This window comes from Pecten maximus, chromosome 11, assembly GCF_902652985.1.
Source record: "Pecten maximus chromosome 11, xPecMax1.1, whole genome shotgun sequence".
Taxonomy (NCBI): domain Eukaryota; kingdom Metazoa; phylum Mollusca; class Bivalvia; order Pectinida; family Pectinidae; genus Pecten; species Pecten maximus.
This window is the reverse complement of record NC_047025.1, coordinates 13,447,789-13,511,350: the sequence shown is the minus strand read 5'-3', so window position 1 is coordinate 13,511,350 and position 63,562 is coordinate 13,447,789. Positions and strand designations below refer to the sequence as shown.

The window sequence follows — 63,562 nt, the reverse complement described above, 5'->3', positions numbered from 1 at the left end:
GTATGTTATTTAGGGTTGTACACTATATGTTATTTAAGGTTTTATGTTATTGTTTATATTATTTAAGATTGTATGTTATTTAAGGTTTTATATTATTTAAGTTGTAAGTTATTTAATGCATATAATATATAATATTCTAGGTTGTTGTATATCATTTCATTATGTTGCACAGCATAAAAAAACTTGCAGCAATTGAAAATTTGAGTGCTCAATCTGCAGTAATAAAGCGATGAAATTTGGGCTTTTCATGAACGGAAAAATACACATGTTCAAAATGGCCGCCGAATTGGTAACATTTACACAATTAATGTGAAAGTTCTATCAACGACAGAGGTCTAGGTTTTTGACAAATTTTTCAGATTCATACTTGTCAAAGATATTGGTCATATTTTGTTAATACGTGTAATACAAAACACCCTTACAAAAGATCAATACGAGACTTGAACGTTATTGAAACCACAGAAGAGTAACATTCCTAAGGAACAGTGACAGGACATTGGTGTTATGAAGGCGAGAAATTAAGTGAAACATGACTGCATGTCAATGCGGTCTGTCAATCGACGCTATAAAGAATATGATATCAAAACATGTATATAATTAAGATGCTAGATCGCCAACGGCGTCGCACAAAATTACATAGAATTGCACCCATGATATAAAATATATTTAATTAAAACCAACCAATCTACAAACAGGTTCCTGATGGTGACCACCTATCAGAAGGGTTACACAAAAAATATCGTGGGCACGAATTTCTTCGGGATGTAATTAATTAGTTAGCCACTTTTTTATTCAGACTATAAAAAGAGACGGTCAATGTTTTGAAGGGCGATAATTGTGTAATAAAAAATATGTAACTTTTCATTCTGTATAAAACCAACCAGTTGTCTGCCCTTGGTTTTAATCCATCATAATGTCGGAGATTTAGCACCTATAAACGAAGTACGTCCATACAGAGATACTTTAGCCGATAACAGAATTCAAAAACATTCGCGCAATGATGAATTAGCGCACTGATAGTACTTGTCATAGAAAACAATGTACAGAAAGTTCAATTAGCACCATGATAATTTAGCGGGAGGTTTTCAACGCGAAAAAAGCGCTGAAATAAAATACTGCAAATATATGTACGTTTACATTATGTAATTATGATATACATTTATTTTCGCGGTTTATGAGTGAACTAATAAAGAAACTTAGATCACAATCAAAAGAACATTTAAGTTCGGTGTTTTAACTATATAAAGTATAATATTATACATTTATTTTTGAACACTCAAATTTTAGCGTATGATGAATTGATATAGATTAGCATGGCGATGAATTGACACACCCAAATTAATTGACATAGAAAAAAATTAAGTGAAACTGTAATTACCGTAATCATCATTAAGCGGAGTACATTCATCACAAAAACCGCAAAAATAAGATTATCGCTAAATTTAAATGTTTTTTGACCGAATAGTGTTTTAACGAGTGTGGCACGTGTATGGGCGTCATGTGATATCGATGTTTTTCTTTATCGATCTTTAACAGCGTTTGTTATCTGATTTTCGTCGTATTGCATTCAGCATCAGGATAATTATCTGTGATTATATGACGTCATAGATAACGTAAACTGATATCAGTTTATTCAATTAAAAGTAATGCTATCGCTACTTAAAGTACACAAAAATACATCAGAATTCATATCTCTCCGGTCGATGGAAGAAACATGTTGTGATTTACCTTTGTGTCCAGAAAAGAATAAAACTTAGCATGCATAATTCAATTAATATGTATTGTATAATTAACATTGATTAAAATAATTAGAGATTAGATAAGAAACACAATGAAAAATTATTTTGTTATGATTCAATTCTTCATATAGATATTTTTAATCAGTGAAGAAATCGGTCGACATATTGTGATATGAGCTGAGGAAATTTAACATAACCTGCCATTTCCAAATGTCAATAAAATAATCAATTGTTGTTTTGTTTTATTGTACCTGAAGGGATTGTTCAAAACACAAATGGACAGCGCCTTCAAATATGAATTTAATAACAGATACAGAGTAATATTAGAAACCATGAAGATAAAACTTACCAGACAGCTGTTTCGTCCTAGGGGCCATAAGTGTTGAAATCCGCAAAGGGAAAATCGACATCAAATGATACATGTATGGCGAATTGTTTTAAATATTGCAATGGAGATTTCTTGTACCCAATAATTTAATATTTTTATGAAGTTTGGGGGGTTTCTGTCTAAAAGAACGTAAACTATGAGTGTGAAACCAAACCAGTCCACTAATTATAGCAAAATTTATAACACAAAATTGGTGCCATGTTGGAATAGACAGACCTCGTGGACCATCAACAGAGTTTAACCCAGCAATCAAAAATGTATATGCAAAGTCATGAATATAAAACTGCACCATGTCACTGTTTCGTCAGTGGTTTTATTGTTAGATACTAGATAAATGATGTAAATGTTGGCCATCTCTCCTAATGACATATTATAGATTGTTCTGTCTATAAAGACCAGTGAGATATATTAAGGATGATGGATGGGCCTGTGTATGTAAGGTGTGACGATATATGTAATCATTACCACATGAACGCAGTTCTTATTGATTTTTACGATTAGTATTTCACAAAAGTAAAATTTATGAAGTATATCTGGGTATTTATCTTTATCACAAGGCAACTGAATTAGAGATAATTCTATATTGATTGTGTTAAAATTGAATCTTGCCATTTCCTTCAGTTTGATATGAAGCTTACGACGTTTAACTAGACAGGCTGTGTACCAGGTATTGACATAGCAGGTTATCTCAGCTCCATCAACCAAGGCTAAAGATACTTGGTAAATATTGACTATACACCTCGGCTGGTGACAGGTATCACGACAAGGACTGTTACAGCATGATATCGCGAAATCTATCTTACATCTGACATCCTGAGTACCATCAACAAGTACTGTCAATGTACATATATTTGTAGTCATCTTATTTTCGCGGTGGAGCCATTGCGTTAAAGTAATGTTATCTATTATTATCTGTTTATGTACTGTTTTATGATCCATTTTAACCAATATATACTGTTGAAGATATTTTTTGCGCTTATTACAGATTAATACAATGCAGCGTACATTTGTACTGTTGTACTGTTGATGTAACAATTCATCATTATAATAAATTGTTAAAACTAAATGGCCAAACAATTTTAAATGTCCCAAAATGTATATGCTATAATGACAAAGCCTGGTCCGTAAGGTGACCGATAGAATTTCTCTCCAAAATTGGGATGTGCTTTGTCCAAGAGTTGGGGTTGACGTAAAATAACATTGATATACACAGAAAATGTAAATAAGCCAGGAAATGTTTATTGTAAATACTTATGTACTAATTTGATGTCTTTTCAATATCTCCATATCTAAATAGAATAAGAAATTGGGGATTCGATATTAAATAGCCCCATTATTGGCACATAAATTGATATTACGACAGTAGAGCAATTATTACGACATACTGTCTGTTTGCTAGAGAGTTTTTTTTTTTTTTGTTGAAAGCTTTACATACATAACATAACAATGGAATACTTTCGTACGAGCACATAGTGATCATTTTTATTATCAAGTCCATCCCAAAAACTCAATGAAGATCTAGTCTAAAATTAGATATATTACAGTATATTTTACAAGGCCTTTTTAACTCCGTTCTTTGATCTTAGAATAGGATGGACAACTTGCTGTTACGGCCGAGAAGAGGTATTTGAACCCAGCTAAAATGGGGAGGGAGAATCCAATTAAAAGCCAACTGCTTCACGACCTCGCACAAGTGAAATGTTGAGCACAGGTTGACGGGATTAGAGAGAGATGGGTAAATACATTTCACTATTGTCACTGTTAACATGTTGCACGTATTTATAAGGGAAAACAGACAAAACCTGCAAACCTGTTGCCAAGCTAACAAACGAGACTGCAAACACGTGTATCGTCGCATTACAAACAGCTATCTAGTGCTCCTTTGTGTGGATATCATGCGTAAAAAATAATTATGAGTTCGAATTCAGCGACAATGCGAACAAGTACTTTCACTCGGCATACAAAATCTCAGATATCAAAATCTTATAAACCTCTGAAGCGCTATACGGGACAACAGATATATGTTTCTAATATTTTTTCTTTATGAATCGTTAACAAACAGAAATGGAAACATCTGTTATATTACCTGACAATGTTATCTCAGATTTTTTTCGTCATTTATTTGTTTTGAAATGTGAGCTAATGTATAATTCAAAGGGCACCCAAGTGCAATGACACCATTATATCAATTCATGGAGCATCCCTGCCTTCCAACACGTATATACCAAAAGAAGAAAACAGCAAGAATACATCTCTTACGAATTCCAATATGTTGGCTGGGTATACTAGATGAACTAAAAATATCGGGGTTCTATAACGCACTGCATAGCCTAAACTATATTATGCAAAAATCCCTATTGAACTGACAATTTACATTTGTTGCTGTATTTTGAGATTCGAAAAATTTTTGTTTTCTCGTTCTGTTATTGTTGATGTTTGTGTTTAGCTACCCGTGTGGACTGTACTCAAGTCACTAAATGGTTTAGCCTGTTTAGCCATCGGAACAGCTCGTGTATACGGTATCTACGGCCCCTAGATAGTAACATATCTTTCACACATAATCTGGTCACGGGGACATGAGATCATTATATTCACTAAACGGACAAACTGGTGTTGTTTAGAAAATGAGAATAGAGGAGGATATAAATGAAATAACAGAGTGTTAGAGAAGGAGGGAAGTGATAAAAAGGTATAATCCTGATATGCAATAGAGCTACTTTTGTCACCTTACACAATCATAAAAGGCCGTTGCCAAACTGTAACCGCCTCGGATATTATGTATGTGCCTTTTTTCAGTCATTGTAGTAAATGTTCTTCCTTCTTTGGGTCTAAAGCCATCCTTGCCACAGCTAAGATCATATGAGAACAAGTATCAAGGAGGCTTCAACAGAGGAAGCATACCAGAAGAAATGACAGAGAGGAAAGAAACAGCAAAATAGAAACGAAAGAAACACAACTACATCCCGAGCGTTGCAACAGGAGCTGCAAATCGAATCTAGTATCTTCAATATGTGTCAAATATAATGCACGGTAGTCATTCTCGATTCCGCTGGGCCCAATCCCGTTTGCACAGTACACACATGCATTGGAATACAGCTGACTTTCTCTTGGGTTCTCCCATGTCTCCTTAACAGAAGACATGAGGGGAAAGCATTGTCGATCTTTCAGGGCACACACGATTAGTAGCCTGTTGCGACATATAGTGGAATACAGCAGGTATGTGATATCCTCGCCACTGTATGTGTTGAAAAAGAATACAGATGACATTGTCACACAAAAAAGCATAGATGATACATTCCACCCATCATTGTTAACTCTATGCCAAGGTCATCTCACATAGCAGAGGCGAGACAATGTGGTTAAAAACATGCTTATTTCAGAAATAACGAAATTATGTTTTCCTGACGTGTAGGTTATATAATGAACAATATGCATCAATATAAGTGCCTAGATTATTTTAATGATAATCAACGGAATCTATAAGATAATCCTTTTCACTTCCTAAACTTCCTAAACCGATTTCCTCGTAGTAGTTACAGCACATACTCCCCAGATCCAGCAAAAGCATAACAACACAAGAAATATGAAGCGATGTTACAATGGGATGTTATTTTTATCGGATGTAAGCTGTGAAGACAAGGTGCTCGTTGATTTTCAATTATTGATGAAGGCTGCTGGGTGCATTTTCATCCTCTTTATCCTAACATCAAACATCAAGAAATATTTTGACATTTCATGATCCAGGTCGATTTGTCCAAAATTTGTACAATCGACAAAGGTGTTTGCATCAAGATAAGTATGAACGGAATCTAACTGTATTAGTTATCAAACATGTGTAGCTCGTTATATCTGTATGATGGCAATACCCTAGACAAGGTTTTCTTTGATCTAGGTTTAACATATGACTGTTTTAACAGACGTTATCTGTTTTACATGATTCTACGACAATTTGACAAAACTGACTAATGACATACACAGATGTTAGAAATATTGAAAATCTTAAACTGACTTTTATAGCGATAGGTAACTCGGTTACATGTATACCATTAGTGCAGCAAATTAACGAGGCTTGCTGTGAGTTATGGCACATAATTCCTGGTCAGATGACGGAGAGAAATACATGGAGTAATTTTATAGCAATCCCAATATATTGTTTATACCAAGCTGTTACCATTACATGGTCGGGACGGCTAATCGGGCGCCCCTACAGATTCATTGTTTTTGTGATAGCACTATTCATGTTGGTATCGTCCTTGAATGACCTTAGATAATGAAGACGGTACCACAAGAAGTCAATCTGCACAATCTGGGATTTCGTCTGTATTGTACTTAGAAACGCAAAACGGAAAATACATCAGCCACATTCCATGTCATATTTTTGTTAACAAGTTCAACTCTCCAATGTCCTAACGCCTAATTTTGCCATTTCTTTCTACCTTTTTGAGGTCACACCGTCACCTTCTAGGTATCAACACGTCAGGACGTTACCATCACTGACAGGTCGTAGAAGTAAGAGACAGATGGTTAATTCATTTTGATTCTAATGTAACTCAGTTTGCATTGAAAGATTGCATCTTGTGTGTTGTTTGCACTACCCCTTGACAGTGTAGCAACACCTTTAGTTTTGTAGCGATCGCTCACAAGTCACAGGTGATTAGTTCTGTCCTTAAATGCATGGGACACTTCTCTGCTCGATGTTAAACTTTAAAAATGTGGCAGCAACACTCACCTGATAGACCATTATCAGTATAAGGTAAGTGGGTGGAGTTTATAATGCTGTTTTTATGATTCTTTTTCCATGTGGTAACTTCACCATCCTGTAATGTAGATGACTTTCCATTGCTGAACGGGCTTTAAAGAGGCACCAACTGGACTGGTAACTGACACATTTGGACGGAAGCGTTGTTAGGTTGTTTGAGGTTATACGTCATCGTAGGTCAATTGACGGTGACCGTGACTAATGTGTCATAACACTGACATGACATGGGCGCTAACATTACGACATCAGCTTATCTGGTTTTTGCTGTTGTTAATTTGAAGCTGGCCGTCAATCACATTGTATAGATTCAACCCTTTAAGAGGACAGAACTTGTTTTCCTTTACTCGGAGGAACGCTCATTTTAAGGGTTGGGTTCAGACAGTAAACGCGAAAGATAAAAACAGAGATAAATGCTTTTACACATTAGAAATAGACTTACTAAGGTATGTAGTTGGTCGAACATACTGATTTTGATAATTTTCGTTGATGTTGTTATGCAAGATGCAACTTTCGTACATATAGTGGTTAACATTCTTTCTCAACCATTTACATGCGTAATAAAGTCAGTGTTCCCTTGACCAGATCGGCTATTTTAGCGGGTACCGAATATAAGACAAAGAACACTTACAATTTATTGTTGTGTTCCTGTATGTCTTCTCTTGTCAATTTCGTCTGTGGATTATTGTTCGTCATGCATTGGCTCTTGATACTATGTCTTGTAAACGTGAAGTGGTGTATTAATTATTGTATTTGTCTTGTTGCATGAGAAGCCCGATCAGAAAATAAAATCTTCAAGATATAACTTAACCAGGAATTAATGTCTACAAGGACCCTGTCTCGCTGAAGTTACCAAAGGAGAAAGGCGGGCGTTCGAAATGGCATAAAACATAATTATATACCTGGTGTTTGTAACGTGAAATGACATTGATAGGTATATCTACTTATATTTACTTCATCTTTATCCTTCCATAGAACTAACCACACTATATTAATACTATAATGTAAACGTACATGTTTTAGCGGTAATATTATTTTAGCGATTTTCGCATTGGGACAAATTCGCTAATTTTTTATTGTGCTAGTGGTAATTTATCAACAATGCTTTACTTGTATATGGCAAGCATTGTTGGTCGCATAATTATTATTCCGTTAATTCCATTTAATTAGATTTTACACTTTTAAATATTGATACATTAAAAACACAAAGATTTGAACACGCCAAACAAGTACGTTTACAGTAATTTAAAAGCATTTTTGAGAAAAAAATGTACAAGATAACAAAACATTCACAATGAAACTGTCTTTTCGTGATTTTTTTTATCATTGTCTAACATTGTGAAGGGCTATCAGAAATCAGTGTAAATATTACTTTCATTGTTTAAGTAATTGCTACTTTGTATATGACACATATTTATCTTAGAGCTATTCGATACATAAATCTATACTCTATTTTGATATAAATTATGTATTTTGGTAAGGTATCATGGAGATGTCATAATCTAAGATTTCTTAATATGGTTCAAGGTGTGACTATATCATATCTAAATTTATTCATCCCGAGACATTGTAAGGACATAAGATAAGTATCGTTTACCTACCTGTACAGGCAACTTAACAGGTGGCATTTGTCAGGTGCGCAAGATCACTCGAAAGTATCCTACCTATTCAGACTGATACAAGAGTCGAAAGTATCCTACCTATTCAGACTGATACAAGAGGGTATAGAAGAGGACTATGGACACCTATATCAAGGTATACTGTAGAACCAACACGGGCACTATACATGTGTCCAAGGGTCTCATGTGTCTCCATGTGTCTCCATGTAGTATAATATATGATGTATATGATGTATATGATTGTGTAGGATGCATTTAATGTAGTATAATGTATATAGTACATTTGTATATATAAAGTATATGATGAAGCAGAATGTATATATTGTAGTATAATGTATATAATATATATAATGTAGTATAATATATATAATGTAGTATAATGTATATTATGTAGTACAATATATATAATGTATCAAATGTAGTTTAATGTAATCTAATGTATATAATTTAGTATAATGTATATAATTTAGTATGATGTATATAATGTATATAAGATTCAGTGGATTTCTTCCGTATCTTCTTATGTGTGACCTCGTAGAGACTAGATCTTCTCTTCCCGTTATAATTCTTTATTTTTCCTTCCTGCTATTTCTTTCGTTGCTTTGTTTGTCTTCTGTTTTTTTCCTCGTACATGACCCCGCCTGTTGCCAGGACGTGTTATACCTCTTAAAAATTCCCAAACGACATTATTGTCGATATGTATTTGAGGAAGTTTCATTCTTATCGGTAGATGATAGTCTAGATGTAAGTGCTAATGTTGTATGATATGATAACAGAACAATTAGATGACATATACAATACATATCAATGGGAATTGTTTGATTAGAACTTTGGCCATAAATAAACCCGTACATCCAAACAGGCATGGATCAAGAGATGGTATGACACCGTTTGAAGCCATTGTAGCATGTTTCCCTTTCTCGGCGTAAATTTGTCCGCTATTGTCAATTGCTTTCGAGTGTTCATGTTTTAATCATTTTAATAGTGTAATATAAGTGTGAATGCACTTGTATAAGGGAACCCATTTTAGACTAATATAAACTGTTTTGAAGATTCAAAAGACGGACTAGACCGCTTACTCTTTCGGAACACCTGGTCGTATAACTGTATCTTAAGGTTTTCCGTGTAAATCTATACTTTGGTCTTGTTTCATTGAATTAGAAGTTAGAATTATAGATTCATTTAAAAGTTGGTCTGACCAAATATAAACAGTAACACATTTAAAAAGAAGAGTCAATTCTGGATTGGGATTTGAGGAACATTGTGACAGCATACGACAACATCGATGGTAAACACACCTATAAAGAATAAAACATTGAAACAATGTCAAACACAGGTCTCCGTTTGTAGATAGTAGAATTGTCTTGTTCCTGGCCCTCATCGGCTGTCATGTACTGAAAGAAAGGGATATAACTCTGGTTGGATTTTCTTTGTATCGCCCCTTAAACAGCCATGGTTATTTTGAGGCGTTGTCTCCTTCTCACTGAATAACATACGGGAGGTCCATCCCAACCACAACAGTACAGACCGGTCCGTTTCTCAGATTCCAGAGAAACACAAACCGACATGGTTTGGAGGCCGCGAGACCTCATTTGGATAGACGCTCCGTCTATCCAAATGAGGTCTCGCGGCCTCCGAATTCTGGTACATGTATATCAGAATCCTTAAACGTGGACAGATTGTGTACCTCCCCGTATAGAGCCCCTGCGTGTTTATACACTATATATCAAGCTCCATACCCCACACTTGTTGTAGAGTCAGAAATAACATACCTAGCGTGTCAATCAAGGGAAACATAAGTAAATGTGAGGTCATGAACCGGAAATACTAACACATCTTCTATTTACAGGGGGTATGGAGTTCAAGGGGTGTAACTTACAACACAATGGAAAATCTTACATGTTAGTCTATAAATCTGTCGGGTAATATTCTTACACGGTAATGATTACAAAAGAATGGGAGGGAAATACAAAGCTTATAATTCGAAGTGTAATTTTATATCGCATTTACATGCTTGTCAAAATATTGTCAACATGTTCGTTTTTTATTAGAAAGTAAAATACATACCGTAATTTATCATAGATAACGTCCCTCAGACTTCTCACTAGCTGTGAACTTCCAGTAATGAAGGGTCCACCCCTTTGTTATTTATAGTGTCATCACATTGAAATATCACAAATGGACACAGGCGCAGTACAATAAGACTGCATATGGGTTCTTTTTCACGGGTTCTGTTTTTCGCTTGTTTCGAGGGTATAACAAAATCACGAAACGAAGTAGATAATCCATTTCACAACTGTCGCGAAAAAAATCTTCTCATAACACACACAAAAAAAGAAGACAAAATATGAAGAAAGAAACACCGAAGACAAAATATTTTAAAGTAAGTATAGGTATGGGCACACATGAGGTGTCAGATTATATAACACTATTTCCCATTATTTTAAACGATGTCTGAGGTTTCGTGTCAATAGATGCATTTTGCATCAAATACTACTATAATATTAATGCATGTCTGCTGTTTCTTAAAAACCATTATTCTATACTATACAATCATGCAACATCGCCAGTTTATGCAAGTGCTGGTCAACTATACATATATATGTCATAACTCTTCAATACTTTATATGTACACTTATCAACTTCTTAATACTGTACGCTATATGTAATTCAACAATGGTACATCTTTATCTTAATTGTTCACTACTGTATATTTATTAGCCATTAAACATTGTTCAATATATATATATGTACACATTTTCTAAAATATTATATGCCTAATCACTGACACCCTTGATGCTCTTCACAAAAAAAAAACGATATTGTGTTGCTGTAAAACTATCTATAATTGATGCTTTTTCAATGTATTTTATGTACTCATAATATGCAAAAGGATGAATAAAAAGATTTCAAAACTGAAAAAACGACCCGGTACTAATACCGGTATCCCGGATAATAATAATAATATATGTTTTTCCAGTGCCTACGGAACACCGCGAATTTCGAGCCTTTCTATTGATACCACCGAAAATCATCCAGGAAAAAGAAAATCGACAGATAAAATGTTACATGTTGTTTAACAGTCTTGGTATATCCGGTTTCTCCTTATAACATAGCGTCAAGGGAGATATCTTTATTCTGTGTGAACCTCCACATTAGGCGCCTCTCCGGATTTGCAATGAAACACATCCAGCCAAACTATTGCTTTTATCCAACACGCATAGTTGTCTTCAATATAAAATATACACTTTCAGAAATATATCTTCTGATATCTTAATCTAAATAACGCAAAAAAAAAAAGATTTCCGTAACACTATTTATCATCTCTGTGCTTGAGTTATCTTAGAAAAACAGGAGCACTGCATAATTGTCAGTTTTATCTTAAATATGTACTAGTTATTGTGAAAAGATGGGTTAAATAGACCTATCACTTTGTTATCAATCAATGTACATGTAATGTCTCGCAGTCGTTGTTTTAAAACGCTGCTATTAACTCGGATACCCATTATGATTTGCAATTACACAGCTATTTCCAATAAAATATATCCTCCTTAGTTCTTACACAAGTTTGTTTATTTGTAGATGTATGGTAACTTAAAAACCACAAATATTTTGTCGTGTGCGTTTTTGCTTCGTAGCTATGCGAGCCCACCTGTTCTGAAGAGCCATCAACTCGGGTGTAAAATGTGACATTAATTTTGAGGTATGGCGTTACATAAAAGTCGCGGACACAGGTGAGTTTGAAAGTGATACCTGTCCCAAGTTAGGCCGCACGATCACACAATCCACATAGCACGTGCGCCTACTTTATTAAGTTCACCTGTTGATGAGATGTTCGTCTAATATTAGACATACTAGTTCCAGAATACATCATATAAATTACAATATACTATCTCTCAAGACACACCCTCCTGTGTACCTTACTGATAGCCGTATTAAAGCGACACTCACACTTAACTGTATGTTATATAGTAATGACAGACTTTTTAAAATCAATTCGACACTTAACTGTATGTTATGCTAATGTGTTTTGCTAATGATAACATTTTATTGAATCGAGACTTTACTGTATGCTATGCTGATGATGTCACTTTATTAAAGCGACATTTTACTTATGTTATGCTAATGATAACGTTTTATCAAAGCGACACATTACTGTATGCTATGCTAATGATAGACTTTATTAAAGCGACGTTTTACTGCATGCTATGCCAATGCTATCATTTCATTACAGCGACACTTTACTTCTGTATGCTCTGCTAAAGATATGTTTCTATTAAAGCGACACTTTACTGTAGGCTATGCTTATTGTGTCATTTTATTAAAACGACACATTACTGTATGCTATGCTAATAATATACTTTTTATTAAAACGACACATTACTGTATGCTATGCTAATAATATACTTTTTATTAAAGCGATATTTTACTGTATGCTATGCTAATAGTATTTTCCTATTAAAGCGACACATTACTGTAATATATTCTAGTTACAGACTTTAAATTAAAACGACACATTACTGTATGCTATGCTAATAATAGACCTTTTATTAAAGCGACATTTTACCGTATGCTATGCTCATAATAGACATTTTCCTATTAAAGCGACATATTACTTATGCTATGCTAATAAGAGATTGTGTATGTTGTTTACCAACATCCTTGCATAGATATAGCTATTAATTACAGTTGACATGGTTATAGTGCAACGGTTTAGTATATAATTGAATTTTGTTAGTGAAATAAAACAGGCATGCACAGTGGACTTGTTAGTGTGATAGAATATCTTTATGGTAATTGGCGGCAATTTCCCCGAGACGTTGCGATTGATGAGTCCGGTAATAACCTGTACACATTAGTCATTTCCACAGATAATAAACGCGGACACTTGGACACAGATACGATTTAATTGTCATCCTAGTCCTAAGTCCACCATACTCCAAATGGTGATTCTGAACAGCCAGACCGAACATGTTGATAACCTCCGTTGTACTGATGCTTGTGATCAGCGGTTAACTGGTCCTCGGACGACTTAGTGAAGGATATGGTGGCCGAAACAGACGTTATCTGAACTAAATTTCAATCTGGAAGATGATTTTTAAGTGTTCGTACAAACACATCCTTGATTATTCCTACGAGTGATTTTACTGGCGCATCTTTCAGACTCACGATTTATCGATGTTTTTTTATCAAACGAGATTAACGATGTGGTTTCAAATATTGAGACAAATTAGTTCAGATACAGATATCCAGTATCAATTTAGCCATAGATTTGTTTTTATTTTACAACATAGGGTAAGTTATAAGTTAAGGTCGTTTTGGTTTAAAAGTAATATCAATGTTTTAAGTGATTATTGAAGCTGACCGACAGGAACTTATCTTTCGACAAAACCGATGAAGATTTCCAGATATTCACGCAGTTTGTAACTGAGACCTTAAAAAGAAGAACACGGACCAAGTGTTCCGGAAGGTACACGTCTACTACAATCTCTCCTTGGAGTTTTTGTGACATCCTGAACTCATATTTCGGGAATTTAAAATTGTCGTCGAAATACGTACTACATTTTGCAAGCTCAATCGGAAAGTCACTCGGGACTTTCCGACATATTTTTGGAAAACACAAAGATATGACGGGAAGGCCCGAATGGTTTTCCGATTTGTTCTGGTTTTAGGGGTAAATTCAGGTTGCGTTACGTCCTCAAAGTGAGAACCATGGTGATGAGAACGGAACTAACAGACCCCGTACAGTTCGTCAATATTCCCTAACTTAAGGGAATTTTCATTTACAATGTATTTATTTATTTATTTATCTATTTATTTATGCATCTATTTTCATATATACGTGTATATATAATTTAAGGAATTTATTTTAAATGAGGAATATTAATGAAATCGGGGCTATGGAGAGCTTTCCTCGAGGACATTGTTAAAAGATGTCAAAGATGAATTATATAAAATATTAAATTGCTTTAGACTTTACAAACTGATCAAGAAACTGAAGTTTAATATCATTTCAAGTATCAGACGTCCTGTTAATAATTTAAGCTTTAGGTCTGAAAAGGACTCTAATTCGATACATCCTTGACAAAGTTAATTAAACGACACTCAAATGCTTATATTATGTTTCCTTAAGTAAACTTTGAATTAAGATACATGTAGTTACTCGATTAAAATTATATTGTGTCATGTGATCAGTATGAAGTTGACAGTTTTACCGTCTAAACTATATTAGAACATTAATTAATCATGACACTGGCCTGAAAACAGGTAAAATGTGCTAAAAGGGCAGAACAAGCCCTCCTAAATCGATCAAAACCCTGTTAAATATGTAGCATGCAAATACATGTAGAATGTTGACGAAGAGAGACAACTCTGACCTTTTCGACACTGTAAAATTTGATAGTACAGTGTATAACTTCTTTCTAAGACAAATTATTTCAAATATGATCAGTTTGTTTGTTTGTTTTTTATTTCGATTTGTCTTTCACATGTATATGAATAAGCTTCATGTCTAATGTTTTTTTCTCTCTGGTGAGGAATAAATCGTTATAGATTTTAATAAAACTAAATTCAGTGTTTTTAAGGTGTTATTAATACATGTATATTGGTATATTGTCTTAATATCAAATTCTTGCCGAGAATTACATGTTCTTAAAGTAAATGTGATTCACAATTTGTATTAAAATGATGATAATTATAATGGGCTAGTTGTACTATTAACTTCAAACTATACATAATCTAATATAACAACTGTATAGATAAAGATAACTATCTACAATCTTGTAAAAAAAAAAAAGCCAATTTATCCCTAATTGCAGAATTTACACTTTTCCTCGTTATTGTATCGAACGCAATAAATGTCATTTACTTAGCGCATATTTTGGAAATCATAAACTTTATAACTTTTCGAATTATGGATCGATAATACGTTTTAGACACATTATTCAGGATATAAAAGCAAGTTTTGCACACATAAAGGTTTACTAACTACACCTCTACAAGTATTATTTCACCTCTAGACATTATTCATTATGGTGTCCTATTGGGGCAAATCACACAGCACCTGCAGTTCTAAACAGAACAACGCCTTGGGCATGACCTCAAAGAGTATAGGTGCTGAAATTCCAGACCCAATGGTCTTCAAAACTATCAGATGTTTTAGTAATAGTTCATCAACACAAATTTTGTGACATATACATGTAGTAAGTTTATCTCGATGATTTTAGTGTATTCTTTAAAAAAAAAAGTATCATCGAATGTTAAACAGAGGGTCGAAAATTTCCGGAATATTTTGTCCGCGTCGGAGTCTAACTTTAGATTAAACAAAGATGGCTGCGCCCGTCCGGCGAGCAATGTGATTTTTGACAGGTGGATGATGCTAGCTTTTATCGAAGTTATTTACAATACTGTTGTTTGCAATGAATGAAACACATTATAGCGGGTAAAGAAATTATTTTGGAAACGATAAACAAATGTTTTAGAGTTCTTACACGTCACAAATGAAATTACTTGGATAGTGGCTAGATTAGAGGTTACATGACAGACTGTCAAAAGTTTCCTGTCGTGTAAAACTCTAATATTATTGGAGTAGAGCCACAGGTATTTGGGGTAAGAAATTATATTTGTATAATATACTATAAAGCCTCGTATTACTATAGAGCTCTATTTTATATAGTAATACGAGGCTTTATAGTATATATATATACAAATATAATTTCTTGCCCCAAGTACCTGTGGCTAGAGCATGATACTGTATAGACTGTCTTTTTACATGTATAGACTTAGATGTTTAACACGCAAACATTAGTCGAAGTTTGATTATGCCATTATATATCATAATCAGTCTTTTACAGGAGCGATCTTTGACAAATATTGATAAATATGCTAAACACTTACGCTAGAGTACATTTAATAACAATTTTCATAAGATTATGTTCAAAGTATTTTGCACTAGCGAAATTTTAAAATTGTGTGACAACTTAGAGTGTGTTAGACAGATGTAATCCACTGCTGTGAGACTATATGGCGATATTTGTTTTGTAGATCATCAACCACGTGCAAACCAACACAATGACTTGGTGTATCTTGAAGGCACTAAGAGTTTGTCGCAAGAGGCTCAGGTGGCAACAAATGAGACACGTTTTCAATGAAACGGGACAACTGGTAATAGGAATTGATATGAATCCGAACTTGATCATATTGTCTGTTAATGTCATACATGTTTTTTGTTATCAGCTTTTCATAGAATGTTTTATCCTGCAACTGTCACTGCATTGTCGTAATACACCCAACATATATAAATTTTTGCTGTAAACGGCAGTGACGGAAAACAGCTGTATTTTAGAATCTTAGCACGGGCGTTAGTTCGACTGACCTACTTCCAAGTGAAACAATATTTAAAAGGGGAACATATTTGGGACATTGTTGATACTGTTTCACTTAAAATGCTTATTTTTTATGAATGTTGCATGATAAATAGAATACACGGTCAGTGTCTTAAAATATAAGCTGTACTATATTTGGCTCAGGACAGAAAGACAAAAGTGGCTCGCCTAGACTCGCCACTTACACCAAATAGTTTTAACAGTGTAATTTCTTATCCCATAGTTATAAGTACAAGAGGGATTTCTTTGTATAATTTGAGTGAATGTCATCAGGGTTACAATATTAATGTTCATGGAATTTTAATTAATAGTTAATGCTGAAATCACCTGTCCAAATGTAGGTTGATACTACTGCTTGGAGAAATAATAAACATATTACCTTGGTATATGTATATTAGTTTATCCAATCAGCTACCTCAATTTATGAATCACCTGTTTAATCAATTGAAATTAATGAATTGAAATGAATTAATATCTTGAATTAATATCTTGTAATAAAGAACATTTATATCCGGACCATTTTTTGCACTAGTTGTAATGTTAAAAATGGTATAGTCTAGACAACTGCGAAGTTTGTAGATCAAAGTTCTTTATTCAATTGAAATTTCTGATATTGGAGTTATTAAAAATATATATTGGGACCATATTTTTGCATGCCATGGGTAAGTTTTCATGAAAAATGGGCAAGGGGAGGTAACTCAGAAATATATGAACCCTCTAGGTTTAAGTGTAAACATTGTATATAACCACACAAGATTTCACTTATCAGATACATGTATGTATATCATATTTGTGGGGTTTTTTTTTTTTTCAAATAAAGGAAAAACAATTTAACAGGGATGTTTCGAGAAGACTGGAAGAGTATTGGAAACCGCGATTAAAAGAGCATCATGCCAGTAGATGTCTTGATTCAGAGGTAAGTTGTTAGACACCATCCTTACACAAGAAATAAATTCATAATAATGGATTAGCATTTTTTATGTCTAATTTATAACTAATTACTTGTTATCAACTTATTGTTAATTGATTATGATTGAGAATTTGTCCAAACCAATGTTTGATTGACTGTGTTCATCTTCTCTTTTTGTGATTGTGGACCATAAATTAAGTATTTAATTTAATTATAGCAATGTTACAAATGTTGTGGGTACATTTATTAGACAAAATTCGATATTGGGTTTTTAATATTAACTCTTTTTCCAGATTTCGTACCTTAAAGTATTTGGTTTTATATAGAGTGGTGACTTGGGTGTTAGATATTGATGTTCCACACCAACAGATCACTGACTATATTCAGTGAGACGAAACCCAGAAATAGGCAATGTTATGTAGGCGTTAAACCAGTAGCCAACTACCTAATATATTGATGTTTTAATTGACAGACAGACAAGGAAAAGCACTATGTCCTGTCCATGTTCCCATACCCAAGTGGTCAGCTTCACATGGGCCACGTCCGAGTTTACACCATTAGTGACGTCATGGCACGCTTCCATAGGCTCCGTGGAAAACAGGTACATGTACTGTGAATTTCAGGTGATGTTATATGCATTGTAATCCAGTCAAATTTAGGGTATATGTGGCATCTTGGATGAGCCCATTTTCACCAGTCACTGGTGTGGAGATACATGTGTGTTTCACACATCCTGGTGTATTTGTCGTGGGTGGTCAATCAAAAATAGGTCTAGATCAGCTTACTGTATATCATTGTTTAAAAAAAAGTAGCTTTGATATGTATAATGTTCAAAAAAAGAAAAATTATTGCATATGATAGATTATGTCACTGCTTCCATTATGTATTGTAAGCACAAAATATTTTTACCTATTTTTGAAAAATCGCAAAATATGTTTGTTCTGCAATTAGCTATTGGGCCAAACATTATCTCTGATTCAAAACTTGGGCTGGGCTTATTCCGTACAATTGTACCTGCTGCCCCCATTGCATGATCGTAAGAGGCGACTGAATTTGGGATCTTATCTTTTCTCTTCTTTCTTACAAACTTTCTTCTTCCTAATGTCTCCCTTGACAATGCCTCACTTTTGGCCTTTAGTTGAGCGTTCGCCCCTTTGAGGAAGGCTTTGGGTTCTGTCCCCTAGCCGAGACATACCAGAGTCTTTAAAAATGGTAGTTGCTACTCCTGCTAAGCGCTCAGCATATTAGGAGTGGGACGACTGGTTCACCCGTTGTCAGTATAATGTGACCTGGTGGGGTGTCCTGCTGGGTGTCTTCGGCAGTATGCTTCAGTGAGGTAGCACTATAAATCGGCAAAAGTTCCGGCCTATCACAAGGAGATTTAACACGAACATACCGCAACCTCCCAAAACACACATATGCACTCACCACACGCAAGCATGTCGCACGCTCAGGAGGCCGTACTTAAATGACCGTAGCTGTTAATAGGACGTTAAACAAAATAAACCAAACCAAACCAATATTCCGTACAGGACAGTAAATTTATGAAAGAAACACAAGAAGTGCACAACACTCTTAAATGTTGATTTAGTCACACATACTAACAATACATGCCAAATAATGGACATAAAGCTGTATCATTGTGAGTGATGACAGGAGGAAAACCCTGGTAGTTGGGAAGGCAACCTCCATATCATTCATGTCTGACTGGAGAATCAAACCGGTACCCCAGCCACCTACACATGTAGTTTGGAAGGCAAAAGTGTTATCACTGTGCCATTCGAACATTCTTTAATTCAAAATGTTGTTAACAACTTGTAAAAACTTATGGTCATAACATGATTATATTATATTGGTCATATTAATTTCATATTTACCTTTACCTAGGTGATTCATCCTATGGGATGGGATGCATTTGGACTTCCTGCTGAAAATGCTGCTATTGAACGAGGTTTAGATCCACAGCTCTGGACAAGAATGTAAGACTACCAACATTGCTCTGATGAAATTGTAACCACTTTCAAACTTGTTTCTGTGAATTTATCTATATTATGATACAAATTTTGAATCAATAATGTTAAAGATTAGTATACCTGCAAGTGTTTTTTATGGTTACCTCCCTTAGTATATCAGCTGTACAATACAGTACTTTTAATTTATATATCACATCAGTAACATCTGTCAGTAACAATGCATATTTACTAACATGTCCTTAATAAGTTATCAATTTTACAAATTTTTTTTTTTTTCTGACAGATTCATTTGTCACAATAAGGTAGCAGATATCTTTAACTCATGTTTGAAGGAATCAAGTGCCCTGCAAAATTCAAAAAGAGATAATCTTAATATTTAAGTCAAATATTGATATTCCACATTTTATCTAAGATTAGGAATGTTTGATGTGATTGGAATTTATATTCTAGATAATTGAAAGTTGAATACACTTGGTAATGTTGAGTATTAACATTTTGTAATTTTTACAATTGTTTGCATTGTAACTGTATATTACTGTAACAATGATATATCGGTGTTTAGGAACATTGCCAGTATGAAGAAACAACTGGACGATCTGTTCTGTAGCTTTGACTGGGAGTCGGTAAGTCTTACAAAATTACTCTACTGGTCTGAAAAAAAAATCACTAGAAGCTAGTGGAAATCACTTAACATCTCAGCAGTATGAAGGGGGGGGGGGGGGGGGGGGGGGGGGATATCAACAATTATTTTATGCATCAATAATAAGCTTAGTGATAGATAAAACAAAACAAATTTAATCTTTGTTATTCAGGGCCAATTTCCACATCAAAATGACCATTTTTAGAAGTTTTTTCCCACCAAACCTCCATATCTGAATCTTTTGTTAATGATATTCTACTAGACATGAGTTGGCTTATTACTAGGCATAGACTTATTACTAAGCATGGGCTTATTTAATACTAGACATGGTCATATTACTAGACATGGATTTATTGCTGGATTGATAATGTACATTCTGATTTATTGTTATTTAGTGTAAATCTCTATAAATATTGATGTATTTACAGGAACTGGCTACTTGTCACCCTAGTTACTACAAATGGACTCAGTTTATTTTCCTCAAAATGTATGAAGCTGGACTCGTCTATCAAAAGGAGGTAATGAAATTGATATTCAGATTAAAACAGGTAATCGTTCCAATACTGTGAATGGGCAACAGAAAGTCATAAACTAAAAATGATTGTTTGAATATGAAGTTCTGCAAGTGTTTTTTAAGCTATTGATGACATCTTTTGAAATTTCTTTTAAGTAATTTGTTATGGCTACAGGTATTATAAACTTATTAATACATATTTTGTGAAACTTTATTATTTATGAAATCAGTGAATATGAAACTGATCTATGTAGTATTTGGTTATGTATGTACATTTGCATGTCTTGCTGTTAAAATTTTGTCCCTCATGTTTAGAGACATCTTGAAATATGCAATACCAACAGGAACATCATTTAATCATGGAAGTTGCTGGTTGCTACTGATTGAAAATTTGAATTTGAAATTGAACTTCGATAATACAGAGCGTTCAGAATGGTGTTTATAATCATTCTGAGGCGTAATAATTCACATGATATGCCTGTATTATCATGATTGTAAGATAAAAATTTGCAACACTGCATAATTATTAGGCAATTAATATTGAGACCAATGATGATGTGGGATGTCGATGTTTGTGTTTGGTCAGGGGGAGGTAAATTGGGATCCCGTTGACAAGACCGTATTGGCAGACGAACAAATCGACGAAGCAGGTCGTTCATGGAGGTCAGGAGCTGTGGCAGAGAAACGATTTCTTAGACAGTGGTACATTCAGACAACTGCTTATACAAAGGTAATACAAATAATTCATTTGACGGGGCAAGTGAGTATGTCATCATGCAGTATGTTGTCAGTCTATCTGTCCAGTGCCATCTTTTCCTTTTATGTAACTTCTCAATAATAAAGAGACTCCGGGTCATGTTATTGAGCAAGTAGCATTCTGGGTTACCAATTAAGTTTAAATGAATAATGTATGACTACTTTCAAGGTCACAGGGGTCACATGTGTTAGGATCTTGATATTGGACCAGTAGCATGTTCGTATGAAGGGCTCTCAGTTTTGTTCAAATTAATAACATTGTATAAAATTCTTTAAAGGCCCAGAATCATGATATCTGGCCAGTAGCATGCTCAGATAAAGACATACCAACTGTATTACCTTGACCTACTTTCAAGGTCATACAGGTCAAATGTGTAAAAAAAAAAAAAAAACATGATAAAAAAGAGGTCCTAGCACATTTATGATATGTGGGCAGTAGCATAATAAGATGAAGGGCTACAAAGTTTGTTCAAATGAATACCAATAATTTGGGTATAGTTTCAAGATCACTTGGCTCAAATGTGTTAAAATCTTTATACAAATTGTGAATTTCTTATCATCAACACAAATGTCCAGGGTCAAGATATCTGGCCAGAAGCATGCTGGGATGAAGAACTACCAACTTTGTACAGATAAATTTTTTTAACAGCTGACAAGGTCATGGGGTCAAATATGTTAAAACCTTTAAACAAATTCTCCTTAACAGAGAGTCTAATGGGCCTGATAAGGGGCCAGTAACATGTTGGGATGAAGGACTACTGAGTTTGTTCAAATTAATGACCTTAACCTACTTTCAAGATCATAGAGAGCAAAAGTGTCAAATTCTTTTAATGACTTACTCTAATTAACAAAGTGCAATTGGTAAAGTAATGCAGGTGCTGAACCAGTAACTAAGTGCCTTGATTTAGTTGTTCATTGTTATCATTGTTACCTGTAATGTCATGATTTTACCTGTATTACAGGACCTTATTGAGGGTCTGGATGAGGTGGACACATCCCTATGGAGGGATATTGTTCGCATACAGAAGAACTGGCTTGGGAAATGTGACGGCTGCCGATTCAACTTTGAACTCAAAAATGTACATGTATTTCATTATCATAAAACATAGCAAATATAAATAAGCCCTAATTAATTACTCCTGGAGAAACACAACGTACAATAGAATTTCTTCGTGATTAAATTAGTCATTTATGCTGTAAATTTAAAAAGATCACTCTGAGAGAAAAACTTATTCTTTTGGTAATAGTATAAAAGTATGTAACTGTGATTTCAATCAATCATAATTACTCCTGTCGGAGAAGTAACATCTTTAAACCATTTATTTCACATGTTGATATAGAATTGTGATAAAAATTATATCATCTAATCAGACAAAAATGGAAAAAATTCCCTAAAGTTAAAAGAAAAATGATTTCAATTGAAACATGGAGGAAGTCCAATTGAAGGTTTTAAAATAAAAATGTTTGTGATTATAGAAAAAGGTTATTTACAGAATATTAAGAGTTAAGAAGGAAAACTTAAATGTGTTTCACCAAAGAAAATGATATTATTTATTTGAAATGTAAATCATCTCGGTAAAAAGTTTGAAAAAAAAAATGTTTTAGATTTTATGCCAAATAAGGCAAGTTAGCAATTTGTCCAATTTGTTCAGATATTGTTTGTGTACTCCCAGGGTGACGAGAGGCTTGATGAACCAATAATTGTGTTCACACATAGTCCTGAACTTGTGTATGGAATTTCCCACATAGCATTGTCTCCGTCCCACAGACTGAATACACAGGAGAATTACAAGGTATGTCGCTGGAATCCAAATAAAGATTTGTTTATGATCTGTATCATGAAAAAAAACCAGTATCATTAGTACACCATCTGCATCCATTCAAGACATCTGAGTGGCAAGTTTGTTCTGTGGTCTACAGTAACGGGTATTAGTCAGATAATGCCTTATTGCCTCAATGTTTCACATACAAAAAACAAATCATGTTGTTGTGAAGTCTTACAATGATGGTACGAATTCAGTTCATCAAAAAGATATTCTATTTTTGTCAAGATTTTGACATGTTTGTGATTTCATTTTCTGCATACATTTTTTATTTGAGTCATGTCATACTGGCATATTATGTATGCAATGCTCGTCCTTCAAAATATTTATGTTAATTTTTTTCTCACTTTCAGAATCCAGGGGATGGTGGAATGAAAAGTAAGTACATGAATTTTGTTCTTTTTCATGCAGTTTTCTTTCTTAAAATTACAGATAGAAATACAATTACAACAGCTAATTACAGGAAATTTATATTCTAGGGATTATACTAGATATTACATAATCTGGTGATATATCAAGTCTGTTTTACAGGATATTTCTACTGGTTGTATACAAGTTACTGAATGCAGAAGGTTAAAGAACTTTAAATCAGTAAGACACGTGATGATTAATAAATCAAACTAATTAGCAAATATCACCATACCATACCACCTTGGGTTTTCTCCTGAGTACCATAATGGCTATTCCAGTAAGATATATATCAGTATATCTATATATATATATTACCATCAATTCTAGATTGAATTATGCTATCTACTTAGTCAACCCCCTGGTGTACCTTACTTTAATGATATAGCAGTACACAGTATACCTGGATTATCCACCTGTTAATCACATTATTCCACATTTGTTAAATGTTGGATAAATTTAATTTAATTACAACACCTGTTGAATATCTACTGGATGGATTTGGTGTAGGGCAGATTTGATACTTGTTATTAATATGTTTTCTTTTCTCTCTTTTATTTTTTCACTATCTCTCTTGTGTTTTTCTTTTTTTATGATATAACCATCAAAATGAAGTAACTCCTTTCAATGGGATTAAGAAATTATCAAATTAGTTGCAAGAGATGGTGTAACCCTATTTCAAAAATATATATCTATTTGCTGAAATTGGCTTTTGATCCTCATCAGTGGATGGCCAGTGTGTTATGCATATGGACTGTATGGCCTGTATCTGTTAGGGGGATACATTCAATATCACCAAATATTTATGCTTAGCAGTATACTTATATGAATATTATTATTTGATTGCTTTCTATTATTCACTGATAATATAATAAACCAGTATTTAAAATTAAGTACCCTTAGCCAAAGGGTTATTCTCCTAAACAACATTGAATAAGTCTATCAACCTCAATGAGTTACTTCCCCTTCAGTCAATTTGTAATACATGTATATCAATGTGTACATATACATTATATTTGTCTGTATTTCTTACCACCTGTGGTTACTAAGGAGAAGACTTAGATAGGCTATGCCTGATGTCTTATCCTATTGACTTTCCATCCATGTCAATAAAATTTGTTGAAATTGAAATTGAAGATACAAAAATGTATATATCAGAGGAATCAAGGAATAAAGATATTCTATACATGGTCGGTGCTGGAGAAAATGCAGTCAGCTATAAATTGTCTGAATTAAATCACTTCTATGGATGGATCCCTGTTTAACAATCTTTAAGTCCTCCCACCAGGTAGATATTTTACTGGAATAGCGTTAAGACTCCATTTAGCACATCTGTCTTGACAAACATGCAATACCACAGCATTCTAGCTTTGATTGAAAGGCTGTACACACGTTTTCTGTTCACAGCTTTAATGAAATATGTTAATTCGTGCCATCATTGTTTTAAATATGTAGACTTTATTTATTTTAAATTACAAAAATTTACAATTGCAAAACAAGTTATATGAAACATATATCAATCACTCTTGTTGGCTCGGATAGAAGCACGTTAGAGGTCTTAGTGTGGGAGGAAACTGGAGTACCCAGGAAAAACCCATGTTGTCAGGCAGGTGACCCCATACCTTTTCACATCCAATTGGGAAATTGAACCCCAGCCATTTAGGTGAAAGGTAGATGTGTTACCGCTCTGCCACCCGACCACCCGTGTCATGGTTTGGTCTAGGATATGTCACAATATACTTAGAATGAAATGTTTTGACATAATTGATTCAAATTATCTCTGTTATAATCTGATTCCCCATACCTGGTACCTTATCCAAGAAATAAAGTTAATAAAATCACCAGTGATTAACTTTACACAGTGTACATCTAAACAAATTCTGTTCTATTTCAGATTTTATCCTTAACTTACATGCTATCCATCCATTTACTGGAAAATCCCTTCCAATTGTGGTGTCTCACACTACCAAATTTAATGACGGGAGTGATGCACATTTAGGTATTTATTAACTCTTAAATGATACGTAGTCTTTCTCCAGAATAAAAATGACAAAAAGAATGAAACTGTATTGAAATACAATATAGAATAAAAATATGTACAACTCTGAATTACAATGACTTAACTGTTTAATTTTTTAGATCGTTCATATTATGTTTAAGGATTTTGCCAGATATATTGAGAATCATGGACCCGGTGACCCCAATCATAATTGGAAAAATTTGTCAACATTTTTTTTCTGTAAATTGGAAAAATAATATCAGTATTTTAGTGATTTCCAAATGATCATCATCTTGTCTTTGTTAGAAAGGCTAACAGAGTCTTCTGATAATAGAAACAAAATACTGTATAGTTTTATTTACTATCATGCTTAGCAATCCCAGATATCTCCGAGCCTGACCGCCTTATTGCTGTAGAACTGGACATACTTGTAGCCAATGTACTGGTCAGTGAAGGTCAGCAGGAGACACTGGTCAACTCAGCTCAGGTATGATTCCTTAGTGTTCAGACCAACTTAGTCCAGGTATAAAGTATACTTCCTTATAGTTTAGGTCAACTCAGTTTAGGTCTGAGACCCAGTGTAGCGTAGCATAGTGCAATCAACCGTGCGTCTCCGACGATGAGGTCGACTCACTGGACAACTCAGTCAGGGTACAATATACTCTTCGTTAGTGTTTAAGTCAACTCAGCCCAGGTCGGTTTCCTACTCTTTGTGTTATGCAATAAGCCTGGGCACCAACAAAATCTTTTAATGTCAGGGAGTGGACTTATTATCTTCTTACCCTGGACAGGGATATCCAAAAGTTTACTGGTTTGAGATTAATAGAATCTTAAGATGGGTCTGTTTTGTGGACAGGGATATCTCCACCCGATTATAAGAGGCTTGCCAGCCAAACTCTTACACGTCAGTTGAGATATCCTTGTTAGCTCACCTGCCCGAAGGGCAAGTGAGCTTATGCCGTGGCGCGGCGTCCGTCGTCCGTCCGTCGTCCGTCCGTCCGGCCGTCCGTCCGGCGTCAACTTTCCATTTAGGCAACTTCTTCTCAATAACCAAAAGGCCTAGAGACCTAATATTGGGCCTGTAGCATGCTGGGGTGAAGGGCTACCAAGTTTGTTCAAATGAATGACCTTGACCTTCATTCAAGGTCACAGGAGTCAAAAAGGCTAAAATCTTCAAACGACTTCTTCTCAACAACCAACAGTCCCAGGGAGTTGATATTGGGTCTGTAGCATGCTGGGGTAAAGGGCTACCAAGTTTGTTCAAATGAATGACCTTGACTTTCATTCAAGGTCACAGGAGTCAAAAAGGCTAAAAAAAAATTAGACGACTTCTTCTAAATAGCCAAAAGACCCAGGGACTTGATATTGGGTCTGTAGCATGCTGGGGTGAAGGGCTACCAAGTTTGTTCAAATGAATGACCTTGACCTTCATTCAAGGTCACAGGAGTCAAAAAGGCTAAAATCTTTAAACGACTTCTTCTCAATAACCAAGAGTCCCAGGGACTTGATATTGGGTCTGTAGCATGCTGGGGTGAAGGGCTACCAAGTTTGTTCAAATGAATGACCTTGACTTTCATTCAAGGTCACAGGAGTCAAAAAGGCTAAAATCTTTAAACGACTTCTTCTCAATAACCAAGAGTCCCAGGGAGTTGATATTGGGTCTGTAGCATGCTCGGGTGAAGGGCTACCAAGTTTGTTCAAATGAATGACCTTGACTTTCATTCAAGGTCACAGGGGTCAAAAAGGCTAAAATCTTTAAACGACTTCTTCTAAATAACCAAGAGTCCCAGGGAGTTGATATTGGGTCTGTAGCATGCTGGGGTGAAGGGCTACCAAGTTTGTTCAAATGAATGACCTTGACCGTCATTCAAGGTCACAGGAGTCAAAAAGGCTAAAATCTTTAAACGACTTCTTCTCAATAACCAAGAGTCCCAGAGACCTAATATTTGGCCTGTAGCATGCTGGGGTGAAGGGCTCCCAAGTTTGTTCAAATGAATGACCTCGACTTTCATTCAAGGTCACAGGAGTCAAAAAGGCTAAAATCTTTAAACGACTTCTTCTCAATAACCAAGAGTCCCAGGGAGTTGATATTGGGTCTGTAGCATGCTGCGGTAAAGGGCTACCAATTTGTTCAAATGAATGGCCTTGACCTTCATTCAAGGTCACAGGGGCCAAAAAGGCTAAAATCTTTAAACGACTTCTTCTCGATAACCAACAGTCCCAGAGACCTAATATTTGGCCTGTAGCATGCTGGGGTAAAGAGCTACCAAGTTTGTTCAAATGAATGACCTTGACTTTCATTCAAGGTCACAGGAGTCAAAAAGGCTAAAATCTTTAAACGACTTCTTCTCAATAACCAAGAGTCCCAGAGACCTAATATTTGGCCTGTAGCATGCTGGGGTGAAGGGCTACCAAGTTTGTTCAAATGAATGACCTTGACTTTCATTCAAGGTCACAGGAGTCAAAAAGGCTAAAATCTTTAAACGACTTCTTCTCAATAACCAAGAGTCCCAGAGAGTTGATATTGGGTCTGTAGCATGCTGGGGTAAAGGGCTACAAAGTTTGTTCAAATGAATGACCTTGACCTTCATTCAAGGTCACAGGGGTCAAAAAGGCTAAAATCTTTAAACAACTTCTTCTCAATAACCAAGAGTCCCAGGGAGTTGATATTGGGTCTGTAGCATGCTGGGGTAAAGGGCTACCAAGTTTGTTCAAATGAATGACCTTGACCTTCATTCAAGGTCACGTCGATCAAGTATGCTTAAATCTTTAAATGACTTTTAGTGAAAAGCCAAAGTGCAGAGAGACATTATATTGGTCCTGTAGCATGCTTTCAAATAACTGCAGGATCCATATATGAAAAGATCACTGCATTGCAGGTGAGCGATTTGGGCCCATTGGGCCCTTGTTTGCAGAAATACAATGACATCACAGCAACATTGTCTTGCATTGATGTAACGTCCATATTAGATACATAAGAGAGTAAACAGGGTAAGAGAAAAATAATGGATCCTCAGGTAAGATAGTAGCTTCATTCCTTGAGGGATTGTGATCATTTGGCACAATGATAAAGGAATATCTCTGACAAGATATAGTTTCAGGAGTTTTGGGTCAAGGTCACTGTTACTTTTTTTAGCGGGGGCCAGTAGGGTCATGTATTGTGTTAGCAATACCCAGTATGCTTGTTTTTCAAGTGACTTGCTCTGATATGTTTGTTTCAGAATTTCTAATTTTGTCCAGGGATTTAGAGAGATCTGTCTAGCTATTTCTCTGTTTTGTTGGACACTTGATAGGCACTATTATCATGGCTTGCAGTTGTACTTTCATAATCAGAATTTGGATTTGATTATTTTTCCTGTTATAGATCAGATTTTCATGCATTTTGGTACAAGAATGTATTATTATAACCATTGTTAAAAGAAATGATTTGTTTTTAGTTTTCAGGATTGGACAGAGTGGAGGCTTTGAAAGAAATCACAGCATATGCCAGGGTTGGTATCATCACTTTAGTTCACTTGTTACATTGACCAATTATGGACTCTTCATGAGCTTTGTTGATGTTTTGTTATATCAACAGTCCAGAATTATATATAAATTTACATATTTTATCATATAATTAACCCATTCTATCATGTTATAAAACTTTATTATAAGTGTTGTAAGACATATTTATGACCTTATTGTGATATCAGTGAAGATACATAAATGACAAGTCAGTGTACGTCTCTGTAGATATAAAAACATCGGAGTCAAAATTGCTGGTCAGGTACCTTGGTATAGAAATTCATTTTAGAGCTTTCACTAATATATTTGTATCAACGTGTATGAGATAGATAGAATCTTACATGCATGCCTTAATGTGTTAATTTAATGCTCTCATTCAGTAAATCACATATGACATTACCACGGCTATAAGATCTTTTTTCTAAAGAGAGGATGAATTGCTAATTTAAACAAATTTCTGCAAAATGGAAACATTTATCTTACAGGAAAGACGTTTTGGAGGTCACATGTGCAGTTTAAAGCTGAATGATTGGTTAATATCAAGACAGCGGTACTGGGGGACACCTATTCCTCTGATAAAATGTCCCAAGTGTAAGGTGAGAGGGATAAACATAATCATTACCCGGGTAGCTACAACCATCTTCTCTTGTAGTTGTACTAGTATACCCTTTCCTGAAAACCAGAGGTCAAAATTAAGGTCACTGTTACTATTAAAAGATTTAAGTAGGGGTCATGTATTGCTTTAGCAGTACTCAGTATGCTTGTTTCATAGTAAATATCATTGTTTTACATTATTTTACAGAACGTGCCTGTTCCGGTAGAAGACTTACCGGTAGAGTTACCTGCCCTTCTTGGTACCACAGAAAAGGGGACATCACCCTTGGCCCAGGTGGCAGACTGGTATAATGTGGATTGTCCAAAGTGAGTGTTGGTATGACAACCAGAACAAAGCTTTGTAAGATATCAAATTAAATCAAATCCATCAATTTTCTCTGGTAACAATCCAGTGCCTGATATCAAGCGCTACCCAGTCCCAAAGTTTCTGTGGGCAATATGATATGATTCAGGAAACTGTCCTGGGCAATATAGTACATATCAGGAGTCTGCCCTGGGCAATACTGTAACAGTACATATTTGGGGAGTCTGCTCTGGGCAATATAGTATATATTGTCGGAGTCTGTCCTGGGCAATACTGTAACAGTACATATTTTGGGAGTCTGCCCAGGGCAATATAGTACATATTTGGGGAGTCTGCCCGGGCAATATAGTACATTTTGTCGGGGTCTGCCCTGGGCAGTATAGTACATATTGTCAGGGTCTGCCCTAGGCAATATTATACTAGTGAGTATTTTCTATGAATGTATAATCATCTATATAATGATAATGGTGTCAACACGTAAACTTTGAGTAGAGGTGGGCTTATTACAAGACAAGACATGAAATATAACACTTGTTTATAAGCTGCAATAGACATGGGTTGGCTGGGTAACTATGGTAATCAATAAAATTTCTCAGCTGTTTAGAAACTTAAAGATCCTACATCATTATCTGTAAATGGCACACATATGATATAGAAATATATCAAAGTTAACACTAGTCTAACAAAATTAAAGAAAATATTAAAAATAGCATGCATATAGACATGATCGTTTAGAGGATTGAAGTTACTTAGAGAGTCGGGGTATGAAAGAATTTTTTTGGGTGTAATTTATTATTCATTCACTTTAAATTGAGATGAAATGAGAAACAACCTTTTACAGCATAAAATATGTAACTTTAGGTATCATTGTATAAAAAATCTAAAGGCCTGTTCTTGTTTATCGGATATATAGCATCTTTTAATATCCTGATCAGTATGATGTTAATGAATGTCTATGGTTGTTGTCGGACAGGTGTGGAGGACCTGCCACTCGGGAGACAGATACCATGGATACGTTCGTAGATTCCTCTTGGTATTTCTTCCGATATCTTGACCCTCAAAATGACACTGCACCATTCCGTAAGGACAGGGCTGACCGCTTCATGCCAGTCAACCTCTACATCGGTGGCAAGGAGCATGGTAAGTCAAGGTCACGCTAGAGTTCATGGTCACTGTCATTTGTTGTTTACGAGGTCTTTTTAAATGTTAATGTTATTTACAATGTTGATGTTATTGTCAAGGTCAGCATAATGCTATAAGATCAGCCTTTGTCAAGATTATTGTCACTTACAAGGACACTGTAATTGTCAAGGTCACTGTAATATCAAGATATTATCAAGGTCATAATAGAAAATATCTACCTTTACAGAATACCTAGTATTGACGCTGGTTTGAAGTTCAATACACAATGTTTTTTGTTTGTTCCTTCTTTTAGTTATTTATCATAGCTATCTACTCTAAGAACAGACCTGTTTATTTGCATTGCTCTTTCTTTGTAAGAATGACAAAGTTTAAATAGTATTGAGATCACAAATGGAAACAGTTCTGACAGTTTTTCTTATGAGACACCATTATTACTAGTCTCCATGTTAAAAATGCAAAGCAACTGAGAATCTTCAAATATGTCTGGAAGCCTCAAATCCAATCTATGTGATGTTTTTTTCAGCTGTTTTGCATCTATTTTTTGCCCGATTCTTCAGCCATTTTCTGTACAATTCTGGATATGTATCAACACGAGAACCGTTTATCAACCTGCTGACCCAGGGAATGGTCCTAGGACAGAGTTATAGTGTGGACGGCCGATATATCTCAAAGACTGATGTAGACTTCTCGGGTAAATAACAAATAGGTCTCATTATTTCAACATTATACTATACATTCAGTTATGAGAGCGCTTTGACACGAATTGTATTTATATCAATATGAACTATAAGATGTAGGCTTCACACAAAAGCATATCATTAAACTATTACTGGTGATTCAAAACTTCGCTTTTATTGCAGGGTCAGGATATGTTTTATGGTATACAAATTATGTATGTATTAACAGAGCCACAGTTTGGGAATTATGATGTGCCCTGTTACTGGACCAATGTTCTGAGTTCATATATTCTGATGTACATGTCACAGAGTCCCTGTTAAGAAATCATGATATACATATTGCAGGGACACAGTTATACATATTACCTGGGCCATAGTACAGTTTTGTTTTTGTTTTTTTTTTTTTTTTTTTTTGTTTAACGTCCTATTAACAGCCAGGGTCATTTAAGGACGTGCCAGGTTTTGGAGGTGGAGGAAAGCCGGAGTACCCGGAGAAAAACCACAGGCCTACGGTCAGTACCTGGCAACTGCCCCACGTAGGTTTCGAACTCGCAACCCAGAGGTGGAGGGCTAGTGATAAAGTGTCGGGACACCTTAACCACTCGGCCACCGCGGCCCCATAGTACAGAAAGCATGATATACATGTTACAGGGCCACAGTACAGGAATTTTGTATATAACTGGGCTACAGCTAATTAATATGAACTATAATGTTATTATCAAGTTACACAGTTTAGGAATTATGATATAGGTTAGAGGGCCACTGTTAATGTGAATTATATACATATTACAGGGTCAGCTCCAGTTGAGAAGAGTACTGGAAAAAAGGTGCTTGCACAGTGGGAAAAGATGAGTAAATCCAAATACAATGGAGTGGATCCTCAGGTAAATATCTGTTCAACAGTTTATTTTCAGGCAATACATACATCAAAGAATGTACCCAATTTAAACCTCAACAGAGGTACTGGAATTGTGTCTGTTTGTCCGTGCACCTGCAGACGAAAGTTTATCCAAAATGAAACACAAGCTATGTAACTCTTTGAGAAAATTTCTATTATATCATACTCTCAAGCATTATTTTGTGCTTGAGGTTCATTTAAGAAACTATGAAAAGTTTTTGTGTACTTGAATTCTTTTTTCATTTTTGGTGATTTTCCTTGGAGTTATGCCCCCTTTGGTGATATCACTTTATATATTGTTTTAAGTTATATCAGCTGACATTTTGAAACATTTCAAAATTATCAGCAATTTGATTAACATTTTCAGGAGATTATTGAGGAATACGGAGTGGACGCAACCCGTTTGTGTATATTGTCTAATGTGGCTCCTAAGTCTGATCGCAAGTGGACATACGAAGGTCAGTCTAACTGGGGAAATAGCTTTATTTTAATTGTCAATCAGGGAAGGTAAGTAGACCATCTAGCAATGCTTCTGTATAACTTGTTATGCAAACCCCTACCGAATGAACTTCTGTACAGTTATGATTTAATTGAAATACAAAAAAAAGCATTGCTTCTAAAGATGTGTATTCTTATTTTAAAAACAGGGAATGAAATTTCAAAGTTACATGTGTACATTCAATCATGCCTTTCTTAAGATTAATATGATTTCAAACAGTTATGCTGTAATAGGTATTGTTCAGCAATAGTGAAAATTTTTCATTTTAACTGTTTTGTTGATCACGATTTTCAGGTACTATTTTCTTTAAAAATTGATTTTACTTTCAAAATCTATGAACCAAAGTAATGTATTGTCCAGTGAACTTTTACTCTGGTTATTGTGAATTTCGAATGTTCAGAGTAAATACATAAGTGTAACATTTTTCATTTTTTGAGTAGGATTAATTGTGGGTAAACTAGTGGAAATTCATCAATTTTCATTGCTCAGTCTATAACCCTAATTGTGTAATTTTCAGTGTTTTCGGGTGTGTTATCCTGGCAGAGGCGTGTGTGGGACACATTAAATAGTTTTATACAGGGGAGGTCCGAGAACATTTCACTTCAGTGTGACAAAGAAAAGTTCCGGGAGTATGAGGAGGATATTTATAAATTCCATAACGAATGCCTTGTCAAGGTAGGTAAAGACTACAATATCACTGTGTACTGTAATTTTATATATTTTAGTGGCAATCTTGTTTTAGCGGGTTGTTCTGAAAGTTGGCGACTAAATTCTGATTACAATTTCTGTACATCTATTATAATATTGTTGTTAATTACTGTGGATATGTCCAGTGCCATTGTGCTAATCTGGTTAGAGACAATTTTGTTAATTAATGGACTAATTATGTTTGAAAGTTTTTGTCAAGGCACATCTAAAAGCAAGATATAAATGAACAACCCTGGCCCAACTAGTCAAATCATTCGGAATGCAACATACGAAAACGGCCCAGGTTTCCATGGAATGTAAATTTGTATTAAAGTTTTATTTAATTGTCCTTTTCAGGTAACTGAACAACTGAACCAGAAGTTTCTGATAAATTCAGCCATATCAAGGCTGCATGGGCACTTGAAGAATCTTAAGGTACGTTTGTATATTGCACAGTAGTTGATACATTTGCACATGTAAGCTGTATGAATTGTTAGATTCCCCTCTGTACCTATGATGAAGTAGTTGGAGGGATGTAGTGTTAATATTCGTCCATTCATCTGTCTATCTGTCTGTTCTTCCTCAAATCTGGCTCCAAGGAAAAAAGCTATATAACATATTTCATGGTATAGTTTCACATTTGTTTGTATTTAGGTAGTATTCTGTAATAGATTGTTATTTTGATTTGTTAAGGTTGTTCTGGGTGACAAAATTGGTTAAGATCTGTATTAAAGGTACCTTGGTATATAATCTCCGGTCTCAAAGTCTTTCAAAGTTACCTTCCCAATTTAATTTTTCCTGAAAATAGAAAATTGAAAAATGAAAATTAACGTAGTGAAAGTGTATGTTGTCTATTTTCCAATGTATTTGTTTGTCTTTTGATTCAAATTTCAACTTATTTTTTCAATTTGATGTTTTCCAATCTTTTACCAGAAAATACCAGTAGACGTCATTGCCCACAGTCACCAAGCAGAATTAGCTCTGGCAGACCTCATCATCATGTTGTCGCCCATGGCGCCAGCTTTTGCTTCAGAGCTTTGGACTGCCATGAAATCCCAGGCATCTAGAACAACTCACCATGAATGGGTTAGTATAGATGTCACCTGTCTGTTGAGGCAAGGCAGTCTAGTGGTAGAATGCTGGACTGGTGTAGAGACAAGGAGGTCTAGTGGTAGAATGCTGGGCTGGTGTAGAGACAAGTTGGTCTAGTGGTAGAATGCTGGGCTGGTGAAGAAGCAAGGTGGTCTAGTGGTAGAATGCTGGGCTGGTGTAGAGACAAGGTGGTCTAGTGGTAGAATGCTGGGCTGGTGTAGAGACAAGTTGGTCTAATGGTAGAATGCTGGGCTGGTGTAGAGACAAGGTGGTCTAGTGGTAGAATGCTGGGCTGGTGTAGAGGCAAGGTGGTCTAGTGGTAGAATGCTGGACTCGTGTAGAGACAAGTTGGTCTAGTGGTAGAATGCTGGACTCGTGTAGAGACAAGTTGGTCTAGTGGTAGAATGCTGGGCTGGTGTAGAGACAAGGCAGTCTAGTGGTAGAATGCTGGACTGGTGTAGACAAGGTGGTCTAGTGGTAGAATGCTGGGCTGGTGTAGAGACAAGGTGGTCTAGTGGTAGAATGCTGGGCTGGTGTAGAGACAAGTTGGTCTAGTGGTAGAATGCTGGGCTGGTGTAGAGACAAGGTGGTCTAGTGGTAGAATGCTGGGCTGGTGTAGAGGCAAGGTGGTCTAGTGGTAGAATGCTGGGCTGGTGTAGAGACAAGGTGGTCTAGTGGTAGAATGCTGGGCTGGTGTAGAGACAAGGTGGTCTAGTGGTAGAATGCTGGGCTGGTGTAGAGACAAGGTGGTCTAGTGGTAGAATGCTGGGCTGGTGTAGAGACAAGGTGGTCTAGTGGTAGAATGCTGGGCTGGTGTAGAGACAAGGTGGTCTAGTGGTAGAATGCTGGGCTGGTGTAGAGGCAAGGCGGTCTAGTGGTAGAATGCTGGACTCGTGTAGAGACAAGTTGGTCTAGTGGTAGAATGCTGGGCTGGTGTAGAGACAAGGTGGTCTAGTGGTAGAATGCTGGGCTGGTGTAGAGGCAAGGCGGTCTAGTGGTAGAATGCTGGGCTGGTGTAGAGGCAAGGTGGTCTAGTGGTAGAATGCTGGGCTGGTGTAGAGACAAGGTGGTCTAGTGGTAGAATGCTGGGCTGGTGTAGAGGCAAGGCGGTCTAGTGGTAGAATGCTGGGCTGGTGTAGAGGCAAGGTGGTCTAGTGGTAGAATGCTGGGCTGGTGTAGAGGCAAGGCGGTCTAGTGGTAGAATGCTGGGCTGGTGTAGACAAGGTGTTCAGTGCTAGAATGCTGGGCTGGTGTAGAGGCAAGGTGGTCTAGTGGTAGAATGCAGGGCTGGCACCTACACTTCTTTCTGTAGAAAGCATTCTAAAGAAACAATTAGCCCAGTCATAATTTAGCAGAAGGATTTCAACACAAAAACCATTTAAATAATATTACCACTGAAATATGTACGTCAATAGTATGTAACTTGTGTTTTACAGGATCTCAGCGTTCTTGACCAGTCCTGGCCTCTTCCTGATTTAGATTTTCCACTGTCCCTGGAGTGCTGCGTAAGTTCGGAGAATCTTTCAGTAACATATTGACGTCTTCACAGTATGACATTGTTACCGTATTGTATGTCACATATTTCATCTGAGTAAAGGAATGATTAGTATCAGTTGATATAACTTGCTTCACTAAGCATTGATGTCATTTTTTTTTAGTTTCATCGGGGTATGAAACAAATTTTGTTTGCAAACTGTATGAATCCGCGTAGCGTAGCGGATTCATACAGTTTGCAAACAAAATTTGTTTCATACCCCGATGAAACTAAAAAATAATTGACATTAACGCTTATAATTAATTTTTGAAAATGATTTTCGAATTTAAAACAGGTTTTATGTACAATTTTACTGGTTTTAAATGGGATTCTTTTTCTCAAATCAATACGCAACGTCAATTGTTGTATTGTGACGTCACATTTTTCGCGCCATTCTCGGAATTTCTTTCATAGAAGAATGAAAAGAATTTTTCGACCAATCACATTTGAGTATTTACCATGAAAACAAAGAAAAATTAATTATATTTGTTGTAAAATAAATAAAAATAAAGTTTATCGTTTTTATAAAAAAAAACAATAGACAACTTCATGTCTAGGTTAATTCCTAGTAATTTGTTTTACCATTCAGATAAATGAGGATACAAAGTTCCAACTGAAAATACCAAGAAAAGAATTAGAACAACTCTCTGAAGATCAAGCTATCAACTTAATAACCAGTAGCAAGAAGTTCATCCCGTTTAAAGAAAGGAAACCTGAGCCAACTGGTTTCATACTTGACCGTGGCTGTAATGCAGTAGTGACCTTTTCTTCTAGCACTATACAAAGGAACAAGAGTAAAGTTTTTAAAAAGCCAAAAAGTCCAAGCAAAACAGGAGAAAGTATTGAACATTGAGCAGTGAATGACTTTAAATGTGTGTTAATTTATACAAAATGGCTGGAAAATAGACACTGCCATGTTGTCTGTAGTGACTGGACCATATTGTCTGCCATATACACACCTGACTAGTTTTGTGACTAATGAATAACGCATCAGAGGTGATCTGTGTGGTCTTCTGCTGTATGGTGTCATAGGGTGATGCTAGTAATATAGGCTGGTGTATGTGGCACAGAATGTAGCTCAAGGTGGTATAAGTGGCACAAAGTGGCTGAGAAGTGCAATGTGGCACAGGGTGGCATAAGTTGTGCACAAGGTGGCATGGTGACACATGTTGCATTATGTGGTATTGTTAATACTGATGACTACAGGTAAAAAAAAAAACAGATTCAGTATTAAGTGTAAGTGTATTTAAGCAAAATGTAGAGGATAATGCCAAATGGAATAGATAAGTTGAGATATATATTGGGTTGGTTTCGTCTTGTGGTGACTGTGTATGACTCGAAAGACTCTATCTTTGGGTGTAATTGTTGTTGCACATGTCACGTTTTCCATTCAGCTGTCATGGACAGACGAGACATGACTAGAGATGACTTATGTGTGTAGTGTGTCTGACACACAGAGGTGTAGTGAAACAGAGGAGTGATTTGTTGGTGTATGATGGATTCCTTTAATTTTGTAGGCATCTTTTATATACAAGACCTTAAATAAGTGGCTTTTGTCATGGATTAAACTATAAGTTTGATGATTTGATATGCCACAAGCTTGTTTATCACACTACATAACTAAAGTAAAAATTTCTACATCAGACAGAAGAACATTGACTAAGTCTGGGTTATTCTCTCTGTCCGCTTGTTTTTTCTGCAGAGACACATTTGTCTTACAATATTTATGACAAAGCTGTATTACATGATATAACAGGTCAGTTATGTTATAAAGTATGGGTCTCATAGCCCGCTCACTTATATTATTTTCTTGGTGTGCTGGTGCCAAGTTGTGAAGTATTTGTAAGGAATTGAACTATATCTATAAGCTGGAGTGAGGTAGCTCCTTCTCTATCTGATCACTTGATCCAAATACTAACAACAATACATATATTTAACATCTATATGTATTTGCTTGGTTAGAATTTCATGGATAAAGCATGTGAATTACATCACAAGTGTTATTAGAAATAAATATATTAATATAAAATTTAGAATTGGTAACCAACGACTTGTTTTTCTTGTTTTAATTTCATAATATTATATAGCAGTGCACTACAAGACGATTATTGGTATAGTTTGTTCCTAATCAATATTGTTGGAAATTCTAAACTGGTTAGAATTACACTGTATGTACATGAGAAGATGGTTAAGAAGTCAGTGACATAGAGATATTCTTATTTATGGATATAACACTGCATTATACAGCTGTTTCTTCCTTCTAGGACTCCTCAATGATGGCAGGGACCAAAAGTATGAAATCTGTCTTAACATATATTTAATGTAAGGCATATCACAGACCAGGTTTGGGACATATATATTTTTAGGTCACCTGAGACAAAGTCTCAAGTGACCTATTGCGATCGCCTTTTGTCTGACGGTGTCTGTCCTCCATCGTCTGTCGTATACAATTTACATTTTCAACTTCTTCTCAATAACCATGAGGTCCATGTCATGATAATGGGCCAGTAGTATGGTACAATGAAGGGCTACCAAGTTTGTTCAAATAAATTACCTTGACCTACTTTCGAGGTCATAGGGTTCAAATTTTTTAATAACTTCTCAGTAACAAAGAGACCCATGGTCATGGTATTGGAACAGTGGCATGCTGGGATGAAAGTCTATAAAGTTTGTTTATTGAATCACTTTTTGACCTACTTTTAAGGTCACAGAGGTCAAATGTGTTAAAGTCTTTATATGTAAACAACTAATCAATAACCAAGAGACCTAGGGTCATGATATTTGGCCAGTGGCATGATAGAATGACTGACCTTGACCTACTTTCAAGGTCATAGTGGTCAAATTATTAAAAATTTTAAGTAATCTTTTCTCAATAACCAAGAAACCCAAGGTCATGATGTTAGGGCAGTAGCATGCTGGGAGGAAAAGCTACAAAGTTTGTTTAGTTAATCACCTTTTGACTTACTTTCAAGGCCACAGGGGTTAAATGTGTTAAAATCTTCAAACAGCTTCTTCTCAATAACCAAGAGACCTAGGGTCGTGATATTTGGCCAGAAGCATGCAAGGATGAAGGGCTACACATTTTGTTCAAATGGATGACCTTTACCTACATTCAGTGTCATAGCTGCTGGGATGAAGGGCTGTGTAATGTGTTCAAATGAGTGATCTAGATCAATCTAATTAAAATCTAGATGGTCATTCTCACTACGTTACATGACATCTAACAACATCCAATAAGGGGTCACGTCGGTTTGACCTTTTGGATTAGCCAATCAAATGGCTACTTCCAGAATATTGGGAGTGAATTTTATACGTCTAAATCAGCATGACTATAGAGTGTATAGCTTGCAGAATCTGTCAATTTGTTTCAAGTCATTTCGTCCCACAAAGCATATATCTAAAATACATGTTGTGCCGAAATGGTTTGCTTCGATGACATCGACAAATTGACAATTCGCCCTGGAATTGAAATACGCACATCTCTAAGGCCATCAGAACGTCACCCCTTATGGGATGTTGTTAGATGTTCATGTAACGTAGTAAGAATGACCATCTAGATTTTAATTAGATTGGATCTAGATCTTAACAACTTTTCTGTAACCAAGAGGGACAAGGTCTTGATATTGGGACAGTGACATGCTTTGATAACAGACTGAATATTTTATTGAGTTGAATGACCTTGACCTACCTCCAAGGTCACAAAGATGAAATGTGTTAAATTCTTAATTCAAAAACAAAAACATAATGTATGATAATATTTAATGATGAAAGATTTATTTTAATATATTCTCAACCTGCGTCACTATTCGGACAGATGTCTGTCTATACTTGATATCTGTCCATCTGTAGTATTGGGACAAGTAGATACCCAAGCTACTGTAACTGTTAATGAGAATTTAAGTAGAGAATGTATGGTATTACCCTACAGGAATATATATTTTTCACATACAGGGTTATCCCACGGTTGACAGGGAAAAGGTAAATCACACAGGGGGTAAAGACAGCTGGCACGCGCTATATGACGTTGCTCACAATAACATAACGTCATTATTTTACGTTGAGTAACCAAGTCGTAAATGATGACGTCATTATTTTTGACCCACATTCCAAGGAGCATTGAATATGACGCAATGAAAAACTTTTATAAAAGACTTAAATTGCTTGCAAATATGTGAGAAAAATAATCAATCACGGGTCTGTTCCGCGAACAAGGATATCTCAACCCTCGTGTAAAAGTTTCGTTGGCCAGCACTCGGAAAGCCTCGTGCTGACTGACCAAACTCTTACACTCGGGTTGAGGTCTCCCTGTCCACGAAACAGACCTATGTTAGATTATATTAATCTACTGGGTAAGTATTACTGCTGAATCAATACATATCTACTACATAAAGAAAGATAGATATTCCAAGCAACAATGTTACCAAAAGAAATGAAGAAATGAACCATTACAAAACTTATGACGTGACCTCCATTGATGGCAGTGGTGAAATCTTTTGACGACCTTGAGGACAAAATTCATAATCAGCCAGGTGACGGCAACGGCATTTCTACAGGGACAAAGGTACTCTATTAACAGTGTAACAGTGTAGAACCTTGAAACAAAAGTTGTCAGGATACATCAGGATGCAAGAGGAATCTTGGCGCACACCATTGAGTGTCTATGTAAGACTGATCTTTTCTGTTCTTGAATGATTAGATAAAAAAGGAGAATCTACTTATAGAATCTAAGAGATTTCCAAAAGAAACTTTCTGTGAATTAGAAATTGCAATTGATGCTAAATTTCAACTCTGAACCATTTTTTCTGCATCAGACTCGAAATGAAATGGGAACAGCAAGGGACATATACATGTGAAGTTTGAGAAAAATTATTCTTGGTCTTCTCAAGAAATAGCGTTAGCAATGATTGTTTATGGATGGACCCCTGGATCACGGACACAGGGCGATTTGAATAGTCCACCATCATCAGATGGGTTAACAATGTATCTCTATTCCTAAACTGCAAAGTATAGAAGCTAATGAAGAGGAGGGTCTTGTCCCGTCTCCAGAGAGAAATGAGATGACTTAAAATGATTGTAAATGGAAATGTCTGGAAAAGGAAGAAACTGCTGGACTCCACGTGATAGCAAGTAAGAAGCTATGGTTAGTAATAGTCAATTCACCATAACTTGTTTAACCGAAATTAAAAGAGATAAAACCTCGATTTTACATTTATCTAGATGGTATGTGAACGCTCAAAGAAAAAAGAAGCAATAGAATATATAGATTCTAATATTGATTGATAGATAACCACTACGTGGAGGCGGACAGTATTATTTAGCAATACAGGAAGGTAAAAAGAGACTTAGGAATAATACACAAACAGATTGTTCATACTATTATATTGTCGAGTGGAACTCAGCTAGGGTACAAAAAAGGGGCGTGATAAGGAGTGAAAAGAGGCGGTAAGTTACTTCAAAGAAAAGGATAGGAGTACTTTCACGTAAAACGACCATGATAGCGATTTTAGCTATTTCAGTAACAAATCCATACTCTACCTGGCGTATACACAAGTAAAATGTGAGTTCGTGTATCATACGCAATTTTGCTGTTTTCCTCAACTTGATATAGTCCGCATGTGTTTCGTTGGTGAATTAAATGTCCGTATGAATTAGACTTTGGGAAAGTTCAACAGCAATGGGTTTGTCAAATAGGCAAAATCAATTTGCATTTATATGCGATGACATTTCTTAACGTATCCGATCATCGACCTATACAACTTACGCTGCGCGTTATACAAAGGGTAATTCTATAACTCCTACTTACTCTATTAATTGGGAAAAAAGGTTCAGAGTTAGATATAAATAACTATAAACAAGCAATTGACACAGTGATTGAAAATACTTGTTTACGGCCTAATGACGTAGAAACTATAGTAGAATTGCTTTCCATTGCAGCGAAACGTACACTGCCTGTAAAGAAATTCAAGCATTACTTAAAACCGTATAGGAACTGTCGTCAGGTCAGATCAATGCATGCTATGATGAGACATCTCGGGTTACTCTGGATTAGCGAAGGTCGACCAAGAGGTTTTGAGTTCAAATCCTATTCGGATTATAAATTAGTAAAGAAAACAACTTTCGCAATTAATTACATATTTCTTACGAAGAATACGAACGTAAACAGTAAACAGTTTGCAGAATTGGAGTTTATTGGCAGAAGTAGACATTGGAACCCTTTATAAAGCTGTTCGAAGGAAGAAGTCTATGGGGGGAAAAGTCGCACTCGTGAGAGTTGTTAGTAAACGGAGAAATATCGCGCGATCCAGATGTTTTGAGACAGGCGTAGTACGAGCGTTTCAGTAGACTTGCATGTCCTGAAAGACAGCCACATTTTAATGAAAACATTGAGGTTTATATTAAAACGCCGTAAATAACATTAGTGGTGAAAGTTTTAATAATTTGGATGTCATATGTGATCGTCCTTTAACTGTACTTGAAGTAAGGCGTGCTATTTCTAAAATGAGCTGCGGTAAAGCAGGGGGACATGATGGGTTAGTATTGGAGCATATGGAATATGTCAGTAGCAAAATGATGGAAAAAAATGTATGTATGTTTAATAGCATAATAATTATAGAGATATTACATTAACGCCCGTGTTACCAAAAATTTTAGAAAAAGTTTTATTCTTCCGATAACCAAGAAATGTGATGATATCGATTTCCATCATAAATTGCAGCAAGGGTTTAGGGAACAATGTGGTAGCATAACATATTACATTGTTAGAGAATATATCTCTTACTATATTGAGAAAAAAAATCAAAAGTTTGCGCAGCTTTTCTTGACAATAAAAAGCCGTTCAACTGTATGGATTAAAGGACTGCTGTATAAAGTGGATAGATTAGGATTTAATGGTAGATTCTGGAGGATCTTATATGATTCATTTGTCGACGTTAAAGCATCTTTGATGGCAAATTAAGTCCTATGTACCCCGTAGGTCAAGGTGTCAGTCAAGACTGAGTTATCTCTGCTTGGTGTTTCCTTGTCATGATTGACGATCTAGCAAATTAATTAGATAATTAGACTAGGTAATGGACAATTAGTTAAATACATTCATGTACCACGTGCACTCCTAGCTGACGATACCCCGGTATTGTCAGCATCAATAGGACTTCGTCAGCGTGAGCTTGATATTGTGTACACGTATTCTACTCATTGGCGTCTCAACTATAACTCTATCCAATTATACAAAATGATGTTTTTTCCAAATGTAAAATTAGTTCTGACAAAATTCCAATAGCCTCACAGGAAAACGCACGCTGGGATCACGTTCACCACTAACTTACAATCCAGCAGTAGTATTATTGATGCTTGTGTAAAAGGAAGAACTATTCCAAACTAACTTCTATGTATCGCTTTTCATCCTTGTGGTTTGAATCCTATATCAATTTTCAATATTTTAAAAACAAAGCTAAGCAAATATCCAAGCTGCATGTATGGGACCTCGTAGAATTGTTTAAACACTCAATATATTGTAAAAATGAAGCAGTTAGATGCAAATTATGTGATAAAACAAGTACAGATATTGTTCTGCATTTCTTACAAGAATATCCATGTTTATATTAAAGTCGTGATACAATGATTTATGCTGCTTTAGAAGTAATATCGTATGTAAAAAAAAAATTAGAATTAAGCAATTCAGATCAATGTAGTTTTTTACTTGGTGATCGCTCAAATGTATATTTATCAGATATAAAATGGGAAGCACTGTTATTAAATATGTCTAGATATATCAATGGAATGTTGTACGAGATGGAGACTGGTTTCTATTTTTCTATGTATGAATCGATATATATATTATGTTCAATATTATGTCAGATCACATTGTATAAAGTGTAAACTGTTTGACATATAAAATCTCTGTTAAAGAGAAAATAAAGGATGTCTGTCCGTCTGTCTGACTACGCCGTTATATGTACATGTCAGAAAACACGCATGTGTACTCAAACCAGGTCACAATCCCTCCGCTTCCGATTCATATTGTTGTGGTAAAATCAGGTACATGCCTCATAGTTGTGTTGTTTTAAGAGTGCTGGGGTCTTTTGTACTTTCTAGAAAACTAAATGAATACATAGAGGTTACACAACGAGTGGTTGTTGGATATGGAATTTATTTCACACGAGTAAGTTATTTTTTAAAAGTTACAAAAGACACGAGCTTTAGCGAGTGTTTTTTGCAACTTTTAAAAAATAACTTACGAGTGTGAAATAAATTCCATATCCAACAATCACGAGTCGTGTGACCTGTTTCTACCACAATAATATCGGCTTGAATCAAAGGGAAACGTGGCAAAGTATAATTTCGCGTATGTAACTAAAGTGTTCCGGTGACGTCCGGGACCCGGTGATGTGACGTCATTAGATTATTGATGACGTCAATAACAATTGCAGCTTGGGTCAAAGTTCACCGTGTTAGCCAATCGAAATACGTACAGAGTTTATACCACGTGTGGCATAAACAGATTGTTAATCAACAGCTGTGATGATTAACTGATGGTCTGAGAGTTGAATAACACGGCGTATTGTGGTAGAAATACCATTTCCAATAAAAACTCAACTAAAATGAATACTATAACATTGACATCTTAGTGTATAAGGTTTTTTGTTTGTTTATTTATTATTTTTTTTTTGGGGGGGGGGGGGTTCGTGGTTATCCTTCTGTCTGAAGACATATTTAGAACTGATCAGTAGGTTTATGCATGCCTCCTTTCTCAATCAAGTTTCCAACCTGAAAAAGTCGACTCTCTGAAGTGGGGATGACTTATAAATATCCCGGTCCATTCGGACTCCCCATACGGATGAAGAAATGACATCCCTGATCCAAGGTTTTAATAACAACAGCCGTTGATTGAAGGTAGTCGTTGACTTATTGTGCATCTATAAACGATGATTCTCTGTTCGCTACATTGACCGCGAGGACAGTCTGGAATAGGGTATGAAGAGAACAAATTGACGTCCATGTGAAGACTTGCAGAGTGTAGATTCAACCCTCCAACCTCAATGTTTTATATTTTATGCTCAGCAAGAAGAATTTCCAGTCCATTCTCAACAAAAGAGTCGTAAAATTGATACAGATATGTATGGGTGTTTTTCCTACCGACTTATCCTTTTGATGAACATATGGCATCGAATTTCTAAGGAAAGTGATTCGTGCAAGGTTATACTTTGTTTAAAGACAAAATCAACCAATAATAAGGCGATAATGTTGTGTTTTTTTAATTTCCATTGGGGTTAAAACAAATCTGTACTTCCGTCTTTAATCAAGTTTCCAGCCTGAAAATGTTGACTCTCCATACGTCATGGGAAGACTTATAAATGTTCCGTGATCATAAACATTCCCCATACGGATGAAGACATGATCTCCTTGATTCAAGACAAGAATAACAACAGCCGTTGTTTGTTGGAGCTCGGCTACATTCCTATCTCGTGCATCTTTAAACGATGACCCTCTTTGCGCTCCATCGACCGCGAGGACAGTCTGAAACACGTCATAAACATTACAAATTGATGTCCAGGTGAACACATATGTGCCCGCCTCCGGGACGATGTAAATACCGTCCCCTTGGTTGTATCCGTGCCCTGTGTCCAATTTCACCTGGTCGTACACAATTGTGCTATCATGGACATCTTTGCTTGTCGAAAGTGCCACGTGAAATGCAATTGTTTGCTTCGGGAATCGGAGACGTTGGGGCGACCCCTGCCAAGGAACGTAAACACTTGATAGAATAGAAAAGCAAAATGTAAATATATATGACTTTATACATTCCACTTACAAATAAAATATCGCCTACATGTATATGTTAAACTATTTACTTTTCAACTTTTGGTTTGATTTGACTCCACATCAATGACTGTGTACAGGTCCTAGTTTCATTATTATTACATAGCTTAATGAAATCCCTCAACAGTAAGCTTTTAAAGCTTCTCACTTATATTGTTCCCCTTAAATCCGATAATATTTCCAATGGGAATAAGTTAAGGGACCTCTTTATATTAAGGGACTTCTTTTAGTTAAGGAAGATTTTGCTAACCCGACAGACTCATCTCGAGTAAAAAACGATGATCTGGTTACGATACTGATGTCTAGATTTTAGATTTTCATAAACAGCGCACTGTGGCACAATAGAGCCATGTTAGGTGTACAATAGGGGCTATACATATATACATGTATGGGATGTATAATTATGTTGTTTATATAATTTAACAAAAATTAAGATAATAATAAACAATAAAAATATCCAAGAGGAAGATCAACGAGGAAGCAATGACCACATGCATAATTGTCAATATTTATTTCCCTATATTAACTGTATATATCTAGTATATATTTACATGCATATACATACCACATACAAGGGCTGGTTTATAAGTTGTGAGACTCGTATTGAAGGATTCGAATTTTGACGGACATATTGTATTATTTTTCAACATAATCAACTTCAGTATCTATACACTTTTGCCTGCGGTCGATATAAACTAACCAAATGAGACCAGTCCTTGGGTACACTGTCATAAAGAGTCCGATAACTGTAGGACTAAAAAAGAACATCTTTGAGTACCTTCTTCAATACGAGGCTCACAATATATCAGTCAACCCTCGTATATATATCGGCCAGTTTATGTGGTTAGGAGTACAATAACGGAATACCGACTAAACTAAACCGTAATTCTACCTTTAAATCATTAACACGAGGAAAATATGTCCATACAAAAATAAATATTTGCATGGGAACCATTGAAAATAAATTACAAGAATAACTCTAGGTGCGTCGAAACAGTAAGAGTTTTCTGCTAAACCGACGACACCCGCCATACAAATCTGGGTCAAATCCAGTTTAAGTCACATTCTAAAAACCAGAGCCATGGTGGTGACAACGGAACCATTAGGCATGTCAACAAATAATCATGGGTTCAAATAAAAAATTTACAAATTTCACCACGATGGTCTTCATCAACACGAAACAGTCATATTTCGTTTTTTAATGTCTCCGTTAGTGGTCAACATCTGTCACGGAAATCAGAGATGACAGACCAGTAATCGCCAGAGTTACAGCTGAAACTTACTTATAGTAATGCGTTGGTGTATTGATTACAGAGCGCTCAATGATGTCACTGTTAAGGACACCTTTCCATTACCACTAGTAGAGGATTGTTTGGACACTAGCTGGAAGTTCGTGGTTCTCAAAACTAGACGCCTACAACGCGTATTGGCAAATCAAGATTAAGGACACGGACCGAAAGAAGACGGCGTTTCTTACAAAATACGGATTGTTTGAACATGTTCGTATGGGTTTTGGTCTGACTAACGCTCCCGCCACATTTTCTTGTGCAATGAATCTCCTCTTACGGGGTCTCCCCTGGAAAACAGTTCTTTTTCGACGACATCCTAGCATTAGGACATACCTTCAGGGAACACCTCGATAATTTGAGAAACGTTGGAAAGATTCAGACAACATGACCAAAAAAGTGTCTACTTTTCCAACCGGAAGTCAAGTTTTTAGGTCGAATAGCCGGAAAGGACCAAATAGCGATGTCGGACACAGACACCAATACGGTAGCTAATTGGTCTTTACCAGCGTCCTCTAAAGATATGGAGCGGTTTCTCGGATAGGTGAATTATCACCGTACCTTTATCAAGGATTTCGCCGAGTTAGCTCAACCCTTGTATAATCTCACAGGAAAGAACAAATTTCATTGGGACATGGAACAGCAACAGACCTTCGAGAGACCGAAGAAGGCGCTGACAGAACCTCCCATCCTAGCGTTGCCCAATACTAAGTAAGGATCCATTCATCTTAGATAGAGATGCCTCGGATGTAGCAATTGGAGGGGTGTTGAATCAAGTACAAGACAGGGTTGAGAGAGACATTGCTTTTAGCAGTTTCCCTCTTACAACCGAACAAAGGATACTACACCAGTCGGAAGGAACTGCTTAGTATTGTGAGATTTACATGACAGTTTAAATACTACCTTTTAGGTAGACAGTTTACCGTCGGGACGGACCATTCAAGTCTAACATGGCTGTTACGATTTAAGGAGCCGCAGGGACAGCTCGCACGATGGATGGAAGAACTTTCTCAATACCATATGAACCAAACATGGAAATGCGGACGCGCTTTCCAGAATCCCGGATGAACCGACTCCATGCCCATCGTACATAGCTGGAATCAAGCCTGGAAACTTGCCCTGTGGAGGCTGCAATTATTTTAAGCGTGCTGATAGACAGTGGGGCAAATTCTCACTGGAAGTAGACGACGTAACCGCCCTGACGGGAAGTAATACTTGCGGTGAGAAGGGGTACCTTACAGGTACCAATAATGTGGCCACATTAGCGAATCCGCAAGGCCGGTTAGGGGACTCTATAGAGCCTCCTAAATGGACAATTAACTCGACACTCATGCCAGGGGTCAATTCATTCTTGAGTGGTTCGAGTGCCCTTGTTCACCCTCCAGGTGAACATGACAGTTATCTTGCATGTCAAGGCACTCATGACAGTCTTCCTGCTAGCGATCAACGCCCGTACGAAAGTGCCACGGCTGGTTCCGGTATAGAAAATAAGCCTACCAGTTTTCTTGAGTGTCCCCTGAACATGCATGCCAGTAAAATATCTTCTGAGACTCAAACTCCGGGTAGTCATCAGGTAAATAGGGCTACTCCGGTTTTCCTTGGTTATCCTCACCCTGATTGTGGTAGCCATGACAGTGGACTTAAAGATGCCAGTTCGACCCAACCACCTGCTGCAAGTCAAACTCCGGGTAGTCATCAGGTAGATAGGGCTACTCCGGTTTTCCTTGGTTATCCACACCCTGATTGCGGTAGCCATGCCAGTCGGCTTAAAGATGACAGGGCCATTTGTATTGGCCAACCACCTTCTGCGAGTCAAACTCCGGGGAGTCATCAGGTAAATAGGGCTTCCTCCGTTTTCCTTGACTATCCACATCCTGATTGTGGTAGACATGACAGACGACTTAAAGATGACAGTTTGTCCACTTTATCAGTGGAACATCACAAGGATGGATCAAGTTTCGATATAGAACTTCTAGACAACCAGCTCCAGGTTAGGATGTGTACAGTCCAGCTAGCAAAAGAAGCTACTGCAGAGACGCCATCTTGTTGGGGGTTCACTTAACGTGAACTCGAAGATGAACAAGAAAAAGATACAGACCTCCAGTTTATCCGGAAACATCTACTGGATGGATCAGAACCTGGACAAGGAGAGCTATTTCTAGCCTCCGCAGAAGCTAAGTACTACTGGTGGAATAGAAAAGTTTGTAAACTCAGATGGTGTGTTTTATCATATCATTGCCATCAAGGTCAGGATTACACCCATGTATTTTACAGGGTTGTGTGTCTTTTTAGAGACAATCCACACCTTAACCCACGATTTTACTGCAAGGGATTTTATCCCTACTTATTCCTCCATTTTTGAGGAACCAAACACCAGCAGTACCCAGAGTGACTTCATCGCAACGCTTTTAGTGTGCGGAGTCAATTTATATAGGAATTTGATCAGGACTCGGAAGATCTTTATATTACCATTACGAAGCCTCCGACCATCAAGGACTTTCATTATAAAGTTGGGAGGAATGTAGTGTCTCGGGCCGAGTTGACCTGATTGTTTACGCCGGAAGTGCGTAACGGTTAACTGGCCCGTATCAGATAAAGATCAACCCCGTGAACCGTGTAAGCGTCTCTTCACACCTGGTCGGCCGCGGGACCACACGTGTGTAAGACGTCGTCTGTTTTTAACGGATCCAGTATTCTCTACGTAAGTAGTGCCAGTTTCCTTAGTGCTCTGGGCTTTTAGCTAGGACACTTAGCCAGTATATTCTTTTGGACAAGTATTCGACTGCTATATCATCACTTTATCCTGGCCTGTCCAGCGACCCGTGATGATATACAGCGACTTCCATAGTGAACCATTCTACGTGTTCTACAGCGAGGTTACTAGCTTGTAGTAAGACGGCAACGTTACTTTAGGAACAAGTCCTTATCAGCTCACAATTACAAGTAACTGATCGGCTTGTAACAGAGAAAATATGCATTAGTTTTTCATTTTTTGTTTACCTTTTTGATATACTTACGTCTTTGTCGAACTCCATGGAATGTGGCTGTTGTCAAAGACTCCTTCTCTCTATGACTCCTGACGGATGGGTTCTTCTGGGTTCTGTTCCCTGATTGCGAGTAGGACCTTGTATTTTGGCGTAGTGACGACTCTTGGGTTTCATTGACAGGCAACGGAGATTGGACACTTTGTCTTAATGATGTGGATGCGCCAATGTGAGACGGGAGCTGATTGACATCGTTATCCTGCAATGTTCTCAAATGTTCGATGAACTGCCCGTGTGATCCCCTTTCCGTTTCCTGTGGATAAGAGTCCAACATCACCAGCATCTCTAAATCTTTCACTCTCTTTTCTAATCGTTCGACAATGGCATCCTTGTGTAATATTTCATGTTCCTGTGATGTCATCCTTCGATTTAGCTCAGTCACTTCAGTCTTCCGATTTTCCAAGTTAGATTCTATCTGTCTAATACGTTCATCCTTTCCAGACAGCCGAAGTTCCATGGCTTCTATTTTCCGGTAAACAGAGGCTTCGATGTTCTTCCAATATCTTCAATTATTTTCCGGGTAAATGTTCTCACCGTTAAGGATTCCGATAGAATCGGACAGACAAAATATCAAAACAAACTCTACCAACATGGCGAGCATTTATGGATTATGAAAGGGCTGTCAAAGTCGTATAGTTGTGTCCTGAATACTGTTCTTATCTTTTTTGACACATGACAGCCGATGTTATAGCACAGGTCGCGACTACTGACATTGCAGTAAACGTGTTTCTGTCTAGAGCACCGTTAATCAGGTGACTGCTATATTCATTTATATAAGTAATGATATAAGGGAGAGATATCATATCTAAAAGAGTTTGATCTGGAGTGACACGATGAGAAATCCACGTCAACTAGGATCTCTATCAAAATAAAATATATCAAATTACAACAATAATTAAGGTTACATTTAAGAGAAAAGTTTAACTAAAGATGCATATATAAATAGGTGTGGTTACTATATCAGCTTAGAAATATTATTTACCGTGTTCTTGTGGTTTTTATGTGAACAGTACAATGTCAGACAATGTCATAGATAAAAAAAAGTAACAAAGAAAACACATGTCTCCATATCTCTTGTCATAGATAAAAAGTAACAAAGAAAACCAACTTATCTCTATATCTATCGTCATAGATATAAAGTAACAAAGAAAACTTACATACCTCCATATCCATTGTCATAGATAAAAAAAAATATCAACGTTAAGCCACATATCTACATATATATTGTCATAGATAAAAAGTAACACAGATGTCTCTTTATCTAATGACATAGATAAAAAGTAACACAGAAAAGCCACAATAAAAAGTAACAATGAAAACCCACATATCTCCATATCTATTGTCATAGATAAAAAATAACAACGTCAAGCCACATATCTCCATATATATTGTCATAGATAAAAAGTAACAAATAAAACTCACATATCTCCATATCTATTGTCATAGATAAACAGTAACAATGAAAACGTACATACCTTCATATCTATTGTTATAGAGAAAAAGTAACAAAAAAACAACCACATATATCAAATTCATTTTATTTATTTTGAACTGAATAACTTACAAATGCAACAATCACAATACATCAAGATTAAGGAGAACGGACGACGTTTTGGGAAGTTAAACTAGCCCAAAGATTCCAGTGTGATATCTTCGTTACTGGTCACGTTTACATGTAAAAATATCATTAAAAGCAAACCGTCGTCAACATCTCCAAAGTCAACTAGAATAGAAATATATTTATTTGTTGGACTCGACTTTCATCCTCTGTGTTGAAAGCACCATTTTGTCAACTTTCTACAAAAATAGAACTATCTTAAAGCGAAAGCACACCATCAAGCTAATAAAATTCTGATATTATAATACATATTCTTGGGGTAGTAAGTTTAAATGTGACTTTGGTATGCCACGACAATAATACTAGTCACAAGAAACCAGATTAAATAATGAACATTGAACATGACATTAAAGACCTTTACGTACATAACAAAGCCTACTAAACTTTTTATCACCATCATGTTCGCATGTTATCCCAAACAGTTTCTGCCTTTCAGACAGAACATAAGAGTTCTACACATGTTGATAGGACGTTGAACAATATTAAGTCAAACCAACCGGGACGGTTTTGGGGGGATATTTATTTTGATTTGTCCGTCCGGCCGTCTGTTATCCTTCTTCCGTGTAACAACTGTTAACGGATTTTCTTCAAACAAGGTTAAATGCCTAAGGGCTCCGCCAAGTGCGATTTCCATTTTATCGGATATTTGACGGAATTAGGGCTCTTCGATTAACTAACAAGATTTTTTCTGTCGTTTCCATGTAATAACTGCCGAAAATATTAAATGTTTTTCTTCAAACTTGGTGACAAGTTTAAATGTCTTAAGGGCTCGGTCAAGTTTAATAACATTTTTGCCGGATGGAGTTATGACCCCATGATTAACTTAAAACGTTATTTCCTGTCCTCAATAATACTACCGCTGGATTGTCTTTAAACTTGAAGACAAGGTTAAATGTCTTATAGAATAGGTCAGGTTCGATTGCCACTTTTGCCCGACGTTATTTTGAGTTATGGCCCATTGTTAACGATTTCTTTAAAAATTTTCTACTGTTTCTATACAATAACTCCCACACATATCATCAGATTATCATCAAACTTTGTGTTATTTTCCCTTGATTTATGAAATACATTGTCATTTACCGTTAAATATTTCTCCCACATGTTTATCGACAGGATTCAATGTATTAAGGGCTCAGGCCGATTTGTGACAGGGTTTGGTATTGGCAGATGAGAAGATATAGAGGATATCTAACAGTGTCTTCAGTAATACCAAATATATTTCACGAGTGGGGCTAATATTTTGATATTTTTCACGAGTGCGCAGCACGAGTGAAAAATATCAAAATATTAGCCACACGAGTGAAATATATTTGGTATTACTGAAGACACTGTTAGATATCCTGTTTATTACATTTTTTATCAACGAAAAACCTACCCCGTATGCTAACTAGGCTTACAGCGAAAGTTTGCATACAAAAAAAGTAGTTCTCCCTGTCCAGGTGCTGACATATATGTCGGGCTTTCTGATTGGTCAATTATTTTGGTATTTTCTAATCATTAGTTTGATTGGTCAAATCAGCAAAAGTGATATTTTTCACTAGTGAAAAATATGATAAAAATATCACTTTTATAGAATGAATAATTTTTGATATTTCACTGGTAAAAATGTAATAAAATCAGTTTCCTTTATGCAGCAATACATGTTCAAAAAACATTTAACTTCTGCATAAGGCTTTAATTTTTTCTTCGAGTTTCAAACAATACATTAAGGCTCAACAGACATTATCATTCTGTCGAGCTATTATTACATGTTTAATAATCACCTAATATGTTTACCTACAATATGTAAGGGGATATACATTCCACGAACATGCTTGTTATTATCATTTTCTTATTTATCAAAATATGTGCATGGGGAATATACACTGTATTACATGTGAAATTGTAACAAAACAGACATCTCCAAAAGGTATTCGGTGTGTATATATTAGTTACCGTTAGCAGATGATATTAGGTGTGTATAACTGTACACTGTATTAGTTATTGTAACCAAGTGATATTAGGTGTATGTAACAAACTATATTAGTTATTGTTATCAAATGATATTAGATATGTGTAACAGTCTATAATAGTTATCATTAGCGGGTGATATTAGGTATGTATAACAGTATATATAAGTTACGGTTACTAAGTGATATATAGAGAATCCATATCGGCCCCAAAGACTCAATATCAGACCTAGGGCTTTAGCCCGAGGTCTGATATTGGTCGAGGGCTAATAGTCTACATTAGTTATCATTACCAAGTGATATTAGATGTATATAACAGTCTATATTAATTATCGTTACCAAGTGATATTGGATGTATATAACAGCCTATATATATTAGTTATCGTTACCAGGTGATATTAGGTGTATATAACAGTCTATGTTAGTTATTGTAACCAAGTGATATTAGGTATATATAAGTCTATATCAATTATCGTTACCAGGTAATATTAGGTGTATATAACAGTCTATATATATTAGTTATCGTTACCAGGTGATATTAGATGTATATAACAGTCTATATCAATTATCGTTACCAGGTAATATTAGGTGTATATAACAGTCTATATTAGTTATCGTTACCAAGTGATATTAGATGTATATAACAGCCTATATATATTAGTTATCGTTACCAAGTGATATTAGATGTATATAACAGCCTATATATATTAGTTATCGTTACCAAGTGATATAAGATGTATATAACAGCCTATATATATTATTATCGTTACCAGGTGATATTAGGTGTGTATAACAGTCTATATATATTAGTTATCGTTACCAGGTGATATTAGATGTATATAACAGCCTATATTAGTTATCGTTATCAAGCGATATTAGGTGTGTATAACAGCCTATATATATTAGTTATCGTTACCAAGTGATATTAGGTGTATATAACAGCCTATATATATTAGGTATCGTGACCAAGTGATATTAGATGTATATAACAGCCTATGTATATTAGTTATCGTTACCAGGTGATATTAGATGTATATAACAGCCTATATATATTAGTTATCGTTACTAGGTGATATATGATGTATATAACAGCCTATGTATATTAGTTATCGTTACCAGGTGATATTAGATGTATATAACAGCCTATATATATGAGTTATCGTTACCAGGTGATATTAGATGTATATAACAGCCTATATATATTAGTTATCGTTACCAGGTGATATTAGATGTATATAACAGCCTATATTAGTTATCGTTACCAAGTGATATTAGGTGTGTATAACAGTCTACATTAGTTATTGTAACGAAGTGATATTGGGTGTATATAACAAAGTATATAGTAGTTATCGTTACCAAGTGATATTAGATGTATATAACAGCCTATATTAATTATCGTTACCAAGTGATATAAGATGTATATAACAAAGTATATAGTAGTTATCGTTACCAGGTGGTATTAGGTGTGTATAACAGTCTATATTAGTTATCGTGAGCGGGTGATATCAGGTTTATATAACAATCTATATAGGTTATCATGAGCGGGTAATATTAGGTGTATATAACAATCTATATAAGTTATCGTGAGCGGGTAATATTAGGTGTATATAACAATCTATATAAGTTATCGTTAGCGGGTAATATTAGGTGTATATAACAATCTATATAAGTTATCGTTAGCGGGTAATATTAGGTGTATATAACAATCTATATAAGTTATCGTGAGCGGGTGGTATTAGGTGTATATAACAATCTTTATAAGTTATCGTTAGCGGGTAATATTAGGTGTATATAACAGTCTATAACATTCATATTATATAACATAACAGTATGGTGCCCTTCGCACCGAGCTATTTCATCATTTGTTGTTGTTCTTTTGCATTTGCTTTATTTTTGTTTCGTTATTGTTGATTTCTGCTTCTATTATATGTATTTATCAGTCATTACCACTCTCTAATAGCATACTTTACCGTTCTCTTTTATTCATAATTTATTGTGAAAAACAAGTAATGTAGCATTCTGTCTCTCTATCTGAACATCTTCATGATTCCCTTTCACACTTACTTGGTTAAGTGCTGGGCGTCTTGATACCGATTTTAACCATGCTGTTAGTGAACACTTTTACATGCAATTATAAGGTAAATACAAAGATTACCTCTTGTGTCGAAAAGTATACAATATGCGCTTCTGTACTCAATGCGAACACTTAACATTTCATAGTTAAATATGGATATGAAAATAAGAACAAATATATTTCATACAGTAATCCAGAAATTCAGATTTAGAGAAATTATCAACGACAGTTTTACTGTCGCATTTGTTCTCAAAAAATCATGATCGGTTTGTGTGGTGACCAATTTACAGAACTGTCTATGGTAATTTTTCAAATTTGCTACTTTTTTTAAGGATTGTTTTAACAACATTTTTGATTTATTTTGAAATAAAAACAAGGTAAAACTAAAGATAAACACTATTTTATCCTATAAAACCATTAATACCTATAGAATCTTAAATGAGTTTTCATTTCATTTTAGATTTTTATGAAACGAGTAAAACTTCTAAGGGTTTCATGAAAAACAAATAAGATACTTTGTATCACATAAGCCAGAAATTGTACATTTTGACTGGCTGTGAAGTAAAAATTTGGAAAGACATATTCAGGTGAAGACAGCCATTCTGTATTGCCATTCACAGTTCATAACGTTACATCATTGTCTATATTATGACGGAACATTCGATTTTTTACTGACTAGTGACATGTGCAAAATTTTACACACAAAAAAAAAGAAAAAAAAATTTACACGGGCAACTTCCCTGGATATCTCGTCGATTATGTGATAAACAAAAGTAGGAAAGCGGTGATATGTTATGTACAGTTCAAACTGTGTGCGGTGGTACTACACATTTTACATGGTGGGATGTATGTAGTTAGTCTACCCCAACTTTATATACACTTTGATGCAGGTACAGAAAATAATATACCGTAACAATAAGATTGCCAATGTGTTGTAATAAAAAGTCAAAAAGTGAAAAAAAATAAAGAATTGTCATACTTCGTTTAAGGAACTCTTGAATCTGCCGATAAAGCGAAAAAGTTTTACAACATCCCCTAAAACTATCACCCCGAAGACACTTACTAACATGCCCGCTCCTAGGACCATACCTATACCTTTGGCGCTTGGTCGTTCGTCAGAGGCACTGATATGTTTACGGATGTACGACGATGTTTGTTTTATGTCCACTGTAAGTTCTTCCTGAAGCCTGGCTATTTTTTCTTCCAATGATATATTTCCTATTAATATGCAACGACAAACGCACGAAACTGTAGATGTTATTGTCGATGACGTAGTTGTTGATGTAGGTGACGTAGATGTCAATGGCTTAGTAGTGGTTGTTGGTGACGTAGCTGTGGTTGTCAGTGACGTAGTTATTGTTGGTGACGTAGTTGTGGTTGTTGGTGACGGAGTTGTTGATGTTGTACTTGTGGTTGTCGGTATTGTAGATGTCGTCGGTGTAGTAGTTGTTGTTGTCGGTGTTGTAGTTGTGGTTGTCGGTGTTGTTGTTGTGGTTGTCGGTGTTGTTGTTGTGGTTGTCGGTGTAGTTGTTGTGGTTGTTGGTGTAGTAGTTGTGGTTGTCGGTGTTGTAGTTGTGGTTGTCGGTGTTGAAGTTGTGGTTGTTTGTGTCGTAGTTGTAGTCGTTGGCGTAGTTGTTGTCGGTGGTTCTGTTGTAGTAGTTGTTGTCGTAGTTGTAGTAAGAGGTACTGCGTTACATTTTGGGATGGGAGTGTCTGATCCTGAACCGGAGCTCTGATAAGAATTAATCTCTCCTGGATCTGCAATATATACATTCAGTATACTTTAGAAATTGATTGGGGGCGAGTTAAATATGCATCGTATTATGTTCGTAAGTTAGTTATACGTCCTTAACGGACTTATTAGAAAATGGGCAAAAGAAAATTGTAAATATATATTGGCACACTCATGATTAATTCAAATTCAAAAGTGATTAAGGTTACTCGAATCTTCCGATACAAACCAACAACTTTCAGATAATCTGTATTCATATCTGTGCAGACAACAAATTTATACAAACTTCCTATACTTCAACAAAATATATCAACGTTATAAATTGTACATACATATTCCGCAAAATGAAATGACAATTTATGTTTACACGTATTAACAAGTACACCGATTTTAATGCTCGATTTATCGATTCTTAATTAAAAGCTTTATAATATATAGAGGAAATGGAATGGTTTCCCATTTAATATAACATATATTTCACGAGTATGACAGAACATCGATATCGAAATATTCTGTCATACGAGTGAAATATATATTATATTTAACGGGAAACATTTCAGTTTTCTTTTTATTGCATTTCATCAACTTAAAAACAGAATTAAAAACATGGAAAAATTAATAGTGTCAAAAAGTGCGGGAATCGGTTATGACGTTATCTCTTTGTGACGTTACTTCACATCAACTTGACGGCGTCATTTTGAAAGGCTGTTATAGGAGAATCTGTGCATGAATAGCTAACGTCAAGTGAGTATTTTGTCAAAAACTAGTCTGAAAATTTCAGAAATACAGCAAAATAACCAATTTATCTATCTCCACTTCGATTGGAAAAATCTGCATGTTTCAACGAGGTCCTCTCTGATTGGTCAAAAACGTTAAACTTCTATTTTCAATGCAAAACTTCTATTTTCACTGCAAAATATTATATTTTCACTGCTCATCGCTGCAGTGAAAATACAAGTTTTATTAGTTTGATAAATTTCTATATTTCACTGGTAAAAATGCAATAAATAGATATATTGATTGTTAATTTGGGATTGGAATTCGTATGAAAATTTTGTTACCAATCTTTCTTGAAATTCCATCAGATTAATTTGATCTGATACGAACATCATTCAAGATCCGTTGTGCGTTTCCTTTGTTTAGGTAAATAAACTACAAGCCATCCATATAGACAGGTTAATATATTCTATTTTGCGTCCATCGTTAAGGGATATCGACAACCTGAGATTCTCTTGTTACAAATAAGGCCAAGGACCCCTCAAAAGTGCTGTATTGCGCTACAGAATGAATGGAACAGAGAAGTGTCACAGAATCTGAGTATTGTCTTTTAGATATGATGTGTTGTTGCAAAATTAAATAGGAATATTTTCGTGGGCCCAAATTTCGTTTCAAATGAAAAACGAATAATAAATAAAGCATTACCTTCAAAACATCTTTTCCAGCTGACCAAAGAATTGTCGTTACAAGAAGAGCTGTATTTGGAGCCTGAAGTATCGAAGTCATAAGGTTTTCGACTTATCGAAGGGGCACAGTACTTTGTTGTCGTGTAGAAGGTTACCGCCCAACACTCCCCATTCGCTTGATCATCTGCATTTATACTTGAGCAGTATGCTTCACAAGCATCCCTGTCGGCAGCTGTTATCTTCAGACTGTTAACTGTAACGGTTACACAAGCTCCGACAGGTATGTCTCTTTCGTATGTACATTGTCCTAGAAAATATCGAAATAAAATAGGAAATTATCTTACAGAAGTAATAAATATTCTACCATTGATATTTTCTTAAAAATATATAACAAAAACGATTTTTCTAAAACTTCATACATCACAACATTTCCGAAACCACAAACTTGTTTTAATCTTAATTTCCCAAGGTGTAACATACTGAGAGTGCATTCGTCATTGCAAAACATACTGCAAGAGTGTATAAATTTGCCCCGTCTCGATAAAAGTATCGAAATACCATGTGCAATATAGACTATGCTTATATCATAAATGAAACAAGCCTAGTGTGAATTTTGCATTGTTGATATATCTGGTAATATTCCAACACCGATCGAAAGTGCAATGACTGATACCGTAACTTGCAAGACATACTTTGATCTTTGAAGCAAAATAAGACAAACTTTAATTTGACCTTGGCATTGGTCGTAATGACACAGCAGGCCATCCTACATATTTGAATGAAAGTTCATTACGTTCAGAAATTATGGTCAAAACAAACTGGCAGAACAAGAAGGACTCACTCGGGCACTCGGTTCGCGTGGAAAAAAAAGAGATGAAAGTTTCAGTTTTCTCCTTTTCAGAGTTTTGCATTGCGGTTCAACTTACCAAGAATTGTCTGACATATTGCGACGTATTCGATGCTGCATTTTTCGAACCGCCATTCTAAGGTATCTTTCTTTGCTACTGCACACTTTTTCGTGCTGTCTAGGTCACCCGAAGACGGGGGCGACCCCTCGAAGTGATTGTATGAGTTCGTACTCGCAACTTCACAAGTTCCATCCCACTCATATACTGGACCGGACATATCCTGTATATATAGTCCCAGCCAATAATCATTCCCCCTGAAACGATAAAACCTGATTGAGAGAAAAAAATCTATCGATATCGCCAAATATATACACTTCCCAAAAAAAGGACATCTATACAAATTTCAATGCTTGGTAACGCAATATTATACAATCTAATCCATGTCTCTCCAACCGGTGCTTAAGTTTTGCGTTGCGTCCTTCCGCATTTAATCATTTCCGAACTACATCTCCAAGCTGGATCTATACTTGAGGCATATGTTCCTTTAAATAAGGCGGTTTGTAATGTACCAAAATTAAGTCACTTTTACCTATATTTTGACCTATTACACTGCACTTGTCACTGGAACTTGGCAAGTTGGTGTGCCATGGATCAAGATTAGTTCACATTGACCTTTCACTTCCATGAAAAAAAAGAGTTTCTGGTAACAATTGTCACTGAAACTTTTAACTTGGGGCATGAGTCAAACTGGGTGTGACGTTGTGACTTGTGTCAACTCATGTATCAAGAGGAGGCCATGCTTTTGATCAAAGAAAAAACATACTTTCATTCTTGGCTTCTCATTTCACATTCGATGGGGGACTCGAATTCTCTAGCATGGTCTCGCTCCTGTTAATCTGAACTTTTATGGGATATAAAATTACGCTTGTAATAAATCGAATTACATTAATTTACTCGAGGCTTTGTCGTTAAAGAACTGCAATAATACTTACCACCTGCCTGACCAGATTCCATTTGAGTATCTAGACACCATTTCCTCTGTGGCATGTGAGGAGTGTTCCAGCAGGCTGCCACCATGTTCCTGAGAGCAATATAAGGACGCATCATTCCAGTTTAAATTGGAGCTGAGGAATGTAAGCTGCCGCTTTTGCCTTGTTGGTGGGTATGCTGTTAACATAAAAAATAATAAGAGCACAGCTTTAAGGCGCCGAAGCTCTCTAAATACTGGGAAACAGTACCTTCAACAAAAGTTGCCTCTCTTCCCATACATACGAACAAAGAAAATCGTATGGTCCAAAAACCGGAACCGGAATGGCTCAAATCCGGATGTAGTATTCCCATGGGCAAATAATCTTGAACAAATATCAACACCAAAGTCTCACTATAGTGTTTTAACATTAGCTTTATATGACGTTTGTTTTCAGACGAAAAATGAATAACAAAACAGCGGTATTTTTTCGCTTTTATTCTTATCATGTCGTCCGTAACCGATCGGGAATTACCGTATGTCACCGACTCCATTCACGTCTGACCTATGTATTGTACACAACAAGACACGCGAGTACGTTGGAAGTAAACTCAGTATAGCCACTATTTTTGTATGCGGTTCCAGTCTGATCTGATCAAAAGTAGGCATTTGCCGATAGCATCAGCACTGTGTTAATTATGATCGATTCTATCGTAAATATTTAGGCCGGATTATCGATTTATTTTCTCAGCGTTAACGATAGGCTTACGTCACAGGCACTTGATTTCTACATTGTAAACAATAACATGCCGAAAGTCAACTCGGCCTATGCAATGGAAACAAGTGCCTGTCAGTTACGTCCCAGTTTTTTATGGTTAGTTACAGATGCGATATATCATATGTGTCTGACTCGCATTGTTTATTAGAAGTAGGTTATATTATTAGCTACAGCACAGGGCTAGTAACGATTTAAAATGTTTGGTTTGGTTTGGTTTATTTTGTTTAACGTCCTATTAACAGCTAAGGTCATTTAAGGACGGCCCCCGTGCGTGCGACATGTATGCGTGTACGTGGTGAGTGCGTATATGTGTTTTGGGAGGCTGCGGTATGTTCGTAAGAAGCATACTGCCGAAGACACCCAGCAGCACATCCCACCCGGTCACATTATACTGACAACGGGCGAACCAGTCGTTCCACTCCAAATATGCTGAGCGATAAGCAGGAGTAGCAACTACCATTTTTAAAGACTCTGGTATGTCTCGGCCAGGGGACAGAACCAAAAGCCTTCCTCACAGGGGCGAACGCTCAACTAAAGGCCAAAAGTGAGGCATTGTCAAGGGAGACATTAGGAAGAAGAAAATTGTTAAGAAAGAAGAGAAAAGATAAGATCCCAAGTTTAGTCGCCTCTTACGATCATGCAATGATTTATAATGTGTTGGAGTAAAAGACCTACTAGGCTATATATGAATAAGCCCATGTGATAACCCTAGATTTTTATCGTTTATGAAATGCAGGCTCTTAGTACGTGTGTAGTTAGTCTACATTAGTCAGCAGAAATAAACATAGATCAACATGGCAAATATGTAGACCAAAAATAATGATTAAATTTTAAATGAAATTTATCTGAAAAATAATTCCTTTGCAATGTTAATTGGTTTGGTTTGGTTTATTTTGTTTAACGTCCTATTGACAGCAATGTTAATAAAATTATTGTCATATTATACTGTTGAGAGTGTTATAGATCAGATTTCTATTGGTAAGTAGAGTAACTGTTTATTTCACAAAATTATTGCCCGAAATTTATAAAAAGGAAATTAAAAACAATCTTTTGTACTCAATGTCAAAACATACAAGGACTGGTTATAGTTCAAAACTGACTGGCTCATATAGGGTGCCTTTGTCAGGTACTGACATTATGTATGTTCTTAAATGACCCTGGCAGTTAATAAGACTTTAGAGGGAC

General features: G+C 35.9%; 3 protein-coding genes across 4 annotated transcripts; 1 reads left to right on the top strand and 2 right to left on the bottom strand.

The window, feature by feature from the left end:
* Positions 1-15,824: 15,824 nt before the first annotated feature.
* On the top strand, positions 15,825-38,909 carry LOC117337910 (probable leucine--tRNA ligase, mitochondrial). 2 transcript variants are annotated; one of them, XM_033899053.1, is made up of 25 exons: positions 15,825-15,870; positions 16,546-16,665; positions 17,707-17,802; positions 18,269-18,397; positions 19,684-19,775; positions 20,332-20,392; positions 20,838-20,927; positions 21,510-21,653; positions 22,642-22,758; positions 23,353-23,472; positions 23,856-23,880; positions 25,805-25,909; positions 26,284-26,396; positions 29,347-29,400; positions 29,899-30,009; positions 30,216-30,334; positions 31,306-31,472; positions 31,999-32,166; positions 32,945-33,036; positions 33,418-33,508; positions 34,067-34,224; positions 34,594-34,671; positions 35,170-35,322; positions 36,765-36,833; positions 37,452-38,909. In XM_033899053.1, exons 2-25 carry the CDS (start codon positions 16,573-16,575, stop codon positions 37,713-37,715), a joined length of 2,709 nt encoding a protein of 902 aa, XP_033754944.1. In that variant the 5' UTR covers positions 15,825-15,870; positions 16,546-16,572; the 3' UTR covers positions 37,716-38,909. The 2 variants fall into 2 exon arrangements, with proteins under 2 accessions (XP_033754944.1, XP_033754943.1); XM_033899052.1 differs by having other exon boundaries at positions 15,839-15,943.
* A 7,244-nt stretch (positions 38,910-46,153) lies between these two features.
* Positions 46,154-48,290, bottom strand: LOC117338451. Its single transcript, XM_033899804.1, has 2 exons — positions 48,156-48,290; positions 46,154-46,594 (listed from the first exon to the last, which is right to left on the bottom strand). Exons 1-2 carry the CDS (start codon positions 48,288-48,290, stop codon positions 46,154-46,156), a joined length of 576 nt encoding a protein of 191 aa, XP_033755695.1.
* A 4,458-nt stretch (positions 48,291-52,748) lies between these two features.
* Positions 52,749-62,153, bottom strand: LOC117338450. The gene is made up of 6 exons (XM_033899803.1): positions 62,135-62,153; positions 61,625-61,799; positions 60,711-60,946; positions 59,804-60,091; positions 57,713-57,867; positions 52,749-52,805 (listed from the first exon to the last, which is right to left on the bottom strand). Exons 1-6 carry the CDS (start codon positions 62,151-62,153, stop codon positions 52,749-52,751), a joined length of 930 nt encoding a protein of 309 aa, XP_033755694.1.
* Positions 62,154-63,562: the final 1,409 nt, after the last annotated feature.

What these genes read in the sequence shown, in the direction of transcription:
- LOC117337910 (XM_033899053.1), top strand. Translation starts at nt 16,573, where the DNA reads ATGACTTGGTGTATCTTGAAGGCACTAAGAGTTTGTCGCAAGAGGCTC. An exon ending in GTAGATGTCTTGATTCAGAG is followed by an intron (nt 17,803 to 18,268) that starts GTAAGTTGTTAG and finishes TTTAATTGACAG; the next exon opens with ACAGACAAGGAAAAGCACTA. An exon ending in TATAATGTGGATTGTCCAAA is followed by an intron (nt 30,335 to 31,305) that starts GTGAGTGTTGGT and finishes GTTGTCGGACAG; the next exon opens with GTGTGGAGGACCTGCCACTC.
- LOC117338450 (XM_033899803.1), bottom strand. An exon ending in GGAATCTGGTCAGGCAGGTG is followed by an intron (nt 60,947 to 61,624) that starts GTAAGTATTATT and finishes TTATCGTTTCAG; the next exon opens with GGGGAATGATTATTGGCTGG. An exon ending in AATATGTCAGACAATTCTTG is followed by an intron (nt 60,092 to 60,710) that starts GTAAGTTGAACC and finishes GATATTTTCTAG; the next exon opens with GACAATGTACATACGAAAGA.
- LOC117338451 (XM_033899804.1), bottom strand. Translation starts at nt 48,290, where the DNA reads ATGCTAGGATGTCGTCGAAAAAGAACTGTTTTCCAGGGGAGACCCCGT. An exon ending in GTTCAAACAATCCGTATTTT is followed by an intron (nt 46,595 to 48,155) that starts GTAAGAAACGCC and finishes GTTCCTTGGCAG; the next exon opens with GGGTCGCCCCAACGTCTCCG.